The 62,460-nt window shown below is 31.6% G+C and overlaps 7 protein-coding genes and 2 long non-coding RNA genes across 10 annotated transcripts; 2 read left to right on the top strand and 7 right to left on the bottom strand.

The window, feature by feature from the left end:
• Positions 1-585: 585 nt before the first annotated feature.
• LOC130015288 (zinc finger BED domain-containing protein RICESLEEPER 2-like) lies at positions 586-5,415 on the bottom strand. Its single transcript, XM_056105085.1, has 6 exons — positions 5,323-5,415; positions 4,958-5,074; positions 4,511-4,673; positions 1,697-3,922; positions 1,418-1,591; positions 586-816 (listed from the first exon to the last, which is right to left on the bottom strand). Exons 1-4 carry the CDS (start codon positions 5,413-5,415, stop codon positions 2,043-2,045), a joined length of 2,253 nt encoding a protein of 750 aa, XP_055961060.1. The 3' UTR covers positions 586-816; positions 1,418-1,591; positions 1,697-2,042.
• Positions 5,416-6,943: 1,528 nt separating this feature from the next.
• LOC126671346 (flavin-containing monooxygenase FMO GS-OX-like 9) lies at positions 6,944-10,202 on the top strand. The gene is made up of 7 exons (XM_050365115.2): positions 6,944-7,638; positions 7,926-7,996; positions 8,365-8,523; positions 8,600-8,682; positions 9,009-9,144; positions 9,286-9,459; positions 9,851-10,202. Exons 1-7 carry the CDS (start codon positions 7,083-7,085, stop codon positions 10,046-10,048), a joined length of 1,377 nt encoding a protein of 458 aa, XP_050221072.1. The 5' UTR covers positions 6,944-7,082; the 3' UTR covers positions 10,049-10,202.
• A 17-nt stretch (positions 10,203-10,219) lies between these two features.
• LOC126671345 (disease resistance protein RPM1-like) lies at positions 10,220-14,305 on the bottom strand. The gene has a single exon (XM_050365114.2). The coding sequence runs from the start codon at positions 13,091-13,093 to the stop codon at positions 10,382-10,384; it is 2,712 nt and encodes a 903-aa protein (XP_050221071.1). The 5' UTR covers positions 13,094-14,305; the 3' UTR covers positions 10,220-10,381.
• A 116-nt stretch (positions 14,306-14,421) lies between these two features.
• On the bottom strand, positions 14,422-19,209 carry LOC126671344 (uncharacterized). Of its 2 annotated transcripts, none has more exons than XM_050365113.2 (4): positions 18,805-19,209; positions 17,692-18,057; positions 16,453-17,257; positions 14,422-16,308 (listed from the first exon to the last, which is right to left on the bottom strand). In XM_050365113.2, the coding sequence occupies exons 2-4, from the start codon at positions 17,971-17,973 to the stop codon at positions 14,675-14,677; spliced, it is 2,721 nt and encodes a 906-aa protein (XP_050221070.1). In that variant the 5' UTR covers positions 17,974-18,057; positions 18,805-19,209; the 3' UTR covers positions 14,422-14,674. The 2 variants fall into 2 exon arrangements, with proteins under 2 accessions (XP_050221070.1, XP_050221069.1); XM_050365112.2 differs by having other exon boundaries at positions 18,801-19,209.
• A 5,978-nt stretch (positions 19,210-25,187) lies between these two features.
• Positions 25,188-25,914, bottom strand: LOC126674062 (uncharacterized). The gene is made up of 2 exons (XM_050368433.2): positions 25,740-25,914; positions 25,188-25,563 (listed from the first exon to the last, which is right to left on the bottom strand). Exons 1-2 carry the CDS (start codon positions 25,872-25,874, stop codon positions 25,327-25,329), a joined length of 372 nt encoding a protein of 123 aa, XP_050224390.1. The 5' UTR covers positions 25,875-25,914; the 3' UTR covers positions 25,188-25,326.
• A 1,700-nt stretch (positions 25,915-27,614) lies between these two features.
• On the bottom strand, positions 27,615-30,034 carry LOC126671383 (uncharacterized). The gene is made up of 2 exons (XM_050365151.2): positions 29,718-30,034; positions 27,615-28,562 (listed from the first exon to the last, which is right to left on the bottom strand). The coding sequence occupies exons 1-2, from the start codon at positions 29,841-29,843 to the stop codon at positions 27,882-27,884; spliced, it is 807 nt and encodes a 268-aa protein (XP_050221108.1). The 5' UTR covers positions 29,844-30,034; the 3' UTR covers positions 27,615-27,881.
• A 206-nt stretch (positions 30,035-30,240) lies between these two features.
• Positions 30,241-31,186, top strand: LOC126674986 (uncharacterized). Its single transcript, XR_007639659.1, has 2 exons — positions 30,241-30,812; positions 30,912-31,186. It is a non-coding gene; the product is annotated as an uncharacterized LOC126674986 (long non-coding RNA).
• A 2,502-nt stretch (positions 31,187-33,688) lies between these two features.
• LOC126675396 (probable LRR receptor-like serine/threonine-protein kinase At1g74360) lies at positions 33,689-37,713 on the bottom strand. The gene is made up of 2 exons (XM_050370034.2): positions 37,423-37,713; positions 33,689-37,086 (listed from the first exon to the last, which is right to left on the bottom strand). Exons 1-2 carry the CDS (start codon positions 37,484-37,486, stop codon positions 33,848-33,850), a joined length of 3,303 nt encoding a protein of 1,100 aa, XP_050225991.1. The 5' UTR covers positions 37,487-37,713; the 3' UTR covers positions 33,689-33,847.
• Positions 37,714-41,651: 3,938 nt separating this feature from the next.
• On the bottom strand, positions 41,652-43,711 carry LOC130015218 (uncharacterized). The gene is made up of 2 exons (XR_008790287.1): positions 43,471-43,711; positions 41,652-42,225 (listed from the first exon to the last, which is right to left on the bottom strand). It is a non-coding gene; the product is annotated as an uncharacterized LOC130015218 (long non-coding RNA).
• Between the last annotated feature and the right edge of the window lie 18,749 nt (positions 43,712-62,460).

Here is a 62,460-nt window from a genome sequence, read left to right on the forward strand (position 1 = left end):
CAAGTCATCAACGACAGGTCCCCGCTCCATGCATGCAGCTCCTACGGCCTCCACCTGTTATATGTTAGCCTGGCACTGGTCCTTATACATTTTAGAAATTAATAATTTAGTCCTTCAACTTAAACTTTTATTGATGGAGCTAGGGGTGAGCATCGGTCGGTTCGGTCCGGTTCGGTTCCAGAATCTTCAAAACCGGTCATACCGAAGTTAGTTAATTTAGACACCGGACCGTTTGTTTTTTCACCAGACACCGAAATATTTTTTAACCGAAAATTTCGGTCGGTTCGGTATCGGTTATTTAAAACGGTTTGGGCCATTTAAAAAGCCCATTTATTTTTTGGGCCACATTCAATAAAGCCTTAAAAAATACAAGGAAAAATTCATTCATTTCAAAAAAATTCATTTACATTGAATAATGAAACATAATTAACAATAGTTCAAAATTGAATAATGAAAAATAACATCACAATTCACAAATTCATAAGTCTACTCTTAACTGAATTAGCAAAAGGTAAAAACTAAGCAGCTAAATATTACATTCATCCAATTAACTACTGAAGTAGCAAAAATAATAATGAACAGCTAAATATTACATTCATCCAAAAATAACTTAAGTAGCAAAAACTAATGAACTATATAGATTACATTCATCCAAAAATTAAATTATATGTGAAAGTTATCAAAAAATATAACTGAACTATGCAGTATATTATGCACACTGCCGGCCTATAGCATTCAAAAATAGCCATTTCCAGCACCCAAGCAGAACAGGAGCTCAGGAATGAAGAATCACAGAATTCAGAACAAGAACATTTCCTGAATTGAGGCAATTAAAACTAATTGAAAAACTTGAAAAGAGTATATTTTATACTGAAAAAGAAGTATTTACACTTTAAAATCAGAGAAAAATGAAATATTTTTTTAAAAACAGGGGCTCAGAATAAGGTTTTCACATCTTTATAAGGCGATGTAATCCACATGGTGGCTAAATTAAAGCCTCATCATGCAAATATGTCAAGCCCTTATATACTATCAGATTTTTGAAGTGGTGGAAGCTTCATCATAGCCCAAAACCAAACAGTAAAGCAATTTCAAAGCAATAAAAGATTCATAGGTTATAAGTTATAACCAAAATAGAAAGTTTAAGAAGAAATCTGAAAGCAATAAAAGAATCATAGGTTATAACTTATAACCAAAACAGAAAGCTTTTAAGCAATTTGAAAGTAATAGAAGATTCATAGGTTATAAGTTATAACCAAAACAGAAAGCTTTGAAGCAATTTAAAAGTAATAGAAGATTCATAGGTTATAAGTTATAACCAAAACAGAAAGCTTATGAAGCAATTTGAGAGAAACTCTTTCAAATAGACAAGTTTAAAATAGACAGTAAAGCAAAACAGTAAAGCAATTTTCAAAACCTTGTTAAGTGCTTCCACCACTTTTCTGTATAGGGACAGGGACAACCAAGGCAACAAGCAGCATCAGGCTTTAGGCAACAGGCAGCATTAGGCAACAACAGCAAAATTGGCTTCCACACCAAGTTGCCACAAAAGCAAAAATGAGCAAGAGTCCAACTTCTTAGTTGGGCAACCCTGCATTAGGAACCAACAACACAAGAACATAAACTATTAGATAGTTCTAAATATAAAAGAAATTACAAATCAAATAATAAATAAAAGTTAGTTTAAGGACATAACCTTGCTCAAAGGGTTCCAATTCTTCGAGGCACTCTTCAATCACCAAAGGGCAAGCTTCTGCTCTAAGCCAATCCTGAGTGCACACCAATGCTTCCACCAATCTTGGAGTTAAAGAACTCCTAAAGCAGTCTAGTACTCTTCCAGAAGTACTAAATGCTGATTCAGATGCAACAGTAGAGATAGGGACAGCAAGAATATCTCGAGCCATCCTCGAAAGGATTGGAAATCTCCCTGAGTTTAGCTTCCACCACTTCAAAATATTGAAATCATCATCATTCTCAACCGTAGCCTCACTCAGGTACAATTCCAGCTCAGATTTCCTACTACCAGAATCACTACCCTTGTTCTACTCATCAAATTTGGCCTTCATAAGGGACATATGTCTTTTTGCAGGTGGTGGCAGGATTGGTGTTTGAGCAGAAACAGCCTCTGAAGACTGACTAAGACTAACATAAGCAGATGAACCACCATGTACATAAGCCTTTTCATACTCAGCAAACAGGATTGTCAGCTTATCATTCACAGTGTCAAATAACTTAAGACCTTGCTCAGGACCAAATAGAGCTTTCAAAGCAAACAACAAATGTTTCATTTTACTGGTAGGATCAAAAACATGTGCAAAAAAAATCAGATTATTCATCTTCTGGGGATCACCCCAATATTTGTTAAATTTCTCCCTCATTTTTCTGCTCATTAGAATAATCTGATGGTCCTCACTATTAAGCATTTCATCTAACATGATAGAAAGGTCAACAATCTCTTGAAAATGCATGTTAGATGTGACATACAAAGACCCAGATATTCTCAAAGTTGTGACATAGAAATATGACAAGCAAGTAGCAAACTTCTTCACATTTTCCCAATCAACAAAAGTAGGAATGCATTCAGCCATATCAGACCTAAAACTCTCATCAGATTCTTCATAACTCTCAAAAACAGATTGAAACAAGCAAGCAGTGTCAAGCATAAGATAAGTGGAGTTCCACCTAGTTGCAACATCAAGACACAAGGACTTTTTGGTGCCAAGTTTATCATCAGCAGCAGCAAGGTCTTTAAATTTCTTAAGTCTAGATGGACTGTTCCTAATGTAACGTATACAATCTCTAACTTTTTTAACAGAATCATGCATTTCTTTCAGACCATCAGACACAACCAAATTGATCACATGTGCTATACACCTCATATGCAAATATTCACATTTACAAACATCAGTGCCCCAAGAAATCATTTTTTTCTTAAATGCAGCAATAGCAGTGTTATTATTACCAGCATTATCCATAGTTACTGTGAAAACATTCTTAAGACCCCAACCAAGCAAGCAATTTTCAAGTGTTTTACTTATGTAGTCCCCTTTATGCCCACAAACATGTACAAGATTAATGATTCTTTTATGAAGAATCCAATCATTATCTATCCAATGGCAGGTAACACACATATAATTAACACGTTGAATACTAGTCCATGTGTCTGTTGTGATACTAACTCTTTGACTCCCATTTTTCAAAATATTTTTCAACTTCAACCTTTCATCAAGAAACATTTGGTAGCAGTCCCTATTAACAGTCCATCTAGAAGGAATGTGAAACCTTGGGCATGCAACACTCATAAATCTCTTAAACCCCATACCTTCTACATGCTTAAAAGGCAACTCATCTACAATGAGCATATAAGACAATGCTTTCCTAATGTCATCTTGATTAAATTTCCAAACCCCCAAATTTCCCTTCCCCTCAGTTTCATCATGACTAGCAGAAACAGGTTGTAGAGTTAACAAGGTCTGTCTGGTATCTTTACTATGAGGGTTCTTAAGACATGCAAGAATGTGGGCTCTAAGTGTGGAAGTCCCATTCACTTTAGTGTCAGAATTATATATTTTTGCACAATACAAGCATTTAGCCATAAGTAATTTGCCATATTCATCAACTATGCGCTCAAAATGCTCCCAAACTTTAGATCTAACAGGAATTTGCTTACGTTTTTTATCAACTGGTTTACCTCCAGTAGCAGCAGGATTAGCATCTTCTTGTTGCTGCTGAGAAGGCTCAGATGAGCCCTTAGCAGCAGCAACAGGTTGCTCCTGCTGAGTTGAAGGGGGTAACTCAGGAGATGAGCCATCAACCCCCTCAACATCAACAAGAGCAACTTGCTGTTGGTCAAGGTTTGACATCTGTGTGAGCAAAGAACCACATTCAATCAATACAGAGGCATCAAGCAACCACTTATTCACTTAGATAAATAACAAACCACTTTTTCATTTTAAGTTTTAAACATTTCATTCTTGAAAAATCACTTTTATTTAGGCACAGAAGACAACAATTGACCAAAATATAACATTGAACCAATACAGAGGCATGAGGCATCACTTAATAGCTTCCAAACCACTTTCATTTTGTATGTTTTAAACATGACAGGCTAAGATCATACAAAGTACAAACGAACAAACACACAGAAAATCATAGAATACAAACCATTAAACCAATCCACCATACAATTATAACTACTAATTAAATACATTAGAAGGAATGCACATACCCAGCAGCAGATGCAATCCAAGCAATAGGTAAGCAAATTAGGTATTAGATCAAGTGATTCAAGTCACTGAGTCTCAGATTTGGGGCCACGAATCCAACAGTGAAGGGCTTCCACCACAAAAGATTCACTCATTCACTTAGTGAGTGAATCTTTTCATTTTTTGCAGACAGCCAGACATGCCATGAAGACAAAGCAAAAGACAAAATTCATTAGATTAAATCAAGACAAAGAAATAAGTAACTAGTAACTAGTTCACAAATAAAAACCCTAAAATATAATTACCTGTTCTTATAAAATCAAAGCCAAATCCGAAGGAGTTTCCAGAAATCCCCAGTTCAGAACATGGAGGAAAGAAATAAATCATATCAGTTACAGAGATAATCACAAAATCAGAACAAACAACCATATAAGAACAAGAACAAACTGAAAAATAGAGATGTATTACCTGATAATTGCATGAATCCCACGTTTTGCACATGAAAAGGAAAAAAAATAATCAAATAGGGCAGAAATCAAAACCTAAAACATAAATATTGAAACTAAACCTCTATGACAGAGGATAATCGATCATATACTCACATAATCTTTAACAAACTCAGTGAGATACTGAGACTTTCAGAGATTAGTTTAATCTCGTTTAGGATCGAATCGAAGGTTCAAACTTTTCATTTTCTTCGATTAAAAGCACAGAACAGTTGATGAATACACAAATTATGGCTAAACGAAGACTGTATCAGGGTGAGAAACTGAGAGAATCAGTGAGAAACTGAGAGAATCAGAGAGAAAATATGATTTAGGGTTAGGGTTTTCAGAGGAAAGTTCGAGAGAGAGAGGCTGCGAGTGAATCTGAAAAGAGAGGGTAAATGATTTTAGGGTTAGGAAAAATTATAAGGTGGTTTATATATGCAGGGGTAGGCGGTGTCGTTTTAGGGCAGATTAGGGAGAAATTAAAACGACGTAGTTTTGGCTTCTCGGTTTAATCGGTTTTTCGGTCGGTTCGGTTATACAAACCCTCAAACCAAATCATAAACCAAACTCCATACTTCCCTTATTTTCAAACCAAACCAGTCCCGAATCACCAAACAACCGAGCACCAAAGTCAATTTCGGTTTGGTCTGGTCCGGTTTCTCGGTTTGGTTCGGTTTATGCTCACCCCTAGATGGAGCCATCGAAATGGATAAAGTCATATATTAAGAAGTTCCTACTCTTTTACATTTTCATTTTTATTATGAGCTAGATATTTTCTCTCTTTCTACAAGCCAAACCTTCTTTTATGTTGTTGAATAGAGACTGTCTTCATACACATTACACTACAGAATAATAATTTGATAGTTAAATTAATTTTTATACAGTTATTTATTTGTTTCATCTAAAATAAAAATATAAATTAAAAAAAACATAAAATTTGATATATAATTCAATTAAGCGCCAATATACAGTTTCATCTCAGAATATTTGGTAAAGGTGGCCACGGAAGAGTTCGAACCGTAAACCAGAGTGGAATCATTCTGCTCAAAGCCGGATAAATTTTAAAATGGGCTAAATCGGTCAAGAATTGTAAAAATGTCGAATTTGGACAGGTTTGGTATTTCTTAGAATCGAAACTACTAGTTCCGATTCAAATAGAAATTAAAAAAAATGTTAAGATAACCTACTTTATGAACAATGAATTATTAATATTATCATATCATATCTATTTTTAACATATCATATCATAAATAAATATTTTTTTATATTTAATATATTCTACCATATATAGATATAAGATTATATATTTATTAATTTAATTATAAAATCTAATTTTTCACATACTAGTCATAAATTTATTTTTTCTTTTGTAGTGTACAATTACATTCGACCATATATACAAGATTATTACTAAAATTTTCATATTAGTATATAATTATATCCTACCATATATACAATGTTAATTATTAAAATTTATTATTCCTTTTAAATCTCAACCATAAATTATATTCTTTTATAATAATATATAATTACATATATATAGATATGCAAAAAATTTAAAAATTATTGAATATTTGTTTCAAAGTTTTATTTTAATAATTTTTATTTTTAGAACCAGCCGGAGTGAAATCGGAACCGTGAACATAAGCCGGCCAGTTTCATGTTAAGGGAAACCATGAATTGACAATTCCAAATCAGAACCGCCGATTCACAAACCGTGACCACTCCTATTATATGGTGTAACAGAATATTCAAACACAGTTCAATAAATTATGGTTCGAAACTAGTTATTTATTGATAGTCGAACGAATAACGCTATCAGTTTTTGGTTTAATTGGTTTAACTTCCGGATCAACCAATTGAGTAAATTATATATAACAATTAAATCTTAGACATGGTTTGTGGTCTTTCCGATCGAAACGCCACTTCAACCGTTAGGTCAACAATCAATTTAATCCGGGTCAATGGGTTCAATTTAGTCTAACTAGACAACTGGTTCTTGGTTTAACCGGTTCAACCGGCTGGTCCAATTTGATTTTCAAAAACTAAGGTTTTCAAACACCAAGAGTAGGAGAAAGCCAAAACCATCATTTCATTTGTCACGTTTGCCTCCTAGTTAGCTAACGTTTCTTTCTTGTAACATTACTATCTCTGTTTTCCTTTACATATTTTTTTATAGTAACTTTTTTGGAGCCACAATATTTTAATGTTCCGAGTTCCAACTATATAAATACCCTACCTTACTAACATAACGTCCATACACAAACCCCCCATTTATTTAATTTAATATATTTGGTAACAACCTATCCTTAAGACACACAAATCCCCTCCACAAAACATCAATTCATTCTCTAGCTAGTAATCGATCAATCGATCATCACCGCCAATGGTTTCCGACTCGATCACCGTATCGAAAAATGTATGCGTGATCGGAGCCGGACCGTCGGGGCTCGTGGCGGCCAGAGAGTTGAGGAAAGAAGGTCATAGTGTGGTGGTATTGGAACAAAAACATGATGTTGGGGGGCAATGGCTATATGAGTCAAATATAGAGAATGAGGATCCACTAGGGAAGAAAAAGTTTTTAGAGGTGCATAGTAGTATTTATGCATCACTTAGGTTAGTTTCACCAAGGGAGATTATGGGTTTCACTGATTTTCCATTTTTGGTGAAGAAAGGTAGAGATATGAGAAGATTTCCTGGTCATAGAGAATTATGGTTATACCTTAAAGATTTTTGTGATTATTTTGAGTTAAGAGAAATGATAAGGTTTAATACTAGGGTTGAACATGTTTCCATGTTGGATTATAGTGAGTTTAAAGAAGATTTTAAATGGATTGTTAAGAGTAAAAATAATAATGAAAAGATTGTTGTTGAAGAAGTGTTTGATGCAGTAGTTGTTGCTACTGGCCATTATTCTCATCCTAAGCTTCCTTCCATTAAAGGTGTGATTCTGAATTTTAAAAATGACATATATGGAAAATAAACATATTAAATTTTTATTGTTATTATCATATAAGTGTCTTAATTTTTTTTTAAATATATCAAATGTGTGCTAATTACTTGAAAAGGAAAAACAAACAAGAAAGTGACTTTCTTGGAATTTCAGTTCAGGTTCATGTCAAGTCAACATCAGGAAAAAGAAAAGAAAAAAGATTTTCTTTTTAAAGAGATCAATGAAAGTAATTAATGATCTTGTTTTTCTTTCTGTTTATGTGTTTTTTTTTTCAAGGGATGGAGACATGGAAGAGGAAACAAATGCATAGTCATATTTACAGGGTTCCCGAGCCATTCCGCAATGAGGTATTACTCCAATTGTCAATTTATTGCGGAAATTTATGTCGCAAATTTTTGTGATAGAAATTTTTTTCATCAAATTTTGTGACGGAAACTACTGCTATAAAATTTTCTGATAGTTACATTTATTAAGACGCGATATGTGGCACATAAACTTCTCGAGTCTTTTATTTTGATTATTTTCATTTTGTAAAATTGTGTATTTCTAATTATTTTTGTAATATTATAATGTTTTATTTTGAAATTTTCCGTTTCTGTTTTCGAGCTATATAGGTAAATTCTTCGTATAGAGAGATATCAAACATTATAGTAATATTTTTTTTTGGAATATTGAATATGATAAAGTGTGTGTAAAATGATGATTTAATTTATAGGTAATTGTGGTGGTGGGAAACTCACTAAGCGGACAAGATATATCAATGGAGCTAGTGGAAATTGCAAATGAAGTTCATCTAAGTTCTAAATCTCTTGATGTCACTTTAGGTCTATCCAAAGTTATCTCTAAACATCAAAACTTACATCTTCGTCCCCAGGTAAATCAATTTATCCAAATTAATTAATTGTGTTATAAATTATAACTTTTGACCAACTTCGTTAATTTTTTTACAGATTGAATCTCTGGAGGAAGATGGCAAGGTTATATTTGCTGATGGATCTCATATCATTGCCGACACTATCTTATACTGCACAGGGTAAAAAAAATTAAAAACTGACAAAATTGGACAAAGGATCAATTCGCCCCTCAATTTAATACATAAGATAAATAATGTTATTTTCAACGAAAACGGACACAGATTGTGTTTTGGAGCTCATTTAAACCCCTTTGTTGTTGTTTATTTAGCGCGGTTTAAATGAGTTAAGGGTGTTTTTGTTTATTTTCATTGAAAATGATATTTTTTTTATCTTGTATGCCAAATTGAGAGGTCAATTGATACATTTATTTCAATAATATTAATGAATAGGCAGTTTATTTATTTATAAATATTAAGATTGATATAGATATGTATAATTAAATTAGGTATAGATACACATTTCCATTTCTTGACACCAAAGGAATAGTTGTGGTGGAAGAAGGTAGGGTGGGACCATTGTATGAGCATACTTTCCCTCCAACATTAGCTCCATCTCTCTCTTTTGTAGGCATACCAAGAAAGGTACACGTCCTTTTTCTATGTTAATTTTTTTAATTGGATCCCTATACTTTTATTTTTATTAAAAGTAAATCTCTCGATCGTTTTTTACGGTCTAACTTGACACCGTTAATAATTTTTATGACGGATTGTTTGGAAATGCAGATAATTGGGTTCCCTTTCTTTGAATCCCAAGCAAAATGGGTAGCTCAACTTCTGTCAGGGAAAAGAAGATTGCCATCATGGGATGAAATGATGCTCTCTATTAAAGAGTTTTATCATTCCAGAGATGTTGCTTCTCTTCCACACCACAATACTCATGATATTGCTGATTTTGAGGTATTTTTTCTCCTTACTTTATAGAGTATTTATATTTCAATTCACATCCGTGCGCAGAATCAATTAAACAATACGTAAACAAGTTTACGTAAAAATTTCTTTTCATAAATGATTAAGCATACAACACGGAAAACTAAAAATAATACCTAAATAGACCATGTCTACCACATTATATTCATGGACAGAGTCAATGATATTAAAATATATAGTAATGTACTTATTTATAGTTTTCAATTATTTAATAATGTATATACTTCAAAATAGCGACATGGTTATGTACATATTCTAGCGTTGACAATACATCGATCATTTTTTATCAGAAAATTACTTAGTATCGATATTTGTATTAAAACTGCAAAATACGCTGAAATTCGTATATTTTCGGTTGCAGTATTGCGATAGATATGCAGATCAAGTAGGGTTTCCGCGGTTAGAAGAATGGAGAAAAGAGCTATGCTTATCAGCATTGGTAAATGCTGATGAAAACTTGGAGACATATCGTGATTCCTGGGACGACCATCATCTCCTTCAACAGGCTCTTCAAAGTCCTCATTTTACTCAACTTCCTGTCCAACCTTTCTCTATGTAACCTTGTTTTTCTTGTTTTGGACCACTCTTTATATTTCTATTTATTATATACTATAGTTTTATATTCATCATTCGTTGTAAAAAGTTGAGAAAAAAAATGAAAAAACATCATTGTTTTGCTCTCATTTTGGGACTGAAATGATTTAAGGTGCCAATTTATACAAGTTGTTCTTTTTGGCTTAAAAATCTTAATTTGGCAAAAATGTTATTGTGTTACAAATGTGGCGGAACATAAACAAATACTACAATTTTGAATCTTAATAAAAAAAGCTAAAAACTATATATTGTTTCGCGATTTCTGATTCCAGCGTGTTGATAGTAAAGTTCTTTGAGCTCAAGATAGGTTTTGGAGTGTCCAATATTCATGGTTAGTTTGAAGAGTGAAAGAATGGATGATTTTGACATGGTTAACCATCCGACGATCTTCGGCGTGCTTTTGAAGTTTGGCGATGAACTCGGTATGCATACCATACAGAAGCAGCTCTTGAAGGTGAGAAAGATTGGAGATTCCTAATGGAAGCATCTTCAGTTTGTTGCACCTGCCAATTGTCAGCTTTTCAAGCATAGGCATTGCTTTTTTTTCTACTACAATCATGTTTAGCTCATCAAACTGCTCAATATGTAAAACCTTTAGTTTCCCAAACATATTCGCTTTGAATTCGAACTTGTCGCCATTATAGCAGTCAACCAGACGAAGCTCTGCCAGACACGACAAAGCTTGGAGGGCGTTGACAGGATTTTCATTCGCATTCAATTTTGACCAATTCAAGCCTATTCTGACAACACTATGAAGCCTGGGAATCCATCCCGGCAATTTCTGTAAGCGACCTTTGAGATAGAGTCGCTGCAGACAGGAAGGTGGATACTGCATATAGTCGACATCAAGATACTCCTCTTCCGTTCTTGATCTCAAATCCAGAGTTGACAGTTTCTCCATTTTCAGAATCGATGCACACAATTGCTTTCCATCTTCTCGCCTTAGACCCGTAAGACCAAGCTTCCTTAATTGGATCAGATTTCCCAAGCTTTGAATAGTTTCAAAATGTGGATTGATTTTCACCAACGACAGCTTCTGCAGAGCACATAGTTTTCCAATTCCTTGAGGGAACTCCACTCCTTGCACGCTTTCATAGGTGACGTAATTCTTTACATTATAACGATATGCTAAAAGATTATGCAGGTTTCGAAGTTTAAGGATCTCTAACGGTAAAATGGTTACAAGAGTTTGCTTTAGATCTAAGGTTTCCAGAAATACAAGCTTCTTTATGGACTTCGGGATTTGCCTAATATTTGTATTCCTCAGGCTTAAGTATCTTAATAGTCTGAGAGTAACGATTTCATCAGGAAATTCTTCCAAAGGTGCATTTTCCAAGTCTAGAACTCTTAACAATCTGAATTTATCAAGAATCTGTTTTATTTTGGAGAGAGTGATGTCTCTATGCTTAAACAGAAATGAAGTTCGGACATGAAGCAAATTTCTGCTCAATGCAAAGGTGGCGCTAGCATCCTGATGAACAGACAGGCGTCGGATTTTTTCGCCAGGACGAACTGGATCTGATTGGCATAAGAATTTGGCAAAGTTGTACTCCTCAGCCTTTGAAATGATAAACCCGCGAACAAGATTCAGAATTCTACAGCTTCTGACCCGTCCATCAATCTCCCATAGGCTGATAGAAATCAGATTCCTTTCGACAAGCTCATTCAAGCAATCCTCTGCAACCTCTTCTGCTGTCCTGCTTGGTGTTTTCTTGACAAATCCTTCTGCAACCCATGCGCGAATTAGCCTTCCTCGCTTGACGGAGTAATCCTCAGGAAAAATACTGAAGTACAAGAAACAACTCTTGATAGTGCTCGAAAGATGTCTGAAGCTCCGCATTAAGGATTTGCTTATAACCACGAGTTGAGAGTTAGATATAATTTCGGATGAAAGGCTTTCGTGTAATTTCATCCACTCGATTTGAGTTTGATTCTTCCTTGACAATAAACTACCCAGAGCTGCAATTGCAAGGGGCGGGCCTTCACATCTTGCCACAATATTCTGAGACAATTCTATAAGCTCGTCAGGACATTTCCCAGTTACAAAAGCCTTCTTACAGAAAAGGTTGAAAGCATCCGTTGTTGGCAATCCATTCAATTCAACGACGTGATTGGATGACCGACCACAAGAAGCCGTAATCTGGCTAGTAAAAATTATCCTGCACCCATCGATACCGTAAGGTAAAGCGTAGATAATCTTTTCCAAATCATCTTGCCTCCATATGTCATCAAGAACTACTAGATACTTTCTGTGATTCAGCTCATTGAGGCTAATTCTTTGACACAACTGCTGCAGAATTTTCTGCAACACATCATCAAGCCTAAAGGGTTGAGCTACATGAACCCAAGCAAGACAATCAAACAGCTGTTGAACTTTTTCACTGCCATACATATTTTTTACAAGCATAGATTTACCAGAGCCGCCGGGACCAACCACTGGAATTATAACACGCCTCGTATCTTGCCCTGTTACGAGATCAAGAAGTAGTCTTCTTTGCTTCTCATAACCCACAATTTCATCTCCTACAAGATTTGCAAAACCTTCCTGACTCAAGCCAGAGCTGGAACCTGCTTCTGCGGCCGCAGCAGGAGTACTATTACAGGCACGTTGATATGTCTGTCCTTGCGAAAGCTGATCGATTTTGCTCTCAACAATTTTGATACTGGCAGACAGGTTCCTGAGAGCTATGGTGTCTCCTGGATAATGAATTATCTTTGATGCATAAGCTGTAATCTCATGGCTATGGAATTCATGTGACACGAGAAGCATGTACTCGTCGAGAATATCTTCGATATCATATGCCACATCTCGAGCTTGCTTCACGAGATCTTGGGCAACTTCTCGAGTTTCGTTTTCTTGTTCATCTCTTATATATGATTCCATCAACCCCAGCCATGTTGCAAGCTTTTTAACTTGAACATGCACATTTTCATGGCCACCTTTTTGGTTGAGAAAGGTTAACAGAGTTTCAGCCAGAAGTAGAGTCCCAGTAACAGCAATTTCTGCCATTTATTTCTCTCTATGATAACAAAAGATTAGTGAAGAATAAATGGTGCATAAATTTTAACTTACATCTTTTTAATATCATCATCATTTTAGTTTTTTATTTCATCATATAGCTCTTAAGAATAAGAAAAAGGTGGCCACTCTCTTTGACTATTCCAGGAAATAGACAGAAAAAATAAAAAAATAAAACATGTAAATTAAACATCTATTTCTGCCATTTTTACCAATTCTCGAGGATAAGAAAGTTGCACAGTAGACTAGTGGACTAAGTTGTTTTATCCGGAAAAAAATACATACGCGTCAGCCGAATTTTATTTTTTTATATCTTAAAACTTCCCATGTTTACATAATTTAACCTAAAAAATTTCAATATAAAATAAAAATATACATACATGACAAGTTTTTAAGGAAAAATTGCAAAATCTGATTATCACATGAAAAAATACAGCCACCACCTATGTATTTTGGCCGGAAAAGCCTCATTTGAAGTTTAAACTCTAATAAACAATATCAAACAAATAAAAGTTTGATCACCAAAATGTAAAAAAATAAAGATTTTGATCAGTACCTGAGACTAGTGGGCTAAATTGTTTAGTAGTCATGATCTCAACAGCTAATGCAAATTACTGAAGTGCAAGTTGCAGAATAAGACTTTAATTTAAAACACTAATAAGAAGAAGACCAAGACAAAGGTTTACTTTTGTTAGAAGCCATTAAATTAAGAAATCTCCATCCTGCATTAGATTAGGCTGAGTACCAACTGATAAAAAATGGAGAAAAAATAAAGACTTAATCACTCGAACCTTTTAAAAATGTCAAATTTAACCTAATTTCTATTTCTATTCTATTTTTCATTTTTTTTATCTTTGAAAATTTAATATATTTTTCTCTCACTTCACATTTTTAAGCATTTGAATGGTTGTGTTTATCAAATTTACATGAACCAAGTCTAGGTAAGAATCTTCTGACAAAATAATGAACTAGGGAGAGATAAAGGATTAATATCAGTTTGAACTTTCAAACTATGAAGCAAGAAAATAAAAACAAACAGATCAGTTTGAATTTATTCAAGTATGAACTTTCAAGTTAGTCAAACACTTAATTGAAAATGCTGAAATAAAAAAGGTCAAAAGACAAAGGCGGAAACAAAAAACGACCAAAATGCATAATGAGTATAGAGTTAAGAATTTTAGAAACATTTTAAAAAAAAAATGAAACTGCCAAAATGTAGGATAGCGCGTATACCTTCATTGCAAATATGTTAATGTCGTACCCTTTCGATATCTTCGATATCATGTTAAAAATGTGCGGAATGCCGGAATGTGAGACGGTTGAGTTTGAACCTCCACACGATCATATTCATCTATTTAGACAAAAGTTCACAGCATTGACATGTACAAGCATTTTCATTCCTCAAAACTCAAATGAAAAAAGGCTTAGTTGGCATACTCCTTTGGTATTTCCCTACTAGATGCTTATAATTAAGATGTTAATTATATATAACGTACTCCATGTACAAGCCAATCTCATGGTTCACTCATTACCAACTCACCTCAAAAAACAAAAGAATCCGGCAATTTTCGACTATACTTGCCCAAGAATAAGCCGCGGATTACTTACAGGTTGTCTCTGCCCCCTGCGTCGCCTTGTTGTCTTTCCCCAACTTAATAAGCTCCACTCCTGGATTCTGCATTCACCGTGTCGGCTCTGCTGCAAAAATTCTGTGTAATCGGAGCTTTCCGCCTTGGAGGAAGGTATAGAACTCCTCCTCCTGCCTCTCGTCCTCCCATTTCGACCTGTGGTCCGATGAACAGCCTCAATAAGCCCTCCAATTACCTGAAGATCCTCAGCCACCTCATATCTTGACAACGAAGTAAGACTCGGGAGAATTTCGTTTTGAAAATCTTTTCTCGGTTGCCTCCCCCTTCTTGATCGGCCCTTTCTTGGCTGACTTGAGGGTGAAGTTGCACATACGGCTTCCGCCTCTTGAACATCAGTTTCGCAACAGTATTCTTCCTCTGTGATCTCTTTCAACTTCAATGTCATGACCTCAAAGTAGTCAATCCCATCAGAGGGATGATCATTGTTGCGATCCGGATTCTTACAACTGAAAGATAAACCAAAATCACTTTTGGGATCGTCTACTACAGAAGAAGCTAGCCTGGCAAACCAATCGAGAGAGACACTTTCTGCAACTTCAGAAGGTTTTAAAATTGCATTTCCTGTAATATTCTGATCCTCAGATGACGAAATGGAAACGATAGCCTCTGCTGCAACTCTGATTAGATCCTCAAGGAGATCACCACTCTCTTTTATTACATGATCATTTCCTTGCTCGGACAGTGTACAAAGTGTTTCGAGTTGGTTTTCATCTGAATCTCCTCTAGGTGGAGATAGCTCCTCATTTTCAGGACTTGCAGGTGCGTGTAATTCTATTTCGGATGATAGAGAGCGCGGCGGTGAAGACTTGCTCCTGTTCATGCATGAAATGATGTCAGCATGAAACTGAAAGCCTGAAGACTTCTGCTTAATTCTATTGCCTACAACCAACTCATTTTCGACGAGTTTCTCTCCCGAGCCAGGCACATAATTACAATCCACTCGAAGTTTTACATTTGATTCTGTAGACCAAGAACTGCAAGCAGCCGCAACTGAAGAGCAACTCGGAGATGCACAATTTAGGTCTAGATCCCTTGTCGAGTTCAGATCCACAGAATCTTTGATGCAATCTTTAATACCATTGTCTTCAGAGGAAAACTCATCACCATCATTGCAAAAGCTGCTTCGAGCACTAAGGCTTTGGGATTCTTCTTTGGGTTCAACATTCATGTCAAGGCAAGACTCGCCTTCAATAATCTGATGACTTCTGAACTTTGAGCTTTTGCGTAATCGTACTGGACTATTAAAACATGGTAGTGCTTGTACTGCTATAGGGAGCCTCACAAAATCATGTGTATGCTTTCTCCGAGATAAAACCAAGGATGAATCACTTTTCGCGGAATCAGCTAGAGGAATAAGTTCATTTGAAGCATGTTTGCTAGAAGCAGCAACCTCTCCCGGATTGCTCTCTAAACCAAGAAGCTTTCTTTTTCTCCCCAATTTTAGATGAGATGTTGAACTTTCATGACCTTGCTCGGTCTGATCATCTTCAGACGAGGAATATAATGTTTCTGTACATGTCCTTTGAGGGACAGCATTCAAGTTGCTGCTACTTTGCTCTGAAAGGGAAGATATCACTAATGCAAGTCAGTAAAAGAAATAAACTTCACATTGAAAATTGACCAGAATACTACGAAAGCCTGTACCGACATAAATGAAATTGACATTCTATTTTTTCATCTGATTCACTATTGAATTCTTACCAGCTTCATCATTATCAGATAAGCACTCCCATCTATTGTCATTCTTCTCCAAGTGCAGAACATTTGACAAAGCTTCAGGATCCTCTCTCGTCATAGTCTCCTTTGGTTGAATTTGAAGGTCTTCCCCAGGAAGATTACGGCAGGGGATCAGTCTCTGGTTCCAGACGGGGCTCGGAAAATTAATGGATTCTGGATCCATTTCTTCCTCAAGAGCGACGGGCTCATTTAAATCAGCTAAGCAGATGGTTCTAGTAGACAATGAAGGTTGTGTCACACTACCATTTTGCACAATTACAGTACAATCATCAATCCCATGAGATAATTCTGTGCCGTTCTTTCGCTTGTCCTCAATGATGCTTTTCGCAGGAAAACTTGGCCTCTCAGCAGGAACTGTTTCCGAAGCTAAAGATTCCTCTTGTTCACAATCAATGTACTCGTACGCAGGCAGTTCCAGGTCCAATATCTTTTGGCCAACTTTCTTGAACTTTGACTCCAACTCCGATGCTTCTACACAATGTTCAGTTTTAACAGTATTGCAACCTGCCTGTATGAGTTTTCCTTCAATAAAACGCAAATGTGATTGGTTGTTTTCAGCATGGGAAATAAATGATTGATCACGAGCAGGATTCAGCCAGGGTAAAGTAGAAGCTTTGCACATCTGTTGGAAACGCTCAAATGAGGTTCCCGGGAAGATATGATTTGACTGTGAGGATTCTGGTTGTAGATGAATTCCAGAAGACTTGATCTTTTTCATCTCATCCATTAATTCTCTCTGCCTGTTGTAGACGCGGTGGAGTTCATGGATCTAGACAGACAATACACAATTTAACAAACAGTATCTGATTGCTTTAATCAAACAGTCAATCAGATCCGATATTATCATTGAAAAATAAATACTTCTTAGACATTGAAATTGCCAAAAGTCGTAATAACAACAACAAAAAATGTTCCTCGACTTTCTGCAACAAAATTTCAAACCTTTTCAATTTTAAAGAAAAACAATCTGTAGTTTCTCATAGCATTTAGAAATGCTTGATAGCAATTGTATATATTTTGTTATAAGACTACATGGAACTTTTACAAGGAAAGTTTATACTCAATGCAATCAAAATATTTATGATTATGTTTGATGAGCATAGCATAATAGACTTCAATTTCATTGCACATAAATGTAATTACTTTGGCAATATAAAACAAAGCATGAATTTTCTCTTCTTACAGAAAGCTCGAGTCATATACCTGATCTCTGAATACAGCTTCATGCTGTAGCATTATCTTCTTCACTTTTTCCTTGACTGGCAAATATTGTTCCGGATATGGTAGCGCCGAGCTTCCTGGCAGATATTGCTCCGAATATGGTGGCGCCAAGCTTCCATTATAATAGTGTCTATTATTTGATATTTTATCAACATTGTTCGAGGGCCAGACACGATTACTGGCATTCAAATTGAGCTCCCTTGTTGGCCGATATCCCGGGAAATAGCGGTACTGCATGTCTGTCTGCATTTCTAGCATTCCCATGAAACTAGGAGAAAGACTTTAAATTATCTCAAGATACGATACAACCAATCATCTTTTTGTACCCTTACTTCGTAGAAAACCAACCTGCAACCAAAACCGAGTTCATTCACCAGCCAAAATCCGAACATAAACATCTTTAAACTGAATCGAAACAAAACGAAAAAATCGCTAAGATAATCTATCCATCAAGCATCATCCTCTCAATACACATACTTCAGCATTCAAACAGCACTTGTGAGCAAAATGACAGGTTCAAACTAGTCCATACTCAAATCTATAATTTTAGAAATGAACATAAATTTATTATTGAAGAGAAAAAATAGCAATTTGAATATCAACTTGGATACAGTATTTAGACTTCCATAAAACAAGATTACAAAATTGAGCTAAATTAATGCCATGTCATCAAGAGACCGTATCAATCTCTACATTAAAGGATGAACTGTGAAATCGTTTAATGCAATAAGAATCAGATGCCACCCGCAAATCAACATGTAAATCCCAAATATTTAGGAGCTAATCAAATAATCTAATCCACATTCTCAACATTGACCAAAGCCACCCTTAATCAACATTACTTCTCTCTAGCCTTTTCAAAATAAAATAAATTAAAAAACATAAAAAAATCTCAAAAATAAATTCAACTGAAAAACCCATAACAAGAAAAGTAAAATCCAGACATAAATGTTAATCACCCAAAAAAATCTTAAATTTCATAATTAACTAAATCATACTTAACAATCAAAAAACACATTAAAGAAGCAATCTTTAAGCATCAAAATCATCAGAAAATTCAAAAAAGGAAGAATCTTTAACAAAAAACTCACCTACCCAAGTATCCAAAAAGATGAACCAATCAACCCAGAAGAGAATCAGTGATTGAAGGAGCTGAGAGCAAATAAAAACATAAAAGTTGGTATGGGATGATCAGAAATAATAAAAAAAAGTGGGCATTTTGGAAAAACCAAGAAAATGAAAGTTAAATTTGAGTATGAAAAGATGAAATGGAGGATTTTGGATCTGCTGGGCCATTCTCTCAAGGAAGATTTAGAGAGAGAGAGAGAGAGTAAAATTAATAAATAAATAAATGAAAAAAATAAAATCAGACACAGAAACAAACGAAACTTAGATGAAAAGAGACATAAATTAGAAAGTTGTCAATATTTTCATTTTCTTGTAAACTCTAATTTTTTGTTTAGAATTTTGTGGGTATGTTTTTGAAGAGACTGACTGTAGATTCTCTTTTCTATAATAAATCCATCTCATTTTTGTTACTTATTTTTAATATTATCTTTTGGACAAATAAAGAAATCTTAAAACTATTTGAAATAGAAAGCTTAGCTTTTTCTTTGACAACAGATAAGATATTTTTTAAGAGTTTAAAATATAGTACCAATTTAACCTCTAAATTTTATTACTTTACCTTAGAATCTCTTTTAGTTTTAACTATATTTGATCTAAGCATAATTCTAAATTATTATTTATATCGATTCAACTTCTCAATAAAGTTAAATTATACATTAGCCCATAAAAAAATAGTTAAAAAATGAAATAGTTTTTTTTGATGAATAATGAAATAGCGTAGTTAATGAGTTAAAAGCGAAGAAACTAAATTATTAAGAGGTTAAAATGGCAAAAGTAATAGATATATGATAAAAAAAAAAATCAATATAGTTTAGAAGTTCAAATATACCAATCTATTTGGTCAGTTCGGTTTTGAAATTTTTTTCTATCGGTTCGATTTCTGATAAAAAAATCTAATTTGGTCGATACGGTTAATATTATTCGGTCGAACAGTTAATTCGGTTAAGAGAGTGTCATTTCGGTTTTGACCGAACCGGCCGAATGTGCACCCTTAGAAGCATGATAGAACAATTTATTTTGTATTTTTAATCACAAGGCTCATTTTAACCAAACAAAGGTTCTTGTTAGTGCTGTCTCATTGTAGTTTGCAATATCCCAAAATTAGCATTTTGCGTTCTGTCTTATTAGCACTAGAATGTCAATCTAATTACAGCTTAACCAGATTTGACCAACTACTTTGATTTCATTTTAATGGGTTAGATCCGAATTAACTTTGATTATAAAACACTAGCATAACAAAAAAAAATTAAGCGACCTTTCAAATAGATAATAATAAAAAATTTAGAATTAATTTCATAAAAAATCACGATATTTACACGAAATTTTATTTTAATCACAACCTTTAAAAGTTGGCATTTAAAGGCACGACCTTTCATTTTGTTTCAAATCTATCATTAAAGTAAAATTCTTTGTATTTTTTCAGATGCAAAATTATTAATCCTACATACTTCATCCGAAAGATAATAATATTTTGTGTCGATTTATAATTTGGATATTTAATGAACGGTTTAATAAAGAATTTAATAAAAAAATACACTAAAATAATAGATTTAAAAAAAATGAATGGTCATGATTTTATATTGCAACTTTTAAAATTCGTGATTAAAATGAAATTTCGTATAAAGGTCGTGATTTTTTTTATGGAATTAACCAGGCAAATGCAACTCCAACTCAAAAATTATATATTTTTTTCTAAATAAACATAAATTAAATGGAAATGATATTTATTGATCGTGGCTATTAGAGCATCTCCAATGGTACTCTTTATTTAAAGAGCATATTTATTAAAATAAAGAGCATCTTAAGCGACTTTTCAATTGAAAATAATAAATATTTTAAAATTAATTTCATAAGAAATCACGACCTTTACACGAAATTTCATTTTAATCACAACTTTTAAAAGTTGGCATTTAAAGACACGGCCTTTCATTTTGTTTCAAATCTATCATCAAAGTAAAATTCCGTGTATTTTTTCTAATGACAAATTATTAATCCTACATACTTCATCCGAAAGATAATAATAATTGATGTCGATCTGTAATTTGAATATTCATTGAACGGTTTAATAAAGAACTTAGTAAAAGATATACACTAAAATGATAGATTTGAAAAAAATAATGAAAAGTCATGGTTTTATATGGCAACTTTTAAAGTTCGTGATTAAAATAAATTTCGTGTAAAGGTCGTGATTTTTAATGGAATTAACCCAATATTTTATTAGTCAATTGCAACTCCAACTCTAAAATTATAGATATTTTTTCTTAAATAAACATAAATTGATCAATGGAAATGATATTTATTGATCGTGGCTATTTAATTTAAAAAGCATATTTATTAAAATAAAAAAACATCTTAAATAGAAAGAGTAATATTTTTAAATTTACTCCAATAAAAAGACTCTCTAATATCAACTTTTTATTTTATTTTTATTTTTATAAATAATATTAAAAATAAAAAATATAATAATATTAATTTATTTATTCAGTTTTTAAATTCAAAATAATATATTTAAAATGAAAAAAAAAACTAATTTATTTTAAAATTTGAATTTTTATCTTTTTGTAAATGAAGTAGAGAGTGAAACCATTTTCATTCTCTACTCTAAATTCAAATTTTAGAGAGTTCATTGGATCTCTAATTTATTGACAAACTCTTTAAATTAAAGAGTTTGTCAATTTTAAATAGTCCATTAAAACTGCTCTTAAACTCTACTTTTTTTAAAATTATTATATCTTAATTTATCTTATCAATTTCACCATTAAAATAGAAGTAATTCTAACTCTTCAATGGTGACAAATTGAAAAAACAACCTTCATTTTTGAAAAAAAAAATCAATGTTTTAGTTATTATAGAGCATTTACGAGAATTTTTTAGTTATTATAGAGCATTTACGAAAATTGTAGATCAAACTTGTTAAATTAAATTGTAGATCAATTTAATATATTAATTCAAATAAGTGATGGCACAATTAACATATTAGCTATTATAAAAGTAATTAAGAAAATAGTTTTTTTTCTGTTTATTTTATTTAATATTTCTTATAATAAAGGCTTTTTTTATCTACAACTATATTCGTTTGTGAATTCTAATTTTCATCTCTAAAATTACTATTGTCAAAAAAAAACTTTAAATTACTATGTTTTAGTTTTTGCTAAATATAAAATAAAAATATATGATTATGTACTTAATATATTCGGTAGTTATGAATGCAAGAAAGTAAAATATTATTCAATGGACGGTTCAAGTAATAGAGATTTTCTCTTTAAAAAAAACCTCTTCCTTCTCTCTAAACTACAGCCCAACTTTTATAGCTTTGAGGAGGTGGGTTTTGGCCAAAAACCTCCTCCTCCACCATCTTTATATGTTATTTTTAGTTTTAATTAACTTTTATTTTTAATAATTACTCCATAGATGGAGCTTCTTGTGTTTTTATTGGTTCTATTTTGAAAGCTTTTTGAAAAATCTTATTTTTTCAAGATTGTTTCTTTTGCATGTTAAAGATCTATCATCTAAACAAGATCTTTTCAAGCCTTTTTGGCTTGCATGTCAAAATTTCTTGTTTAGATGATGATTTGTGATTTATGAAGTTTTAAATATTAAAGTTTTTTTTCAATATTATATTTTATTATTTTATATTAGTTGATAATTTTTTAACTTTTTGATTCAACTTGAAGGACATGTGTTAAAAGTTTGAAGTTTTAAAGAATTCAAGCGGTTTATCGGCATAATCGATCGAGATTCAAGTTAAGACCCCCGTACCAACAAGACCTTGGTTATCGTTGTGCGCCATAATGGCGTCTTAGCGGGAATTTGGCTTAGTTTTTTATTTTTCGATTATTATCTTGTACTTGTATTTTTTAGGCTTAATGTCTTAAAAAACCCTGACCTTTCATCCCTTTTTTAATCCTACCCTGACGTTGTAAATTTGTCAATTTTATCCTATTTTATATTTTTCCATTTCAATTGTACCATAAAGCATAAAATTGATTTTTTTTTATTTGACAAAAATTCTCTAAATTGACTCTTTTTATATGAGATTAACTTTTTATATTAAATTGACCATTTTTGAAAAACATTATTGAACTTTTGTCAAATAAATAAAGGTCAATTTTATGCTTTAAGGTACAATTGAAATGAAAAAAATGCAAACTGGGGTAAAATTGACAATTTTTCAACGTCAGGGTAGGATTGAGAAGGGGATGAAACGTCGGGATTTTTTTAAGGCATTAAATCTATTTTTATTATTTTTTATTTAGTTGTTGAATTAGAGTTTTTAAAAAATCATATACTTATTTGTTGTTATATGACTTTCACTCTTGCACTTTGATCTTTTCTACAATAAATCTATCTACAGTTAAAAAAAATAAAAAATTATTCAATGAAAATTCCAAAAGCATCTTTCGAACCTTCTGTGACCAATCACCATTGAAGTCTATATAAATATGATCCCGGTTTATAATAATCACAATACTGTTAGACATCATTTTCATAATTAAATTACTAATAATACCATTGTTGGTGTTAATTACTTTATTACCCCCAGCTATGATTTTCTTGCAAGCTATCATCAGACTGGACTGCCTTTCTAAATTTGAGTTCGTAATTGAGGCAGCGATTTACCGAAAAACTCCTTTTACTTTAATTCTTTTGGGATGTTTAAAAACATACTTAACCAAAAAAAATATTTACAAAATACACACCAAAACTATAAATTGAAAATCATATTTCAGTGTATTTAGGGTTTGTTTTTTTATATTTATACTTTGGTATTATACTCCAAATCTTATGTCGACGTGTTAAAAATAACGGTTCCTAAAACATAATTTTACAACCGTTTCTAAAAAATATGTTCATGAGTATGATTTACTTAATGTAGAAATTTAATGTGATAGACTAAGTTTATATAATAATTTCTTTTTACATAATTTTATTGAGGGTAATGGTTCTTTTCTCCAATACAAATTCAAAAAGTGGGAGTCAATAACATAAATTTAGGAGCTTTACTTTACCATATTTTACAGGTAATTTCAGTCAAAAACTTGTTCAAAATAGTGATATTAATTAGTAACTACTGAATACTGATAAGATATGTTTCTAGTGATAACTAATTAGTAATTACTCCCTCTGTTCTTTTTTAGTTGTCCATTTAGCCATTTTTATTTGTCTACAAATAGTTGTCCATTTAGTAATTCCATGTGATATTAGCTACTTATCTTCCAAGTTTACCCATCCCTAATAAATGACCCTATGTTTTAATTTAAAAGGCATTTATTAACTAATAGATCTATATTAGTATTTTTCTTTATAAATTAAGACAAAAGAAGCACTATCTTAGTATGTATAATATTGGCTAAATGGACAACTAAAAAAGAACGGAGGTAGTAGTACTTATTAACAACAAACCCTAATCATGTCGTAGAGATAAGGCAAATGAATGATCAACTTATAATTACCGTAATAAGGGGATTTTTTTCCCTTTTATTATTGGAACGTCCCTAATTGGTGATAATATTGATTCACTTTCACATGCTGTAAAAATTAGCAATTTTTATCTAATCTCTTACATAAATGTCTTAAAAGTTAGGTTTAACTACTTTAAGAATCATGAGCTTTTATGTACTTTTTTGACACGAACTTTTAATTTTTACAATTTAATACATGAACTATTATTTTTTGCAATTTGAAACGAGCAATTTTATGTAAAACAATGATGATTTAGATACCGAAATTAATACTGTTCTGGCATTCTCATCAGTAATTTTTGACAAAAACATTGGTCGATGTTTCAAATTGTAAAGATTTAGAAATTGGTGTCCGATATTGCTAAAATTAAAAATTCGTATTAAAATTGTAAAACATGGTAAAATTTGTAATTTTTAAAGCAATTAAATTTAAAAATTATTGGACTCTTTTACTACTAGTAGTACTACCACCAAGAGATTCCATAAATAAAATTATTTCTTGCTTAGGTTGTTTCCTTTAATATGGATGACACATTATCCATTTTTCTTTCATATCATAATAAAAAATATATGGATATAGCCTATGACAAAAAAAAATATATGGATAATACATTTGATAAAGAGTATGGATTTTGATTTTAATGTAAAATTATATAGATCCACTTTAGGTTTGCAAAGAGGATTTTGAAAAATAATTATATAGACTATGAACAATTGCCACTCTAGGTAAATTTTGTTTTAATTTAGAGTTAAAAAAAACACAACATATATCAAATGTATGTAGCTAAGCTCATCTATTATTGAAATAAAATATTTTAAAATAAAGCTATATATTAGATATCATATAACAAGTTCCAATACCTCATAATAACAATAACAACAACGACGGAACTAAACAGATCCTAAAACTTTTTTTATTTGAAAGAGAAAAACATGGAAACGCGATCGAACTAGAGATAATGCCTAGAGAAAGAGGCTGCAAAACATCAATACATACATATTTGTAGTAGTACAGTAGGTGATGGGATCAAGTTGAATAATTAGCAGGAGCAACAGGATATTTCCTACCATTTTTAACAATCTTCGACAATGCAGCTTGGCCAAGATCAAGTCCACACACATGAGCTAGACGAACCAGATAGAGCAAAACATCAGACAATTCTTCCTCTAAATGCTCCTTATCACCACAACTCCAATTTGGTAGCCCTTTTTCAACCTCTCCTTTCCATTGGAATATCTCCGATAGCTCCCCCACCTCTCCTACCTACACAAATATTTAGTTAAAATCAATTGCCAAAAAAAAAAAATCAACTATGTATTCGAACTATTTGCTCGCTAAAACGGTAGATAAAGTTTGTCGGTAATATGCTGTTTTCTACGAGATTTCTAGGATTATGATAAAAATATACGAAATATATGCGAAAAGTCTAGATTACTTACAAGTGCTAGAAGGAGATTTCTAGGGCTATGGTATTGATCCCATCCTCTAACTTCAGCAAATTCAGCAACCCTATCTCTAAGTTCATTAAGAGAAACATCCTTAGCTTTTCTTGCATGCTCATATGAACTCCCCATCTCTTTTTTTCTTTCTATAAGTTTTAATTTGTCTCATTTTTAGCTCATGCATCCCCATCATATTTAAAGACATAAAAAGTTGGAGATTCCATTCCATTCGATTCAAATCAAACCAAATCAAATTAATTAATTTTTTTCTTTTTTCAAAACCGGACCGAAATTGTACGAATATGATAGTTCTTTTTTTTTAAATCTAGATGAACAAACTAGTTGGCTCTGTCCATTTTTTTGATTGGATATGGTTTTTTCGGTTCTGTCTGAAGTAAAACTAAACTTTTTTGTTTTCAAACCTGAATCGAATCAAAAAAATTAATTTTTTTAATATTAAATTGAACCGAACCGAACTTGTCGGCTTTGTTCGGTTATGAGGTTTGTTTGATTTTTGCACACTTTTAATAGCAGGTACGGAGGGGGCAAAAGGGTACCCTACATTTCAATTTCTTTCTAATTTTCCTATTTTTTAAGTGGGTAATAAAGTAATTAGTGCACTTGTGCAAGTGGAAAAACACTTGATTATTTGTAGCCAACAAGTACCATGTGAAGTATGGCTAAGATGTCTTCCCCATGACTTGATATCACTTACTCAATTTGTTATTAAGGTAAGAATTAAGAGATTTTGGGGCCTATATATGTTTCTCTACCCCTATTTCAAGTTATTAATTTTATTAAATAGGGTGGCGGGATTTTCAGAGCAATAATTGATAGAGATAAAATATGTTTTTTATTTTGATGAAATTATTATTCCTTTAATTTGAATTTATTTCTTTCGTATCAATAAAATAGGATGATTTTGTAAAAATAAGAGTTCTTACTCTGTCATTGCCACTGTCACACTGAAAATAGCAGATTTAAGTAATAATGATGTTCAAATTCGAAATCTTAAAGTCCTGCTTACTTTACGCGCCATAGGTAAGACGAGTGGTCTCCGACGCTATTTACAATTTTCTTTATTTAGTCGTCTTATTTTTATTTTTATTCAGCTATCATTCATTTTTTTAGTTTCTAGTTCAGCTACAGAACTAGCTCACTTAACTAGTTACTAGAGTTTGACAAAATGGTGAATCTTAGACATGTTGTCCTATAAAGAGCAATAGAAAAACAGATCAAATATGGTCAAATAAACATCATGGCTTCATGCAACCATCCCAGACATTGCGATTCCAATGTGGACAATTTTAGACATTATAACGCTATCAGCTCACATAAACTCAAGTATATGTCTAAGATCTCGTTATATTTTAAGGTAGTCTGAAATTGGTTGCTCTTTATCTATAACTTCACCTATGTTATCCTAAAACTTTATGCGATCTGTCTGGAAATTCGTCATCCATTGAAATTTGCATAGGCACCATAACCATTTGTCCCCTTCTTAGATGATGCTTCCCTTAATGCGTTTATAGACAGTGGCGGAACTAAAAAATAAAGAGAGAGAAAGAAAAAAGAAGAAAAAAGCAACCGGAAAGGAAATGAAACGATTAAAAAGATGATAATGAAAAAGTAGAAATAACCAGAAACAATCAATGAACAGCGGGCAGCCTCCGCGCGCATATCTTGTCCCTTTAGTTCCTCCCCTGTTTATAGGCATATGTTTATGCATGCCTTCGACGGGATAAAGCCAGTGAGCAGACATCTCCTTAGCTAGACCCACAACAATACAGATGATTTTTAGAATATCTGCAATATCTTGAATTTGCCATTGGTTTTTCTAAAAATAAATATATAATATTGACTGCGATAACATCATCGAAAGAGTATTTGCATAGATTCATAACAAGTACAAAGCTCTATAGCATATGTCTAAGTTCAAATACAATTTGAAATATTAAATTCATAAAGAGTTAAGTTAGATTTACAGGAACAATATGGACTAAAAAGAAGAGTTATTAATCTCTTCAGATGCTATAGTTAATCTAGAATCAAACTCCTAACCATATGCACATTTTTAGCATAAGTTTGCACGTATTACCTAATTCTTTTAGTCAGTACATTCAGTATTTCTGGAGAAGACTACGCCCGACTTCCCTTTCCATGAAGTTGGACAATATGCCTTTTGCCTTGGAGGTGCATATTCAGAGAATCCCTGTCTATGCACCAAATATTACACAATTCACACCGATAATGCTGATTGACGGTCTCTGTTCCCTGTTTCCTGCCACTCTCCAAGTTTTGTAGTTTAGCCTTGTGCTTTTTTCCTTGGAAGTGCATCATAAGCAACTGTTCATCAGAACACGTAATATTACACAGTTCGCACCGTGGCTGTTGTATTACAATCTGTACACCGATATTCTTAGCAAGATCCGCCTTGACAAGTGCACTCTTGTGCTTTTGACCTTCCAAATGTGCCTCGAGCAAATTTCTATTTGTGCACCAAATTTTACACAAATCACAGGAAAACCTCTGGTTTGATAGATCAGAGATTGTGTCGTGACTGCCTCGACTGAATTTCAGTTCCTCCAGTTTTAACTTGTGTTTTCTACCATCTATGTGCTGTATGTAGTTAGAATAGCCTGAGATGGAGATTTGACAATCTTTGCAGAAAGTATAATCCACTCCATGTGCAGGTTCATGGGTCTCAGAAGCAGGCAAGCAGATCTCTACTGCTTGCCGTTTAATACCTGAAAGCTGACTTGAACCAGAAATTGACATTGGGCTAGGAATTGGAATGGGACATAAACTTGAAGATTGCACCTGAAATTTTGATATTTAGTTTATAATGATTCAGAACAATACTGTTACAATACTTTGACAATTCAGCTAAAATAAAACTTTTACGGAAAGGCAAACAAAATAAATATACAGTGAGTAAAACCTGGTCGTTTTTGCGTTACGCATTTAGATGTTTAAATTATGTGATAAATCTACATTGTCAAATATCATTGTTTTTTCTTCTCTGCCAAAACTATTTTATATCAGCCTCACACTACAAGTTTGTCATTGTTATGTCATATGTGCAAACAACAGCATGTTCAAGTTCCATCATAATACCACTTTGTCTGTCATAATAAACATCCAAAGGCACACACTTATTGTTACATGATTAGCATACACATTATAATCCAGTCATGATAATACGAGAAGATAATATTAAAATATTACAGAGCATCTACCAGACAGTTGATAGCCTAAACGTATGTCAACTGCACCCTTTCCTTAGGTTGTTTAAGAATCATAAACTAATTAAGAGCCATAAAGCATAACACTGTCCTACTTGACAAAGTTCCAAGTTTCTCCGTGTTAAGGAAGATTGACATTACTTTTCTGAACTCAAATTAGTAGAATTTCACAAATAAAGAACCATAAAAACAGTCAACACTGAAAAAATTGTATAGCGTTGTCGGTCTTACTAGATTCTAAGACACTGATAATCCATAAGAAATCTTTATGGAGAACAATCTGCTGCAAAACTATAAGTTAAGGATTCAACTTTCGTCAATGTCCACGTATTTCTTGAAGACTTAAACATCAATTTATACGCGATAGGCAATTAACACAGACATTAATATTTTATTAATTAGTCCATTGAGCTTATTAATTTTCATCAATTAGCTCAAATTTTGATTGACTAATCCATTTTTTTGTCAATTAACCCCTACAATTGTTTATGAAATTTATACATTTGATCTAATTAATAAGTTGAAGGGACTAATTATTGATAAACTGATACACAAGTCATCACTAGAATGAGTAAAAAGTTTGAATCAATCAACAATTGAAACCAAACCAATGTAATCCAAGAGAAACCAATTGACAAACACAATCATTATAATACATTTTTGACCTATGTGGTTGAGATAAAAACAACTAATGAAGATTAAAAGTTAGAAATAAAATAGAAACTCTCACCTCCAATGGCATTAATTCTCTACAAACTTTGGAACTGGAAGGTGATTGCAAAGCAGCAATCTTAGTCCTGTAAGCCAACTCTCTTTGAATAGCAAGCTCCGCTGCCATCACATTCAATTCTTCCATTTCAAACTACAAAATTACGACCAAGAACCCATTTTTAGGAGCAAGAATCAAGAACCCACTTGAAAAAGGACGAAATTACGACCAAGAACCAGTAGTTTTGTCAATTACATTACTGGGTAACTGGACAAAGCAGCTAAAGGTCACGCTTTTGGTTTATGCAGAGGAATAATGTTGTATTGTTTGACTGAAAGTTTGACTCAAATCTCAAATTTAATAAATTTGAGTGTTTTTTTTTTGAAAAGATATAAATTTGAGTGTTAAAATTTAGTTTGAACCAACAACAGATGGGTAATTGATCCTGAAAATCACCGAACTTTCGAATTTTTTCATTTTAATCACTAAACTATTTTTTTTTGAGAAAATTACATAACAATTACAAAACCGGGTCTTTCTTTCCTAAATACCCACGCCTATTTAAGTTTTCACCACTACCTGAGGAGTTTTACATTTATTGGCTGAGCTGGCTAATTTATTTCTTTTTCTACCCATTTCAATCTCTGCTGCCACGTGTTTTAATTACTGGTGCTTTCAGTTCTAATCTCTATGCACCTCGAAGAAAAAATCCCTAAAAACTTGTTAATTAATCTCTCCTCCATTCACTCATAAAAAATGGCGAGCACGGCTTCTTAAGATCCAAGATTCAACAAAAATCTACAAGAAAAAAAAGAAGAAAACGCATCTGATGAAGACACTGAAGCTCAGATCGCGTAGATTTTCAAGTTTGAAGAAGTCGACTTCTCCACCGGAGAAGAAGAAGAATGACGCTATTCTCGATCTGTATGAATCTTCCTTCTTAGTTTGATAATTTTTACTTTTAAGAAAGAAATTAGGTTTTTTGATTGAATTTAAATTTGAAAGGAAATCGAAGCTGCACCAATTTGATAAGTAAGGAATCAATGGAAGAAAAGAGGAGCAACAAGTATGAAGCTATTGAATCAAAGATTCTTAAGATCTGTGCTAATTATTTAGGTATTGATTTCCTGCAAGTGTCCTATTAGCAATAGATTTTTGCATGGTAGTGTTTTTCTGGAATGATGATATAATAAATGAAATTTCTTCAAATTGCAGATCATGACCCAATGGAATACCATTCATGTTGAACAAATTACTGCATCATCGGTGGCTCACCCATGCTTTTTATGCCATTAATTTATACAACCATACTATTGTTGAGTAGTTGAGATTGTGATTTATATTTTTTGAGCAGTAAAATTGTTGATTTGTTTGCCCCTAAGTTTATGAATTCTTGGATGTTTAATGCAGTGGGAAAACTACACATGTACTGTTTTTTAGATGTATAAGAAATATTTTTGAGATATACTATATGACTTGTTTTTGAGATACTTCTAATACATTGATGATACGTGTTCTTATCTTTTTCAATTATTTTAACAAAACTAATTTTGTAGATACACCATTATATAGTTATTGGTTTAATATATTGTGTATACATTATTATACATATTAGATACATTTATGATGTATACATCGTATATATACATCACCGATATATTGTAGATAAATCGTCGACACATCATAAAATACACCATTAATACATTGTAGATACATGTTTTTATTATTATTATTATTTCAACGAAATGAATTTCATAATCATTGGTTACAATTTTTTAGAATCCATTTTCTAACTCAGAATGATTATTTTCGACAAAATAAATTTTAAAATGACTGGTACATGTGCGTATTAGTGATATATAGATGATACATCTCCAATACATAGCAGATACATAGACGATAAATTTTTAAATTTTTTGGATTATTTTAACTATTTTTTTTTAAATGACCAATACATTATCGATACATCGTAATACATTACCGATACATCATAAATTCACCATCGATATATCATAGATATAGAGGAGAAAAATTAATAATAAAATTTTAATACATTACCGATGTATCGTCTATATCTTCCAATACACTGTAAATACATGGTCGATACATCTTAAATACATTATAATTATAAACAATAAATTAAGCTAAAAAGCAAAATTTCGTGCAACATCGAAAAATAAAAGGCCGAAGCAATCATCAAATATTTAATAGGAAAACACGTTATTTAAATACATATATCGAAAACATATTAGAAGCAATTTATATATATAATTTATATATGATAGATACATATACTTTTAATACATAATATTATATATATATATATATATATATATATATATATATATATATATATATATATATTTGTAATGTAGTTCATGCGTTTTTAAAGTATGTGATACATATATTTTTAAATTCAAAACATATTATACATATACACATAGATAGTACATAAAATAATACGTGTGTGTGTATATATACACATGTATTTATTTATTTTTGTTTTTTAAAATATGAGAAAATGAATCAGTGACATATTCCAGATACATAACAGATACATAGCTGATACATAGCTGATACATGTTTAAATTATTTTGACATGTTGAGAATCGCTGACACGCGCTGACGCGTGACTGACGCGCGTGTCAGACGCAATTCTGACGCATGTCAGACGCGTTTTTAATCAGTTATGCCACGTTTTTGACTTTTTTTTTGCTTTGTGTGTGCCATGTGTCTCCTATTTAGTGGTTTGGTTAGAATATGTAAACTTTTATCTTTTTTTGGTATCAATGTAAAGTATTAGATTGGTGTGTATTTTTGTTATTTTCTATTTAAATAGTAATATTTTTGTGGTTTTCTCTTTTTTTTTTCATTTCAATCACTGAACTTTCATTTTTTTTTCATTTTAGTATTTCAGACCAAAAATGCTTAGGTGGCAGCCGGAAGTTGACATGTGACATCCGGATTTTACAAGTTTTACTTTGAAAATTTATCACACATATATAATTTCACTTTAAAAATGACTTTTTGGATTAAATAATGCATATATAGCAACTTTTCAGGTTAAAAAAAATTAATTCCGGCTGCCACCTAAGCATTTTTGGCCGGAAAATACCAAAATGAAAAAAAATGAAAGTTCAGTGATCAAAATGAAAAAAAATATAGTTTAGTGACTGAAGTGAAAAAACTCGAAAGTTCAGTGATCTTCAGGATTAATTACCCCATTGATATATTAACATTTTACTACAATTATTTATTTATTATATTTTAAAATTATACCCGTTTAATCGTAAAATTGAATAAACTCTATTATAAATGTTTATACTATAAGTCATTATCTATACTATATATAAAAACACGGATGGGGGGCAGGCAAATTTACTGAATAATCCTTTTCACTTTACTACTAAATAAAGGTTTTATAGTCATTAACTAATTAGTTATTTAATTAATCACTATTATAATTAAAGTCCTAATTAGAATAGGTAGTTAAATTATCTCCAACTTAATTTTAGTATGTAAAAAATAACTAAATTGTCTACAAATTAATAGGAATACCTATCTTTTAGTTTGATTGAACTACAAAATTTAAATACTGTATTTGATTAATATAATAGTATTATTTAAATTTCTATCTTATTATTTTTAAAGATATTATTAATAAATTTAAGTTAATTATTTAATTATGATTATTATAAAATCAAAAAAAGATTAAATTCAGTATGAAAAAAATTTAATAACCGAATAATATTTACTTTTACAAAAATTCTTAACTACTTTAGTATTAATTATAAATAAAAAATTGATATAATTATAATAAATTTACTAATATGTTCATTCACGAGTTACGTTACGAGTCACGTGCATAGCACGTAGTGCGAAACTAGTATTAATAAAATGATCCAAAATTTATCCATTAATATTAATTATTACATATGTACTCCAAAAATAATAATGAATATTTATATGTTATGAGAAGACATTGGTTCATATAGTAAAAATCTATATGTATAAAGTGAAAAGTGTAATGGATTTGATTAGACTAAATTTGAATTCTATGTATCACTATGAAAAATGTTGTGTACAAGAAGAATCGTATAAACAAAAAAACCTGTACTGATATATTTCTGTGGAAGTATATATTTAACACTCTAAATTAAAATGTTGTTCATCAAATCCTTATCTCCTCTTGTTCCTGAAATCTTCATAAGCCCAACCAGCACTTGTTTCATGTTAGGTCTAGCCTGTGGTGACTCTGCACTGCACCTTATACCAATCTTCAGTAACTCACACATTTCTAGTGCTCCCTCTGCTAATCCTGATCCTAACAACACCACAGGAACCACCGCTCTTCCCGATAACCCGCTGTTTCGTCCCGTCCCCATCACCCTCCTACCCCATTCCACCAGACATTCTTCCCCTCCGTCCACGGCTCGCCTTCCCGTGGCCAATTCCATTGCCAGGATTCCGAAACTATACACGTCGCCTTTCGTGGTAGCTTGCCAGGTTTGTCCGTATTCGGGTGCTACGTAACCGACTGTGCCTGCTACCATTGTTGTCACATGACTATCTCCTGCGTCGACAAATCTTGCTAGCCCGAAATCTGTCACTCGCGCATTTCCGTCTTTATCTAGAAGGACATTGCTTGCCTTTACGTCGCGGTGGACTATGGAGGGATAACATTCGTGATGTAGAAAGACTAATGCTCTTGCTACATCGATTGCTATGTTGATTCGCCTTCGCCAGGTTAGTCTCGTTGTATCGGATACGAGATCTTCCAAGCTTCCGCCTTTCATGTATTCGTAAACTAAAAGTTTCTCTGAACCGTTAAGGCACCAACCGTAAAGTGTGACGAGATTCGGGTGTGGCCAACCGAAGCTGTTTCCTGACAGGACTTCCATTTCAGCTCGGAATTCCTTTTCGCCTTCGATTCCTTCTCTATGAAGCTTTTTTACTGCTACTTCTCGTCCGTCAGGTAAAACGCCTCTGTACACAATTCCGAATCCTCCTTTCCCTATTATTCTGCTTTCTGAAAAATTTACTGTTGCTTTCAAAATGTCAGAATGAGTGAATGCTGTTTTGTCCAAACGAATAACCTTAACTGTGTCTGACAACCATGGAGATGAACTGCCTGAACTTGATATCAGGTCGTGCCGGAATTTAGCTTCTTCCAAGAGATATCCCGGTTGGTCTGAAGGATTTTTCCCTAACGTCCATACTATAACTGATAAAACTCCACAGATCAGGAAAGCTAGAGTAAGAGTTAAAACCAACAGCAACCCTGCCAATTTTACACGCTCTGATCTCTTCCTGCCATCAATTGTTCGATCTTTCGGGTAATCAGTAGAATTGGTGATAAATTTTGGAAGAATTAAGTAAGGATCACCATAGTAAGAATCTTTCTCAAAAGTAGCTAATTGCCCAGTTGATGGGATGATCCCAGAAATCAATGGATTGTAGGAAATATTGAACTTATTTAGATCACTCAAGTCATTCATGATTGCAGGAAAAGAGCCTGAGAAGTTATTGTAAGAAAGATCAAGATTCTGTAAGCATTTAATGTTCCCAATTCCGGTTGGAATTTCGCCGGAAAATGCATTTTTCGACAGGTTTAGGACTACAAGCGGCATCTGTCCAATCTGAGTAGGTAATTTTCCTGAAATCTGATTAGAACCCAAATGCAACAAACTGAATTTCTGCATCTTACCGATATCCTGAGGGACCTCGCCGGAAAGCTGATTCCCACTTAATTGGACATAACCTGTGATTTGAAGTGTCCAGACAGTAGAGCCTGCAGAACAAACTGGGAAAATGCCAACTCCTTTAAGTATATTATCCCATAAACTACGGCAACTCTTGCGAGTCAGGATGTTGTAAACGAAACTGAAAGGCGGATAGTCTGCAGGAATCCATCTCCTCATTGCTAAACATTCCCCGGACCCAGCAATGACACGTTCATTCTGCTGGTTCGACAGGAATGTCGGACCAGGATTTTTGCCAATGTTCATCAGTTCAGGTGGTATGTTTCCTGACAAATTGTTATTGGCAAGGTTTAACCACAACAAGCTACTGCAGTTGCCCATTTCTTTAGGAATTTTACCTGACAGGTTATTGTTTGCAAGCATTAACCACAAGAGTGAGCTCAAATTTCCGAATGAACTCGGTATAGATCCTGTCAGGATATTGTAGGAAAGATCAAGAGATTGGAGGCTAGGAAATTTTCCGTATTCATATGGTATGGAACCATTAAATCGATTAAAAGCAAGGATCAAATACTTTAACCTCGGCATCTGAGAAACTTCAACAGGTAATGGACCTGAAAAATCGTTGTGACTTAAGTCTAATCGAACAATATTCTGTAACTTGAGAATACCTGAAGTGTATAATCCACCAGTATATGAATTTCCATGCAATACCAGAAACTTCACCTGTGTAAATCTACCAAAAATCTTCTGTACATCTCCTCCAAAATTGTTTTTGCTCAAATCTAAAAATGCTAACCTACTCAAGTTCAAAAGAGACTCCGGAATTACCTGAGAAAAATTATTGTTTCCCAAGAACAAACCTTCAAGACTCGAAATCAAGCCTATTTCAGACGGAATTTCTCCATTGAATTTGTTTCCCCACACATTGAAAATGATCAAACTCTTACAATTCGACACCTCTTTCGGCAACCAGCCCGCGAAATGATTTTCCGACAAATCCAACTCTTGCAGGCTACAATTCTGACCAAAACTCGACCCCAAAACTTCTCCACTAAGATTATTTGCAGACACAGAGAACTCCTTAAGCCTTGAAAAACCACTCCATAACCTTCCACTGAAATTATTCGAGCTCAAATCAAGAAACTGCAAACTCAAGCATTCATCAAAGCAATCATCAATTCCGCCAGTAAAATTATTCCCAGAAATATTAGCAACAACCAACTCGCTACAAATCCCTGAAAAACTATTCCGAATCCCCCCGGAAAATCGATTCACCGACAAGTCCAGAGTCTGCAATCTCCCCAATCCAGTCAAATTCAACTCTCCCTCCAGCATATTATGTGACAGATTGAGATAATCCAAGTTCCGACACTTGCTCAAGTCGTCCGTAATCGCTCCGCGAATATAGTTTCGCGACAGATCGAGATACGAAAGAGCGGTCAGGGATGATAAATTGTTGTACAATAACCCTGAAATGTTATTATCAATAAGGGTGATTCCATTAACTCTTGAACCATCTTCTGTGCATTTAATTCCTGACCAGTTGGTGCATGGATTTGTACTAAATAGGCCCCATTGAGAGTATTGGCCTCTGTTTACTTTGTTATTCTCTTCAAGAAATGATTTTAAGTTCAGTAATGCTTCTCTGTCTGTTTCTAAAGAATCTCCTAAAACTAAAACTGTGCCTGCATTAATTAAAAAAAGAAAAAAAAATCAAGATTCTAGTTGGTAGAATGTTTCTTGAATTGTGAGAAATAAGAAATAATTATTCAAAAAATGTCACAATCTTTCTGGTTATTTGAGATTGTAAATTAAAAAAGAATTTTCATTGGTAACTGCAGACAGCCCATAAATAATTTATAAAAAAGAATTACAGACAGAATCTATTCTTGGAACTGCAAATAACATAATAAAATAACTAAACCTACAGCTTAATGCAAAAACAAAAATAAAAATTTAAATACATAAGTACGATGATCATCAAAATAACTGAGAATTTTAAACAAAACCAAGATTAGTACCTGTAATCAAGATTAAGAATATGAAGAACACAGCACTCCATAAATCCGTTTCTTGTTCTGGCATGATCAATCTTGAATTAATTATAATCTTGAAATATTTTCTTCTATAAATTCTTCTTGTTCTGGTTCAGATAATAAATTAAAGAATATGTTCCCTTGCATCAAGGATTAAACATGAACTATACTAAACATTCACAAGTAATGTTGTTGGCCTGCAAGAATAAACCAAACTGTACTTCAAAGAAATTCTTGAATGTTTTTTTTTTTTTTTTTTTCCTGTTAATCTAAATATGTATTATATTTTTTTTAAGTTAAAGAACATAAAGAAAGAGAGAGATTTGAATGGAGTAATTAAATTAAATTAAAAAAAGACTATAGTTTTGATTTGTCTTACAAATTGTGGTTGTTTTTGTTAATTGTGTGTAAGTAAAATTGAGAAGAAAGCAAAAGCAGGGACGGTTGACGGGTTGAGCCGCCTATTTTGACCGGTTCATGGACATTAGCCACGGGTTTGACTCATGACTCGCAATAAGAAAGCAGAATTTTGTGCTTTTCACGTTGGTTTTTTTGTAATTTGAATTTTTGTTTTTGTTCTTTGTACAAGCTTGAAGTTTGAACTAGGAAACACACTTGCTTAGTTGCTTATACAATACTTTACCTAATTATAAAAAGTCTAAATTATTTTTTAAAATATTTTATTTTAATTTTTAATAATGTTTTAAACTTAAACTATTTATTAATTCTTGATAATAGTTTCTTAATAAATAGCTAATGTGTTGAACGTAATTTATAAAGTACTTATAAGTATGATCAAATAAAAAATAGACTTTTTAAATCTATTAAAATATAAAAATCATGAAATTGTACAAAAGGAATAATATAGCGTAATTATGACCGAGCCGGAGAAACGAGGGCGGGATGGTAAATATGAGTTATTACAACAAATGTACACACATGACTAGTGGCGGAGGCACTCACGAGTCACGAGCGGGCTTCTAAGTCCATCATGGTCGGAGTTAATCGGAGATGTAATTTTATTTTAAAAATAATTGAATTTTTATTATCATTCAAATTGATATAGAAGAATTATTGATTAGAATTTCAGGTTTTCCTACTATCTGACCTCACTGCAGAGTTATTACAACAAATGAAATGATATTCACTAATGAATTGGATTTGAGAAATTGTTGCAATTTGGTCCAAAATGTGGGATGATAAACATGTGTTTATTATGACTAGAATATATTGTGCTTAAAGTCTTTTGGATCTGTTGCATTCACATGCCAAGTTAGCTGGTAACTTTTGAATTTTTTACACTATTTTCGTCAAACCCATCTAACATACAAAAGTAACCCCACACTAACATTCTCTATTGCACGGAATTAATATATAGAACCACAATTAATATATTGCTATCTTAAAAGTGGTATAATTTTATATGATATAAGCGTCGGGCAACAAATTGTTTAGGTATGGATTCAATTCATACCACAAGCATTTTTCTTTTCAATTATATAAAAAAAATAATTTTATTTATATAAGTTTAAAAATTTTATTTATAGTTACATGTTACGAATTAAAAATAGGGTTAATCACCAAAAAATGCCAAACCTATACGTTTTGTGTCAATTATAGCCAAAACTCTAAAAATCGCCAGATTTAGCCAAACCTTATATGTTCTGTTTCTTTTTTAGCCATTTTTGAATCGAACAGGTTTTTATGACACCGTGTCATCCACGTCACCGCCAACTAAGCAATTGGCTAGTATGACAGCTGAAATATTTAAATAAGGTTTGGCTATAACTGACACAAAAGAAATAGGTTTGATATTTTTAGGTGAATAAACCAAATTTTAAATTCAAACCAATTTTTAAATTTAATAATTAGTAAATTATTATATCATTTATAAAATTTATTTATATTTAAAAATAATTAATATTTTCTATTTAATACTAATTAAAATTAATTTTAATTTTTTTATTAAACCTAATTAAATATAATAAATTTATATTATAATATACTTTAATGAATATATAACTAAAAAAATGAATTAATGTATTACTTAGTAATTAATGTTGAATTAAATTTGGTGAAAGTGTTTAATGTTCATGATGATTTTGAACTTGATTTATTATTTTTAATGTTTTGTTATGACTTGATTTAGGTAATAAATAAAATAGTTATGTGTAAATTAATGTAAGTTTTTGGCTGCCGAGTAAAATAACATATGCGTTTATACTTATAAACATCATGATATATATTGATTTCACCACAATGAGTTCCACCTTTTAAAAAAAATGAGAAAAAAATTACACTCGTCCTTAAATAAACAGTCTATTCAGTGATTATTTTTATGTTTATGTGTGTATAGTTGAATTATGAATACTGTCGTATGTTTGTTGTGTATATTACTCTCAGAATGTTCGTCAAAAAACGAACAATTAGATCTCAAACGGCGGCGGTGTCAACGAACCGACGATTGAAATTTTTTTAAAAAAAAATTAAGATGAATATGACATTTTTGTTTTTAATATAATTTAAATTAATTATATATACATCAAATATGTAAAAAAATTTATTAGAATTAATTAAATTTAGTAAAAAGAATAGATTAATTTTAATTAGCGTTAAATAAAAATATTATTTTTTTAATATATATGAATTTTATTATAATATAATTAATCATTTAATTATTTAATTTTAAAATTAGTTTTATTCACCAAAAAATACCAAAACTATACATTTTGTGTCAGTTATAACCAAACCTTACTTAAATATTTCAGCTGTCATGCCAGCCAATTGCTTAATTGGCGGTGACGTGGACGACACGGTGTCATAAAAATTGGTTTGATTCAAAAATGGATAAAAAAGAAACAGAACATATAAGGTATGGCTAAATCTTGCGATTTTTAAAGGTTTGACTATAATTGACACAAGACGTATAGGTTTGGCATTTTTTGGTGATTAAACCTTAAAAATATTATACTACTTTTAAGATAACAACACCTTATTGTGGTTCTATTATATTAATTTCGTTCTACTATGTTCATATGAATGGTATAAATTGATTGAACATGAAAGATCATATTTAATCAATTGAAAGGATCCTGATCCTTGTTAAAATAATATGGTCAATTAGCCGCCTTTTAAAGGAATATATTAATAATTTATATTAACTAATTCAAAAATATACATATAATTTTTTCAATTAATTATCTGCTTTGTGGTAGATCAAAATTATTATTTTTCTTCATAAAGATTTAAAATTTCCTCATAAATAAAGAGAAACCATTAATGTTTAAATATTTACTGTGAAATATGATTTGTATATTTTTAAATAGGCCTAATTACTTAAAAACCACTCAGCTTGTAACTTTTTTTCATTTATATCACGACCTAGGAAAATGTCACGACCCGATTCTCGGCATCGAGACCGGCGCTAGGGAATGGGAGTGGTTGCTCCGAAACCCGTAGCAAGCCTTAAAATACATTAAAAATCACTTAAAATTTTTCGCGGAATTCAAATCATTTTCGAACATTTTAAAATCGCAGTTTAAAACGTTCTCATCAAAATTACCATTTAAAAACATGCACATAATTTTCTCTTTAATTATTGCATTTTAGTTTCAAAACCATTTCTCTATGGTTTACCATGCATCTCACGTGCATACCATCTTCTATGGTAATTACTGCATTTCACTATGCAGGCCATTTCTCTATGGACTTAACCGCATTTCATTATGCAGATGCGCTCGCCGCATTTTATACTCGTGCAGTCGCTCGGACTTTCGCACAGCATTCACATATTACATATTATCAGAGTTTAAGCGTTATAATAAAATATAAAGCATAAATAAGTCCAACGACTACTAAGGTATCACCGTTCATTATTCTAGCTACTGCAACTCTAGACACACAAAGGAAAGTTATTCTCACTTATACAAGCCAGAGATTTCCGGAACAAGAAATTGGAAATCCACACGTCGAACTACTCGCCTGTAAAAATATTAAATTCAACGGGGTCAGTTATAAAAACTGGTGAATGCGTACAACATGTACTAATAAACATTAATATGAAAGCAATGCACTCCAGATTACCGATTCATATGAAACCCTAAACCATGATTCATGTTCCTATATGCTTTCAAAACAGGAAACATAAATATTCCACATCATTTCATCATATTCGGGTTAACCTTTTATTTTTCTTTGGCCGTATTTATTTTCTCTTTTTGTACTTTTAGCCAGTCAAATCCGATTATTCTTATTTTACGTATTTGAAAGTCCCAGACTCTTCTTACAATACAACGGATTTCGGCAGTACATAAATACTGTCGCCAATTTCACTTTTTTTAATAAAAGGTTCAACCTCTCAGATCTCGGCAGTTTGCTGACTGCCTTTGGTCGTCTATATTCCGTTGCCTCTGAAGATCTGTTCACACAGAGTCTAGGCCGTCGCCTGACTTTCCAGGCCGTCGCCAGGATTCACACAGCACATTCACATGCAACCCATTCTAAATGCAATACCGGTGATCACACAGCACTATTGCCGCCCAATAGTAAGCATGTTTCAATGAATATAAATCGGTTTCAACACTATGAATAGTTCATGCGATTTAAATTCAAAATAAAATAAAGCATTTGCAAATCATGTAAAGCAGTTCGCAATATTTTTAATACTAATATTTAGCAGTATAAGTTGTAAACACACTCACAGTACTCGCTTATTCCAATTATAAAAATACCACCCGTCGAATATTCAAAACCTTTGCTCGCCGGTTTCCGCGACAAAACTCGCTGGATCTAATTTAGAGATTAAACATTAATAAATGTAATAACTCTAAATTCTAGGATATACTCTAGACCGACTCAACCACATAAACCACATAATCACAAACCAAATTTGATTCCGACTATCTATATCCGCGTCATCGTATTTCTATACGATACACCACGTAGTTTATTTATTTTCAATAAATAAACATAGAATTATAATTCCATATAATTCTATCACACATTCAATTCACATAATTTTCTAAAAATACACTTTTAGAAAATCTCATCAAACATATCACAATTCACAAATATCCAAAAATATTTTTCCGTAAAATATTTTTGACCCGGGGCTCGGCCCCCCCCTTATTTTCTGCCAAAAACATTTCGGCACTAACTGCTGCCAACTGAGTTTAGGACTGAGCCAACATGCTCTATCCCCTCTACTCATACTCCGGTCACCGTATTCCGGTGGTTTTGGCCGGAAAACTCAAAAACGCTAAAAACGCTTAAAAATCCATTTTAAGCCATTTTTATACCGAAATTCATCAAAATCATTTTCAAATACATTTTTCATTTTTATCTTGTAAAAACAGCAGCCCAATATTTTTAAAATAATATTTTCCATTATTTTAACCATTAAAACCGAAATAACAATTAATAATCAAAACCGATTATTAATCCGTCAAAACACAACACAAAAATCATTTAAATTCCACAAATAATTATCAAACACATTTCATGAATTTTTCATAAATATTTTCTGCCCAGAAATTAAAATGACAGTTTTACCCTTTTTCCATAAATTTTAGCCGAATAGAGTTATTAAAATTTAAACCCGATTATTAAACCGCTAAAAATTAACCATTAAGCATTTAATTAACATCAACCTCAAATATAACTCATACATGAACCAATTTATTTCCAGAAATTAAAAATCATTTTATTTACCCTTTTTAAGCTATTTTTAAGCTTTAAAACAATTAAAAACCGAAACCCAACTAATTAAATTAACACCCGAATAAATTAACATTTTTAATCCACAAAAATCACACTTTAAAGCATATATAAATATCAACATATAGATCAGCCCAGAAATTTAAATAAATAATTTAATTTTCACGGAAAAAATTATTTAAAACCGAAACCCACGTAAATAACAACCAAAACTAGTTAATTAACCATCAAACATCAAATTTACACCATCCTAAGCATGTTTCTAGACCTCAACCAACATCAGTAAATAAAAACTAAGATTTGAGCTTGAAATTATACCTCAAACGAACATGCAAATATAGATTAATGATCTACGTAAGCTCCTCGTCAATTTCCGTTAAGAAAATTTTGAGAGAAAATCAAAGGATAAATTTTTGTGTTTTGAGCTTGAATGGTTCGGCACCCACACTCAAATGGAGAAGATGAAATAGAGACTTGGGCACCAAGTTTAGCTAGATAAAATATCTAGATATTTATTTGAAGTTTCAATTATTTACAAGTTTGCCATTATGGCATTCTTGTAAATAATTCGAACTCTAGGGGCAAAATAATTTCAACTTTACCAAATATTCAAAAACATTAAATCATATCATATGGGCTGTTTTTAAAATATTTTTGGGCTTTTAAAAATATTTAAAATAATTATTTTTACGGTTTTTAGTGAAAAATCACAAAATTCACTTTTAACACGTAAAATTGCCAAAAATCACATTTAAGGCAAACACATAGCAAACCACATTTTTACCCTTATAAATTCATCACGTGAATTTATTCACTATTTTCGAGGTCCTAATCAATTAAAATTGGACTCTAGCGAAAATAGACACTAATAATTCTACGGGGTATTACATTCACCCCTCCTTATAAGAAATTCGTCCTCGAATTTCAAAACAAACTATTACCTTGAGCAAACAAGTGGGGATATCGTTTCCGCATATCCGCCTCTGTTTCCCACGTACATTCCTCAATTGTACGGCTCCTCCAGAGCACTTTTACCATAGGTATCTCCTTACTACGGAGTTTCCTAATCTGGGTATCAACAATTTCTACGGGTTCCTCCTCATAAGATAGTTCCTCGTCTATCTCAACCTCCTGAGGTTGAATAAGTCTATGAGGGTCAGGTATATACTTCCTAAGCATCGACACGTGAAACACTGGATGTACTTGCGACATCTCAGACGGTAATGCTAACTTATAAGCTACCGCTCCTATTCGCTCAATAACCTCATAAGGCCCCGCATACCTCGGCGCTAGCTTTCCTTTCTTTCCAAATCGGATTACACCTTTCATAGGTGATATTTTAAGAAACACAAAATCTCCGACTTGAAATTCTATATCCTTTCTCCTCACATCAGCATAGCTCTTTTGCCGACTAAATGCAGTTTCTAAACGTTGCTTAATCAACGGCACTTTCTCAGACGTAATCTGAACTATTTCAGCTCCTGTCAACTTCCTTTCTCCAACTTCTTCCCAACAAATTGGAGATCTACACTTACGTCCATACAACGCCTCATACGGTGCCATCTCAATACTGGAATGATAACTATTGTTATATGAGAACTCTACTAACGGTAGATACTCATCCCAATGGCCTCCGAAATCTAAAACGCACATTCTTAACATATCCTCCAAAGTCTGGATAGTCCTTTCAGACTGTCCATCCGTTTGGGGATGAAACGCCGTACTAAAATCTAAATGCGTTCCTAAAGCCTCTTGCAGACTTTGCCAAAATCGGGATGTAGAAACTGATCCTCGATCTGACACAATTGACACAGGAACTCCATGTAAACTGACCACTTTGTCAATATAAATCTGTGCCAATTTCGCTGCCGTATAGGTAACCTTGATCGGAATGAAATGAGCCGACTTTGTCATTCGATCAACGATAACCCATATCGAATCAAAACCATGTTGCGACTTAGGCAATCCAACGACAAAATCCATGGTTATTCTTTCCCATTTCCATTCTGGTATTGGCAATTGTTGCAAAAATCCAAATGGTCTCTGATGTTCCAACTTCACTTGTTGGCATATCGGACACTTAGCAACAAACTCTGCTATATCCCTTTTCATACCATTCCACCAATACATCTCCTTAACATCGTGATACATCTTGGTAGAACCAGGATGAACACTATACTTAGATCCATGTGCCTCCATCATAATTCTCTGTTTCAATTCTTCTACGTTTGGTACGCACACCCTTGTACCAAATTTCAGAATACCATCTTTCAAATTATACTCAGAGTTCATTCCCTTTTGAACTTCTTCAATAACATGCTTTAGTTGAGGATCCGTTGTCTGAAGTTCCTTAATCTGATCATTCAGTGTAGGTTTAATCGTCATTTGAGCTAACAAACTCCCCAAATACGAAACCTCTAATTGAACTCCTTGATCAAACAACGAATGCACTTCTCTAATCATTGGTCTCTTCTCAACTAAAGTAACATGAGCTAAACTTCCTGCTGATTTTCTGCTCAACGCATCAGCTACTACGTTAGCTTTGCCAGGATGATACTGTATCGTACAGTCATAATCCTTTAGCAACTCCATCCACCTCCTCTGTCTGAGATTCAACTCTCGTTGATCAAATATGTATTTCAGACTCTTGTGATCAGTGAATATTTCGCATTTTGCTCCATATAGGTAATGTCTCCAAATCTTTAATGCGAATATCACTGCTGCTAATTCTAGATCATGGGTTGGATAATTAACTTCATGCTTTTTCAACTGGCGAGAAGCATAAGCTATAACTCTACCATGTTGCATCAGTACACATCCTAACCCGATCCTAGAAGCATCACAATAGACTGTAAGTCCATCACTACCAGAAGGTAATGCCAGAACTGGAGCTGTTGTCAAACACTCCTTCAGCTTCTGGAAACTCACTTCACATTGATCAGTCCAGATGAACTTCGCGTTCTTCTGAGTTAGCTTAGTTAATGGTGCAGACAACTTAGAAAAGTCTTGCACAAACCGTCTATAATAACCAGCTAAACCCAAGAAACTACGAATTTCTGTCACTGAACTTGGCCTTTTCCAATCCATCACAGCTTCAATCTTTGTAGGATCCACCTTAATCCCACTTTGAGATACTACATGTCCCAAAAATGCTACCTCTTCTAACCAAAACTCACACTTCGAGAATTTGGCATAAAGCTGATGATCTCTCAAAGTTTGTAACACAATCCTTAAGTGTTGCGCATGCTCCTCTCTTGTGCGCGAATAAATCAAGATATCATCTATGAACACTATCACGAATTGATCTAGAAACGGTTTAAAAATCCGATTCATCAAATCCATGAAAGCCGCTGGTGCATTTGTCAATCCAAATGACATCACCAAAAATTCATAATGACCGTATCTTGTTCTGAATGCAGTCTTTGGAATATCATCATTTCTGATCTTCAACTGATGATAACCAGACCTCAGATCAATCTTCGAAAAGTACCTCGCTCCTTGCAATTGATCGAATAAATCGTCAATTCTGGGTAAAGGATACTTATTCTTGATTGTGACCTTATTGAGTTGTCTGTAATCTATACAGAGTCTCATAGATCCATCCTTCTTCTTAACAAACAACACAGGTGCTCCCCAAGGTGAGACACTTGGTCGTATAAATCCACGATCAATCAATTCTTCTAATTGATCCTTCAACTCCTTTAGTTCTGCTGGTGCCATACGATACGGAGGTATCGATATTGGACTTGTACCAGGAACTAGATCAATACAGAATTCAATCTCTCGATCTGGTGGTAATCCAGGTAACTCTTCTGGAAACACATCAGAATACTCCAAAACTACTGGTACATCCTTCACATTTCCAACTTCCTTCTGAATATCTCGTACCAGAGCTAAAAATCCTTGACATCCTTTACTTAACATCTTTCTCGCTTTCAAAGCCGAGACTAAACTCTTTGGGGTTTCCAACTTCTCTCCCCGTATAGAGATAAGTTCAGTTCCAGGTGCATGGAACGTCACTATCTTCTCTCTACAATCCACATTTGCATAATGTCGCGACAACCAATCCATTCCTAGGATGACGTCGAATTCTAAGACATTAAGCAACAACAAATCCGCAAGCAATTCTCGCTCTCCAATTAACACAGAACACGACGGATAAACTACAGTAACGTCTATGCTTTCGCCTACAGGTGTAGCTACTAACAATGGGTTTTGCAAAATCACAGGTTGAATTCCTAATTTTAATGCAAAACTCGACGATACAAATGAATGCGTAGCACCGGGATCAAATAAAATTGATGCATCATGCGAAGATATTGAAAATATACCTTGCACTACCGCATTCGACGCATTCGCCTCTTGAGGATTGATCGCAAAAACTCTAGCCTGCCCTCCGCTAGCAGTTGCTCCAGATCCTCGTCCGCCTGTGGTCCTTCCTCCACCACGATTACCAAAACCATATCCTCTTCCACGTTGTCCATTAAACACATTTTGGTTCTGTGCCTGCCCAGACACTGCAGGATATACAGGTCTAGGTTGTTGAAACACTGGTTGAACAACACTAGCACTTGAACCTTGTGGTCCAGACATAGGACATTCTCTTGAGAAATGACCTTGCTGTCCACATGTGTAACAACCTCTCGTCATAAAGCATATCCCAAAATGCTTCTTCCCACAAGTATTACATAGTGGTACTGTTCCTCCTGAACTTCGTCCACTAGAACTTGATCCAGACATACTAAACCTCCTATCTTTCTTTCCTTTCTTAAATCCTTTACGATATGGTCCAGTGAACCTGTTCGTATTCGAACTAGCAGTTCCTTCTCTTACGAGCTCACTAGTAACATTGATCTTTCCAAATTGGATCAAAGTACTTTCCATCTGACGTGCACTATCGATGATTTGCACCAAATCCTTCCTTACATCAGATAGCAATCCAATATATTCGGGTCCTAGCCCCTTAATAAACCTTGAATTCACCCTATCTCTATCCAACATCAGATATCACATCGTTATGAACGGACTCCTCATCATGAACATTCTCCTCTTGAATGTTTTCCTCATGCTGATCAGCCATTCTGATCAAAGCACGTCGTCTATTAAAATCTATCTAAGCGTTCTAATCGTATACTATCAGGCTCTACTTACTCCTAACAAGCATACAGACTCGACCCTAGAGCACAGCTGGGAATATTTAAAAACAAATGATGACTTAACAAATGACATGACCGAAAATCCTATATGTTGCAGTAGACTCTATACCAATTTCCTAGGTTCACATTCCATACGGTATATAACAATGATACCACCTTTACCACCTTTACTATCAACCACTTTTCGACTATCACTCAGTCAGTGGAAATGATACCAACTTTCATTACTCCTTTCACATATTAGTAATAGTTTAAGACTATAAACCATCACTTTGATATCAAACTCGACAATGGCCCGTTTTTCGACCATTGCTCTGATACCACCTTTGTCACGACCCGATTCTCGGCATCGAGACCGGCGCTAGGGAATGGGAGTGGTTGCTCCGAAACCCGTAGCAAGCCTTAAAATACATTAAAAATCACTTAAAATTTTTCGCGGAATTCAAATCATTTTCGAACATTTTAAAATCGCAGTTTAAAACGTTCTCATCAAAATTACCATTTAAAAACATGCACATAATTTTCTCTTTAATTATTGCATTTTAGTTTCAAAACCATTTCTCTATGGTTTACCATGCATCTCACGTGCATACCATCTTCTATGGTAATTACTGCATTTCACTATGCAGGCCATTTCTCTATGGACTTAACCGCATTTCATTATGCAGATGCGCTCGCCGCATTTTATACTCGTGCAGTCGCTCGGACTTTTGCACAGCATTCACATATTACATATTATCAGAGTTTAAGCGTTATAATAAAATATAAAGCATAAATAAGTCCAACGACTACTAAGGTATCACCGTTCATTATTCTAGCTACTGCAACTCTAGACACACAAAGGAAAGTTATTCTCACTTATACAAGCCAGAGATTTCCGGAACAAGAAATTGGAAATCCACACGTCGAACTACTCGCCTGTAAAAATATTAAATTCAACGGGGTCAGTTATAAAAACTGGTGAATGCGTACAACATGTACTAATAAACATTAATATGAAAGCAATGCACTCCAGATTACCGATTCATATGAAACCCTAAACCATGATTCATGTTCCTATATGCTTTCAAAACAGGAAACATAAATATTCCACATCATTTCATCATATTCGGGTTAACCTTTTATTTTTCTTTGGCCGTATTTATTTTCTCTTTTTGTACTTTTAGCCAGTCAAATCCGATTATTCTTATTTTACGTATTTGAAAGTCCCAGACTCTTCTTACAATACAACGGATTTCGGCAGTACATAAATACTGTCGCCAATTTCACTTTTTTTAATAAAAGGTTCAACCTCTCAGATCTCGGCAGTTTGCTGACTGCCTTTGGTCGTCTATATTCCGTTGCCTCTGAAGATCTGTTCACACAGAGTCTAGGCCGTCGCCTGACTTTCCAGGCCGTCGCCAGGATTCACACAGCACATTCACATGCAACCCATTCTAAATGCAATACCGGTGATCACACAGCACTATTGCCGCCCAATAGTAAGCATGTTTCAATGAATCTAAATCGGTTTCAACACTATGAATAGTTCATGCGATTTAAATTCAAAATAAAATAAAGCATTTGCAAATCATGTAAAGCAGTTCGCAATATTTTTAATACTAATATTTAGCAGTATAAGTTGTAAACACACTCACAGTACTCGCTTATTCCAATTATAAAAATACCACCCGTCGAATATTCAAAACCTTTGCTCGCCGGTTTCCGCGACAAAACTCGCTGGATCTAATTTAGAGATTAAACATTAATAAATGTAATAACTCTAAATTCTAGGATATACTCTAGACCGACTCAACCACATAAACCACATAATCACAAACCAAATTTGATTCCGACTATCTATATCCGCGTCATCGTATTTCTATACGATACACCACGTAGTTTATTTATTTTCAATAAATAAACATAGAATTATAATTCCATATAATTCTATCACACATTCAATTCACATAATTTTCTAAAAATACACTTTTAGAAAATCTCATCAAACATATCACAATTCACAAATATCCAAAAATATTTTTCCGTAAAATATTTTTGACCCGGGGCTCGGCCCCCCCCTTATTTTCTGCCAAAAACATTTCGGCACTAACTGCTGCCAACTGAGTTTAGGACTGAGCCAACATGCTCTATCCCCTCTACTCATACTCCGGTCACCGTATTCCGGTGGTTTTGGCCGGAAAACTCAAAAACGCTAAAAACGCTTAAAAATCCATTTTAAGCCATTTTTATACCGAAATTCATCAAAATCATTTTCAAATACATTTTTCATTTTTATCTTGTAAAAACAGCAGCCCAATATTTTTAAAATAATATTTTCCATTATTTTAACCATTAAAACCGAAATAACAATTAATAATCAAAACCGATTATTAATCCGTCAAAACACAACACAAAAATCATTTAAATTCCACAAATAATTATCAAACACATTTCATGAATTTTTCATAAATATTTTCTGCCCAGAAATTAAAATGACAGTTTTACCCTTTTTCCATAAATTTTAGCCGAATAGAGTTATTAAAATTTAAACCCGATTATTAAACCGCTAAAAATTAACCATTAAGCATTTAATTAACATCAACCTCAAATATAACTCATACATGAACCAATTTATTTCCAGAAATTAAAAATCATTTTATTTACCCTTTTTAAGCTATTTTTAAGCTTTAAAACAATTAAAAACCGAAACCCAACTAATTAAATTAACACCCGAATAAATTAACATTTTTAATCCACAAAAATCACACTTTAAAGCATATATAAATATCAACATATAGATCAGCCCAGAAATTTAAATAAATAATTTAATTTTCACGGAAAAAATTATTTAAAACCGAAACCCACGTAAATAACAACCAAAACTAGTTAATTAACCATCAAACATCAAATTTACACCATCCTAAGCATGTTTCTAGACCTCAACCAACATCAGCAAATAAAAACTAAGATTTGAGCTTGAAATTATACCTCAAACGAACATGCAAATATAGATTAATGATCTACGTAAGCTCCTCGTCAATTTCCGTTAAGAAAATTTTGAGAGAAAATCAAAGGATAAATTTTTGTGTTTTGAGCTTGAATGGTTCGGCACCCACACTCAAATGGAGAAGATGAAATAGAGACTTGGGCACCAAGTTTAGCTAGATAAAATATCTAGATATTTATTTGAAGTTTCAATTATTTACAAGTTTGCCATTATGGCATTCTTGTAAATAATTCGAACTCTAGGGGCAAAATAATTTCAACTTTACCAAATATTCAAAAACATTAAATCATATCATATGGGCTGTTTTTAAAATATTTTTGGGCTTTTAAAAATATTTAAAATAATTATTTTTACGGTTTTTAGTGAAAAATCACAAAATTCACTTTTAACACGTAAAATTGCCAAAAATCACATTTAAGGCAAACACATAGCAAACCACATTTTTACCCTTATAAATTCATCACGTGAATTTATTCACTATTTTCGAGGTCCTAATCAATTAAAATTGGACTCTAGCGAAAATAGACACTAATAATTCTACGGGGTATTACAGAAAATTTTCAATTATACCCTATTTTTGATTTTTATATTTCGTTTGTACCGCAAGAATAATTTTTTTGATAATTTAATTAATTTAAAGATGAAAATATTAAAAATAAGATATATAAATGATTAACATTAACGTTTTATTAGAATATAGGTTAAAAATGAAGGACTAATTTAAACGTTTTTTAAAAGAAAATAGGTCAATTCAACTCATTAGGGTAGAGATGAAACATAAAAAAATCAAAAATAGGGTACAATTGAAAATTTTCCTAGGTCATGGTATAAATAAAAAAAATTATAAGACGGGTGGTTTTTAAGTAATTAAGTCTTTTAAATAGATGCAAGTTAGAGCAATTTTTAGATGAATCAAAATCACTGTACAGAGTCGTGAAACATTTTCTTAAAGTATGTTTTGGTGAACCAAATCCACCATTTAATATAACTAGGGATCACGAATTTCTAATTAAATTAATAGTTTATATAAATCAGAAATTTTATGATACCTAGTTATATGTAGATGTATGATTTATTTTGAAATAATTATTCAGTTTTAGTTATTATATTGAATCGAATGCCAATTAATTCATATTCGAGACCAGTTGAACTATATAGAGTTTTTTTGAAGAGTTACTAATGGTAAAAGTCCATGTAACCATTAAAGGGGATTATTGTTAGGTTATAGATGCAGACAGCAGATATATAAAAGAAAGACAATCCTGCACTAACTAATTATATTATAACATGTCATTAAAACAGTGGTATTATCGTAATTTTAAATATTATTTTTTTACAATTTTTTGATAGTGATATTACAATAATGTCATTATTTTAATGACGTATTATAATATAATTGGTTTAATTCATAAATTACATAGTACACTGAATCTATCTAAATATTTATCCTTCACACTAGCACTTTTGTTTCCTTTGTAAATAGAAAATGGGAGAAATTTTAATATATTGCCGCCCATGATGAACCTCCATGACTAATATATTATTAACAATCAATATATAAATTATAATAGATTTGGCTGGTTCTTGGAAATTTGCTAACGAAGACTTCAAACATAATATATTAGATTTTGTGAATTTTGGTACTATATTAAAAAAAAAAATTAGAAAACTTATTCTCTACGAATTCATCTGAATTAAAATTACTTTTCATATTTGAGAGTTCCTTACGAAGACTTCAAACATAATATATTAGATTTTGTGAATTTTGGTACTATATTAAAAAAAAAAATTAGAAAACTTATTCTCTACGAATTCATCTGAATTAAAATTACTTTTCATATTTGAGAGTTCCTTATAAATTTTAATTTCCTATATATATATATATATATATATATATATATTCTTTTTTGAATTTTTATATAAATTGAGTGTGTTTTTCTACTGTTCTTTAAGTATTATTATATATAATATTTATTTATTTATTTGATAGGAATCATCAAATAATATTTGTGGCTGAAACTTGTAACAAACAAATATAGTATAATCTATTTTATTATCTTGCGAAGTTTCTTAGAAATTTCTGAGCTTCTTCACCTGCATTATAATTTTTAGGTTATAGTTTATTTTCGTAAAGTATAATAATTAGCAAAAAAAATTCGTTTGTTTTTGTTTTAGCTGGTTAACATTCATTCACCAATCATGTATCAAATTAATTGACATTAAAAATCAAAGATCAATATATTTTTGCTATAAAAATGAAATGGTTTTACGGTTATAACCGTTTTAAATTTTAAAAATATTTTATTATGTTATTTATCTTTAACCTTCTTTATGAAATTTTTGTACTATGAAAGATTTGCTCGTCTCTTTTTCATAAAAAGTTTGTCAGGTAACTGTTGAATCAGAGGTTATGCCTGCAATTTTTAATATAATTAAAAAATCATTTATTTTGCAGTTGAATGAAAAAGTTTATTTGAGAATTTTATTTTATTTGCAAACAGTTTAATAATATATTTTTTTAGTTTGATAAGTAGATATGCGAATCGCACAGTACTTTTACTAGCGCAAAATATTTATTACATGTTAGATGATTAAGTTTGGATTTTGAATTTTCTCGATTTTTTTATGTATTATTTTGTTTAATGAAATTTGATACTTAAAAGATTCAATTTAGTTGTGTTAGACTCAAAATTTAAAATGTGAATAGGAATAGAAATGAGATTGAAATAATAGCAATGAAAATGATCATTTTTCATATGTTGAAGATCAGTTTAACTTTTTTTCATATATTTTTTTATTGATATATAATGTTAATTTAATTTTTAAATAACAAATTAACTATATGGTAATATAAAAAGAATCTTTTTATTAATTTTTTATTTTTATTATATTATAAAAACAATAAATAATATGTTTTATTATTTTCAATAAAAATGTTATCCATATTATATTTTATTCTTATTAAATTGCATTTAGTTTCTATAAAAAAAGTTTATTTCTATAATGAATTATGATAAAATAAACATTACAATAAGAATTATTTATTGATATCATTTTCATTCAATTTAGTAATTCTTTCCAAAATTAGATTTGATATTATATTTTTTTCCTTCTACTGTTATTATGATAGAAAAATCACTATCAATATAGCTTTTATTTTATATAATTTTGAAGATAGAGTTTATTGAATATTATACTTCAAAAAATATTTTTTATAATTATAAAGAGAGAGTGTTCATTTACAGGGACAAAATTTTGGATAGTAAAGATAAAAATTGTTTTTCAAAATGTATTACATGCCAAATTTTTGCAGAGAATATTTGAATTAATTTTCTTAATCACCGCAATTTTTTTAATTTCTATTCATATTTATGAAATTGTTAAACTTAAATTTATAATTGTAAAATATTATCTTGTTAATAAAACTCTTAAAAAATAATGTAATAATTACCTAATGAAAGATTAATGAGAAAGAGGAAATTGATAAAAAAACACTATATTTTATTGATTGGCGTTTGAAAGTACTTAGAGAGATAAAAATAATATAAAATGACAAAAAATAGTAGTAAATTGTTAGTAATAGAAGATTTTTTAAATATATGTGCATGTGTGTGTGATTGTCTGAGTCTTTTTTTTATTAATATAGACACCGTTATGTCAACAAAAGATATTTTATTATTATATATTAGTAAATATGAAATTTAAAAAATATGAGTAAATGAGACACTCATGAAATAAAAAAAGTGCACTTTTCCTCTCTTTTTCTAAAAAAACTCTCCTCCTTTTTAAAAACCTCTCATCAAAATTTTGAGTTTGAGGAAAGCCGGAAAACCATTTCATCCACTTTTGTCTTTTTATTTCTTTATTTTCTATCCCTTTATTCAATAAATTTCTCCTTTTGGAAGCGTTTTTTGGTTGAATTAATTTTTTAAGATGATTTTTCTTATTACATGTCGAATTTTTTGGATCATTTCAAAGATTTTTAGTGTTTGTTGGAGCTTTATTTTCAAACTTTGATGATCCAAAATATTTTGATGTGGGTATGGTGTTTGTTTGTTATATTTTTGTTGGGACTTGTTGAAGATGCGGATGAAGGTAGGGAGCAAGCGAGTTCAAAGGCGAAATTGGACGAGTTCATGGTTCTAACCCCGCTCCTTGAAAAATTCAAGTGCTAGATTTAGCGGATTCCGGCTTAAACTATGCCCTTTCGATTAATTTTTTGCTTGTTTTCTATAAACTTCATGTGTATTTTAATTATTATTTTTTAATTTGTATTTTGAAAATTTATATGATTAGATTTTATCAATATGATTTTCATTAATTTGTAAATTTGATCTTATCAATCTAATTCATAGCTTTGAAAAAAAAAAATTGCATTTTAGGTCGAAAGTGGTATATAGTCTACAGTTGTGGTTTTCATAATAAGTTCGTGAGTATTTTTTTGATACATTATCTAGTTCATTTAATTCTAATAATTATTCCGGTTAGATGAAATAAGATGATTCCCATAAGTTGTTGGCCACTTGGATGTATCCACGCGTTTGACCATATGTGAAGAATTTTATACTTGTGGATAAAATAATTAAATATCAGATTTAATTCAATTATTTTAGATTTTTAAATTGATGGGATCACTTGCGATTTTTATTTTGAACTCATAAATGTATTTTCTCGTAAAAAAATAGAGCGTTTTTATTCTCATCGTGTAGCATTAAATTAAATTAAGTTGCGCGATTGGGTCTCTAATTACTGTTTTATTGAATCTAAAAAAGTTACTGTTTTATTAAAAAGTAAATTAAAAGAAAATTATCTGAAATACGTATCTTTGAAAGATTTGCTGACAAATATAGAAATAAGAAGATGAAATTCTACATCAATTGGTCCATACATAAATAATCAATAGATGCAAACAAATCGAAGAGTAAGTTGTGTGATTAGATAATACATAATAAATATAAAAATAACAGAATAGCACCTCATTAAAATAAAACAACAAAAAAAGAAAAGGACATTGAAGTATTATACATTATGCACTTTGATGGTTACTAGTCAAAGAAAATGATTTATGTTGCAATTTATCATGAAAGACACTCTATTGATTTTATTCGGTTGAATTCAACTCTATAATTTATTTTACTGTTAATTACATATAAAATTACCATCTTTCGCAAAATCTCAACAATAACACGACTTTTAAAATGTGTCAATTTAGGGCACCATTTTTCGTTTCTTTTCAAAAACATCATCTGTAATTTTTAGTGGCGTTTTTGCTGACATGACATGACACGTGACACTCACATCGGGTGTTCAAGTCAGCAAAATTTTACTTAAAAATATGTTCATGTTGTTTTTGAAAATAAATAAAAGGTGATGCCCTAAATTTATACGTTTTAAAGGTCGTGTTATTTATGAGATTTCGTGTAAAGGTGGTGATTTAATATGTAATTAACCCTTTATTTTACTTATAAATAATTTATTTAGTAGAAAAAATTAATTTTATAAAAGTTAAAGATTAAATATTTAAATAAATCAAATACAATTATATTTATTTATAAATTAATTTCATTAAATTTTATAAAATTCATTTTAATCAAATAATCTATTAATTTCATTTGAGGTTTTCGATTTTGAATTGTGTTATAATATTTTATTCATGTAAATAAAATACTAAATCATGAACTATAAATTTTGATATAATTGTCACATATTGTAAAATCGACGGATCAGATTGTCAAGAATTACTTTTAAATATATTTTATTTTGGCCAAAAATATGAATATATAAAATCATTCTGTGATATATTTAAATGTATCAATTTCGTATAAAAAAGACCAATTTGAACAATATAAAAAGATCAAGGGGCATTCAAGCAAACATTTAATCCATTTATATCATTATAGCTTGGCCAAACACATATTTGGGTCCCTACACTATTATTTTTTTCCAACTTAAGTCCCCAAACTATAAAACGTTTAAAATAAGTCCCTGCAATATCAAAAGTCTCTGATTTAAGTCCCTCCGTGCCATTCCGTTAGAGAGTGAGATACAAACGCTTGACTCTGAGATTGGTTGTAGTTAAAATTTATGAAATTAAAATTTTGAGTCCTTACACTATAATTTTTTTACCATTTGAGTCCTTGCACTACAAATCTAACTTAAATTTTTAGTTACTCAAAATTAACTAATTCAAAATAAATTAATTTAGTTAAATAAAATAAATATTTTTAAAAATATGATATTTTGAAGATTGCGAGGTAGATGAACAGTTTTAATATATTTAATTTTTTTATAAAAATAAAAAATTAATAGTATAATGTATAAATAAAAAAATTATTTTTATTTAATTAAATTAATAAATTTTAAATAATCAAAATTTTAAATTTAATTGCAAAAAATTTATTAATAGTTGGAGATGATTCTAGTTTTGGAAATGCTAAAAACATTTAATAACATTAAAAAGAAAAGAAAATAAAAATTATTATTAATATTATTTAAATTATGTGATAGAAGGACTTACAATTGATGTTTCTAATAGTGTAAGGACTCAATTTGGAAAAAAATGATAGTGCAGAGACCAAAATAGCATTTTTAATTTGTAATTGTTAACGTCATCCACAATCCGTTAACTTGCACAATGATAGGGACTTAAAATAGATGTTTTTAATAGTGCAGGGATTTATTTTAAACGTTTTATAGTTCAGGGACTTAAGTTGGAAAAGAGTGATAGTGCAGGGACCCAAATATGTGTTTGGCCTTATAGCTTAGATAAAACTTTACCACTTACGCTCGTGTGGGGGATCATGTCACCTTCAAAAGTATCAATCAAGAGGAAATTCAAAGTCAAATTAAGTGCTCAAATTGTCAACCATTTTTGTAATGAAGAAACAAGTTCTAGTTGGATTGGGTAGTTCTTATATGACTTCTTCCCCCACAATATTAAAATTAATTATTATCATAGAAATTTTCGTATTTTCAAATTGCATCATTGTGTTTTATTAATAAACTTTCAAAATTAGTAGGCTATGAATTGTAGACTAAATATAAAGTTAATACATTGTTCTAGATATGTAAATTACATAAGTTTTATGTTAATATGGACTTTATCATAAATATTAAGAAAAATGAACAAATTGTCCTCAAATTTGTGTTTTGGAGTTAAGTAAGCACATTTTAATTGTTTTGGATCAATTAGATTTTCAAATTTATGTTTTCGGATCAAATAAATCATTTTAAATTTTATCAGTCAATTATGTCCACAATTCTCTTAAATTTGGTCAAGTAATCCAAAAAATATATACCTCAAACGCGGACCAATTTGACCACAAACACAAATTTGAAGATCTATTAACTCGAAAATATAAATTTGATAATCTAATTTATTCAAAAAAATTAAAATAAACTTATTTGATTTCGAGACATAAATTTCAAAGTGTTGACCCTTTGTTTTTTTAAAAATACATATAGTTATACACAATTTAAGCTAAAACTACTTCAACATTTAAAATTGGGTTAAAATAAATGTTGTTAAACTCAATTTGATGCTCGAACCGTTGAAGAAAGAGTGAAAGATTAGAAGTTCAACCGATGTTTAACTCATACTATAGCTTACAAAGATATATAATACGTTCAAATAATATTTTGTTAAAATACAGACTTATAGCATTAGTGCTTACTGTTCTACCGTATATAATTAATGTTTACTAGTTAAAGATTAAAGAATTTCACTAGTCTTTTTTTCTTCTTTAACTTTCAAATGCCCAAACTTAAACCCTAACATATCCAAATTCTATTTTTTCAGTTGAGTAAAGGTGGTGGTGTGGGTCTAACTCTAACCTAGATAGTTAAGATGTATATAAATACACAAAGAGATCATGGATTCGAATCCTACCTCCATAACTAACAATTACATAGAAATTATAAGAGTCGTACAACATTTTTGACAAAAAAAAATTAAGTAAAGGTAATGTTTAATCGAACTAGGCCGGACCAGATTAAATTTAGCGGGCAATGTATATGGTTCAACAGATTAACCGGTCGGATTTGAAGAGTTTCAATGACCCTTAACACATAAGGTTGTTATAGTAACCTGAAACCATAACTAGTACAGTACTCCAGTTCATGGCTATTCCGATCAAACCGACTGGTCTGGTTCAGGTTTGACAATCACGGTGAAAATTCTAAAAAAATTATATCTTATTTAGAATTATAAAAGGTAAAAATGGATCCATAAATTTTACATCGGTATAGGCTTTTTTTTTGAAATGAAAATTTATAGTATTAATTAAAAGCTGATTGATCAGCCAATATATAAAATTTGAAATCGGAGGGATACCTCTTAACTGATTAGATAAACTAAAATGGTCATATGCTACTGCATGAGATTTTCTATAAAAATTAAAACAACATTTATGCATCTTCAATTAAGCTAAAATAGTCATGTGCTATCAAACTGATAATATTACAAAGCAAAAAGTTATTGTCGAAGACATCCATTCTAACCTTTGAAATAAAGGTAATTAGATTAGCTTCGCTTGCCATGATAATACTAACTTTAATCGCACGACTGCTACAGCTAGCAACTATAACTTCATCGTTAAAATCCGTAATCACATCTTATGTGATACATCTCTTCTCTTGGATATTAAAGTCATCATCGATATTGACGCAAAACATACCTATATATGGTGAAATCCGTCGTAAGATGGTGACTCTGATTGTTTCAGAGATCCAAGGCATTTGCACCGCAAAAAACAATTTCATCGCCATAGATGAAAAATAAACTATTTTTAATTTCGATTATATTAGATCTAATCCCAATTAATAATAATATGGTAGAAAATAATTTATAATCTAGACCAAAATTGGCAAAGAAAAAAACTTTATTCAAAACTAAAGATAAAAACTATGAAAAAATTAGAAAAAAACTGAATTTGAGAGATTGGGGAGGTAATTTTTGGTTAAAAATGTCAAAAAACCACCTTACAAATGAACAAGAAAAAGAAAATTTACTAGAATTTGAGAGGTTTCTAAAAAAAAGACGGCTATGGTTTCTTTTTTTAAATTTCTCCATCGGCATGGTTTTTAGACATGGTAAATTCATGCGAAATTGGATACAAGCTATTAAATTAATTTAAGCGAATTGAATAAAATCGTTGCAAATATATAAAATTGGACTAAAATTTTAAACTCTAAACTAAAGATACAAAAATTTGAAAAATTAATCATTTAATCCGTTCGGATATTAAAATACCTGTAAATATGATATAGTTATGTATGTTCAATAAATTAAATATGTAAATTAAGGAAGAAGAATGCATTTGTTAACAAAGTAAAGAAGTGAATGATTATTCTTTTTTTTTTCTTGTTTGATCTCTTGTGTCAAATTAAGAGGCAAAAAATAACATCATCCTAAACCCTAGCCGTCTCTCTCTTTGAGAAACCTCTCAAACCCTACTAAGTTTTCTTCTTTTTGTCATTTGGGAGGTGGTTTTGGGCCATTCTTAGCCTAAAATCACCTCCCTAATCTTTCATATTCAGTCTTTTTAGCTTTCTCCATAGTTATTGTCTTTAATTTTAAATAAAATTTCTTTCTTGGCCATTTATGATCTAGATCTAGAAATTATTTTCTATTCTAGTATCTTAATTTCATTATACTGATCTAATCGAAATTAAGAGTAGTTTTTTTTCATCGTTAGAGATGAAATTGTTTTTTGCGATGCAAGCGACTTGGATCTCTAAAACAATTAGAGCCACCATCTTACGACGGATTTCACCAAATATCGGTATGTTTTGCGTCAATATCGATGATGTCTTTAATGTTCAAGAGAAGAGATATGTCACAGAAGATGTGATTAGGTACTTTAACGATGAAGTTATAGCTGCTAGCTGTAGCAGTCGTGCGATTAAAGTTAGTATTATCATGGCAAGCGAAGCTAATCTAATTTCCTTTATTTTAAAGGTCGTAATGGATGCCTTCAACAACAACTCTTTGCTTTGTAATATTATCAGTTTGATAGAAAATGACTACTTTAGCTTAATTGAGATACATAAATGTTGTTTTAATAGAAAATCTCATGTGGTAGCATATGACTATTTTAGTTTATCTAATTGGTTGGGGCATGTCCCTCCGATTATCAAATTCTATATATTGGCGGATCAATCAGCTTTTGATTAATAGAACTTTTTATCTCAAAAAAAAAAAAATTAAATATGTAATAGTTTTGGATCAAAGAAAAAACTGCTGCACAATGACCTTAAACTAATATCCTATCAATTTAACATTTAACTAGTTCAACCACCAGTGTTTAATTAAATTCTACGGTTTTTGTTCTTTTGCAGATTTTTTCCAATTTATAGAGGTTAAATATATTTTTGATATGTAAAAAAGAACTAACTGATTGACCTCAAAGTTACGGTTAAATTGGTTGAACCGACCAATCTGATTTGATTTTTAAAACATTGATACAAAGAACATGATTCAAGTTTGAGACTAAAGACAAATGCTATTTGCTTTGAGATTGAGAAGATAAACAAATATTAATTAAAGAAACAGAAGAATAATGATAATATTAATCAAAATCAAAGCCAAACTGTACAGATTCATTAGCCTAATCCAGCCTATAACAATAAAACTTTGATTTTTCTATGGTCCAATTAAGACCACATTTAGTTTATAGAAATGCAGTTAATTAACACATACGTGGTTCACGTTTTAGGAATCACAAATTCATGGTCGTACTTCAAAGTTCAAAATAATTTTCCATATTAAATTATCTAACTATACAAAAATATTTCATATTTTAAATATTTTTCTATACTCAAAAAATTTAAATTGTATTTAAATTTTTAATTTCAATAATATCTCACGTTTCCGAATTGGTTTTGATTTTAGACATGGATAAACTTAGTTACTCAACACAACTGAATATCCCGTCAAAAAAAAAAAACACAACTGAATAGGATGTTTCAGTTAATATTCATATCTACGTGCAATTGTTCTTTCAACTTTTTTTAATAAAATTTTCCTTAAAAGAATCAATTATATATGTAGTTAGATAAAAAATTATTATATCTTTTAAACTTCATCACTTGATATTTTAAAAATTTAAAATCTTCATTTTCTTTTAAAATTTATTGATTATTTTTAATATTTGAATTTTTGTT

Source organism: Mercurialis annua, linkage group LG3 (genome assembly GCF_937616625.2).
Source record: "Mercurialis annua linkage group LG3, ddMerAnnu1.2, whole genome shotgun sequence".
NCBI classification, from domain to species: domain Eukaryota; kingdom Viridiplantae; phylum Streptophyta; class Magnoliopsida; order Malpighiales; family Euphorbiaceae; genus Mercurialis; species Mercurialis annua.

Coding starts and splice junctions, on each gene's coding strand:
- LOC130015288 (XM_056105085.1), bottom strand. CDS start 5,415: ATGACTTTATCCATTTCGATGGCTCCATCTAGGGGTGAGCATAAACCG. Junction 4,674..4,957: donor CAGTTTCTCACCCTGATACA/GTCTTCGTTTAG, acceptor TGCAATTATCAG/GTAATACATCTCTATTTTTC. Junction 3,923..4,510: donor CTTTGATTTTATAAGAACAG/GTAATTATATTT, acceptor TATTTATCTAAG/TGAATAAGTGGTTGCTTGAT.
- LOC126671346 (XM_050365115.2), top strand. CDS start 7,083: ATGGTTTCCGACTCGATCACCGTATCGAAAAATGTATGCGTGATCGGA. Junction 7,639..7,925: donor TAAGCTTCCTTCCATTAAAG/GTGTGATTCTGA, acceptor TTTTTTTTCAAG/GGATGGAGACATGGAAGAGG. Junction 8,683..9,008: donor ACTATCTTATACTGCACAGG/GTAAAAAAAATT, acceptor TAATTAAATTAG/GTATAGATACACATTTCCAT.
- LOC126671345 (XM_050365114.2), bottom strand. CDS start 13,093: ATGGCAGAAATTGCTGTTACTGGGACTCTACTTCTGGCTGAAACTCTG.
- LOC126671344 (XM_050365113.2), bottom strand. CDS start 17,973: ATGGGAATGCTAGAAATGCAGACAGACATGCAGTACCGCTATTTCCCG. Junction 17,258..17,691: donor AAGCTGTATTCAGAGATCAG/GTATATGACTCG, acceptor TTGTCTGTCTAG/ATCCATGAACTCCACCGCGT. Junction 16,309..16,452: donor ATCTGATAATGATGAAGCTG/GTAAGAATTCAA, acceptor CTTCCCTTTCAG/AGCAAAGTAGCAGCAACTTG.
- LOC126674062 (XM_050368433.2), bottom strand. CDS start 25,874: ATGGGGAGTTCATATGAGCATGCAAGAAAAGCTAAGGATGTTTCTCTT. Junction 25,564..25,739: donor GAAATCTCCTTCTAGCACTT/GTAAGTAATCTA, acceptor ATATTTGTGTAG/GTAGGAGAGGTGGGGGAGCT.
- LOC126671383 (XM_050365151.2), bottom strand. CDS start 29,843: ATGGAAGAATTGAATGTGATGGCAGCGGAGCTTGCTATTCAAAGAGAG. Junction 28,563..29,717: donor GAGAATTAATGCCATTGGAG/GTGAGAGTTTCT, acceptor TCAAAATTTCAG/GTGCAATCTTCAAGTTTATG.
- LOC126675396 (XM_050370034.2), bottom strand. CDS start 37,486: ATGCCAGAACAAGAAACGGATTTATGGAGTGCTGTGTTCTTCATATTC. Junction 37,087..37,422: donor ATTCTTAATCTTGATTACAG/GTACTAATCTTG, acceptor TAATTAATGCAG/GCACAGTTTTAGTTTTAGGA.